Consider the following 60,948-nt stretch of genomic DNA (forward strand, 5'->3'; position numbering starts at 1 on the left):
ATTATATTAAGTTCCATGTACCTTGTTTGTTTATGAAATATCTACACAGTAATTCATTACAGATGTCCACAGGAATTTTTAGGTAGAATCAAAGGACTGTTATTTTTTTGAGTCAATCACAGTGTGATGAACTAGAAGTTTTCAATGATTTACAATTTGCACTTTGTTTATTTTTATTAAAACTACACAGCTTTATGAACAATGTAATTTCTTAAGAATTCTGCTCGTTCAGGTATTCTGTGAACAATTTAAGTTGACCAGACCTTTTTAAGTGGTTTTGAAAAAAACAAAACAAAAAACTTTAAAACTGTTAACAGGTTGTTGTTTTTTATGATTTTCAGAATCCTGAAGTGGGTGGTTTGGGTAAGTTGTTATATATTCAAATTTTAAACATTTTATAAAAAAGTTATGTATTATTTCTATATTGGTGGCAATACCAGATTCATAAACAACTATATGTAATTTTTTTTCATTTCCCTACTCACTGATTCAGTAGTGAATATGAGGTCTGATGAAGCAAAGTATAGTTTAATGTATGTGATGAACACAGAGATGGTAGCCCATTCATGTAACTTTGTGCCTGATAACAAATGGGCTTTTTCAAATTCTTTACAGTTGTTTTCAGTTCAGTCAGTTTAAGTGTTTTTTGTTGGTTTTTTTTTAGATACTGAAACAAAGTTAACTAAAGATATTAAAAATCACGTCTATATAACATATCTTAAATTGTTACTTTATACCTTGAACAAAAAAAAGTTTTGTAAATTTCCAGACATAGTGATGTAGCATTTGTTTTTGTGTATGCACCTACAAGATTTTCACCTTTTTAGTATAAATATCAGTATGTGAACTTTTATGTGTGTGTCTGTTAGCATTTTTGTGAATTATTTTTTATGGCATGCCCTTGTATTTAAAAAAAAAAAAGCTTTTAGTTCAAAAGGTGCTGAAAACCAGTAAATCAGTCATTTGAAATATTTGGTTATTCTTAAATAGAGAAACAGAAATTTGTCGTTCAAGTAATTTTGAAACTAAAGACAATTTTTTGTACTGACATGTTTTTAAATCTATTTAATATGGGTAATGAGAAAGTCTCTTTGTTACTGTTTCTCAATTTTGTATTTAATGCTCTCGGTGTAACTGCCCTAAAAAATCTACGTATGTTTAGTGCATACACAAGTACTTAATTTTGTTCTACTCTGTTAAATACTGAAGTCATTTAACAGTAAATCATGTACTGAATACAGTTCAGAGTCCTTTTTTTTTCATATTAAATTTGGTATGACCTGGTAGTTTGCATGGTGGACTATAGATTTGAGTCCATATGTTAGCACAAGGTCACACTCCAGACTTTGGGACTGTTGGTGCATTATAAAAATGATAGTGAAATCCTTGTTTTATTAGAGTGGTCCATGAGTTGATGGTGAGTGCTGTTGACTAGCTACTTTTCCTCTAATGTATCTGTTCAAAATTAGGGATGGCTTGCACAGATAATCCTTGCATAGCTTTATATAAATATCCAAAACAAACAGTAGTTATGAGTTTGAAGTGTGAAAACATTATATGTTTAGGGGAGAACTAGGCATAAAATCCCAATAATATTTGAAAAAAAAAAATATATATATATTTTCATTCACCCAAGAAAAATGTATAACATTATTTTCTTGTAACTGCTTCAGTTAGAATAAATGTAATTGTAATAAGCTTTTAAATCGCAATGTAGATATACTGATAGAACATTTACTCTAGGTTTGAAAATGTTGAGTATTTTTCAAGATAAGGTGAAAGTGATAGTTTTTTATCATATATCATTATGTGATGAAATATCGTTTAAACTAGTTCAATGAAGAAAGAAAGTGAGTGGTTAAAGTGCTCATACTATGACTTTTCTACAGAATTACTTTAAAATGTAATTTAAAACTTTTATATTAATGTATATCAATAAATTTTATATTGTAATGTAATTTGTAATTTAAACTTTAATATGATACAAGTTTTAAATTTGAAAAATATATAATACATTCTCAGTCTTCACTTTTCTGCATCATGTGACATTTCTTCACTCCAAATAGCCCATTTCAGATTGCATTTCTATTACATGGTCTTCTGTATGTGCTATGGATTACATACATATATAGTATAGATGTTGCTAAGCTATAGTGTATAATTATAACTTCAAGGCTTTACTGTGATATAAACAAAAAAGTCAAACCCACAGCTCTGTGAACCTCCTATTATGGTTAAAAGATTTGTCAAAGTGACCAAAAATGTGCTTATAAAATTAAACGTGTTTTTACCAGTTGTGAGCATTATAATAAAAATTGAATTTTAATGTGTTTCTATTTAGTTAAAGCTCACCAGGATTCAACATTTCTCAACACTGATCCTCCATCAGTTTTAGGTTTGTGGTTTGCTCTGGAAGAAGTGACATTGGATAATGGCTGTTTAAAATTTGTTCCTGGATCACATAAAGGTTATTACAATTCTGTGGTGTAAAGATGTGATATACATGCAGTGTATAAAATCCAAAGCTCTTTAACAGAAAATACAATGTGTTATTTGTTTTTACTTTGTATTCCTTCTTGTGTCCCTGTGACTGAGATTTTGAAGTATACAAAATGGGAATTTATGGAGAAGAACTACAATAGTCAATGTACAAATTGGATATGGTACCTAGAAAATAAGAGCAGAAACATTCCTGTACAAGTTTGAGAATGATGTACAGGAAGTGTTCCTTAACCTCAACTGAAAGTTTTGTGTAATGTATATCTTTTGAGACTGTCCATCTCATAGTGGTGTTATGTTATTGGATATTATATGTAATATATATACAAGCGAAATTTCTCCAGTATACCACACTTTGTAAATAATCATGAACATAAAAGGAATTTTAGTATTCGCATTAGTTAACTAGTCACATGGCTAGAGTGCAGTAAAATAAAAATCACTGTTAAAAATACAATACAGAAACGCATTTATCTTTATCAGTGATGTTTCAAGCAAGTGTTCCTTGTGAGGGTAATTTGTTTTTGAACTTAGATGTAAGCCCTGTAATACTGTGTGTCTGCAGGTATCTGTTTTGTTTTACTTAGTTAAGATACTATACAAAAAGGTGTATGTCAGACACAAGTTCTCCACTGTCAGTGTGTGGCATAGATATTTACTTTTTCTATTGATGTACACATTATGGTAGTAGTAGCAAAGCAAAAAATATTTTTTTAAAATTTTTAACATAGCTAAAAAGAATTTCATTGTGTCTCAGTTATTAAATTTGGCTTTTCTTAAATAGCATTATTTGCTAATCATGTTTGTAATATTATTGTGCTGTGATTATTTTAATAAATACACTAGTATAATTATATTTTACTTTACTTTGGCTAACAAATGTGTCCACTTCTAAATAAGGTTCATATCCAGCTATTTGTGTGATATCAGTCTAGTTACCTGTTTTTGAAACCAGTAGTAATACCAGCTTTCCAGAACAATGGAATTTTATGTTTCAGTTTATTATAGTTAAGAATACTTGTTAATTTATCCTGATTGCTCTGATTGTTTAGGACCTTTGTATGAATGCCTAAAACGAAATCCTGAAAAAGAAGGCCCTTCACTTATCATGGAAGGACAGAAAATAGAATTTGAAGAAAGTCAGTATGTACCTTGTCCTGCTCCAAAAGGTTTGTATTATTTGTTCTGTAATTTCCAATCGCAGTAAACAATAAATAAAATTGTGTAATTTATTTACATACAGTTAAATAATCCACCTTGCTTTAAAAGTTGAATATTAGATGTCGACCTAACTCATGTAACATACAAACATTATTTGTTAGCTTCAGGTACTGTCATAGATTTAGTGTTCATGTAACTGTCTACCTTACAGAAAACACAAACATTAGCAGTTAGCTTCCAACTACTGACATAGGTTTAATATTCATTGACAAGTGAAACATTATTGTAACTATCTACAAGCAGTCTTCCCTAGAAATATTTTCAACAATGTAGTTTCAGAAGAGCATATCATCTAACATAAATTGCTACAACTCTTGTTACTGTCAAGCAGGAGAATATAACAATGAATACTTTGAAAAAGAAATGTATCAAGATACAAACTAAGTTAACTCGATACCCAAGCCATGGCTGGACTATTGGCTTTACAATTAAAATATAACAATGGTAAATGTAAACAATATGAGGTGTATCTAAACACAAATTCTTCCATTTCAACTAACCCTTGTTACTTAACAAAACGTATGACGTAGACAGTAAGAAGTAATAAATAAAGTTAAATCTTCTTTAATGATGATAAGACATAGAAAGGAAAGTTAGAACTATGTTCAATGTGGCAAATGTGTTAATTATAAAACTAAACGAATGTAACTTAACTAATGATACAATGTTATATATTGAATTAAAGTCTAAACATGACAGTTTTGAAAAGGTCTTGATATTTTGAAGTGCAAAGAGAGACTTGTTTACTTTGTTTTTTTGTAAAAGGTTTTTTTTTTTCCAGAGCTGATCCTAATGGATGAATTTGTTTGGTTGAATTAAGAAAAACATGATAATTAGATATAAGAATTTCACCAGTGTATACTAACAAGTGTAACATGCCCAAAGCTAAAATTTTATTTTAATTTTCTATCTAAGATTTGTTACGTATGTCTATCCCACTTTAATTGCCCACTGTCTTGTGTGATGTATTCTGATTCAATAATTCAACCCAAGTGTTGTATTACTGATATTTTTTACTAAATAGGAAGTGCTACGTAATAAGCGACCGTCAACTATAACGAATAAAAATAACAATTGAAAGTATACAATAGGACAAAACGTTTTAGTAACATGATACACGACTTGATCCGGTTAGCAAGAACAACATATCTTCCGATAGCTCATGTATAAAACTCATAAAGGCCACATAAAACATATCAAAGTGCAGAAGACATAAATGCAGAATAGAATTGAAAACAAGTCAATCTATAAAGAATTCAGGATAGCATCGACACATACTTGCATTACAGTTCATTGAACACAAAGTATCATTTACGAACAAAATTGCAAATCCTATTATTAGATCCAAATCCACGTGGTGAATCGATGAAATTCCCACAAAAATCAATATTTTTGTTTATGATCATCAAAACTTAAACAGTTGCTTTCTAACTTTGGGGCAAATACAGTTGTACTTTGAATGCAAAAAACCAAAAACGGGGGACAATACAAATCTTGAGAGTTTCTTGTGTCTGCTTCGTGATAATGACAATATTTCTTGTAACAGTCTCAATCTCACGTGGATCTGATCCAATGTACGGATGTTTACCTCCTTCTTACCATACTGTATCACAACTCGCAGCATTTGAATCAGTTTACAATTGGGATCTAACACTCATACATAAAAATACATTCAGAGGATTGTATCATTGATTAAACAGTAAGCCATAGAACATTGTTATATATTCAGATAAAACTGCATATAATGTAATCTGAAAGAAATCTGAAGTTACAACTGGTACTATTTTTAAATGAACAAGATTCTCATTTCACAAAGGTGATTTGGCTAAGGCAGCCTCTAACTAATACAAATTATCGTTTGGTGCTGAAGGTGCTTGAAACGTAGTATGATACAAAATAGATAAGTAGTGTTGGGCAAAACTTTTATCAAAACTTCTCACCCACTGCATGTGTCTGTGAGAAGTAAAAGTTTAAATTTACCTATTGCTTCTTAGAGAATCATCTATTTTTATCTTAAACTATTGAAAGTCACAAGCCTCCATGGCTGCTTAGAGCAGTTCATTCCATAAACCAGTCACCCAATTCAAAGAAATAACTATCTGAAGTGCATTCTAGGATATCATTTTCAACTGTCATTAAACTGTTTATCCTGTTGTTCTCACAATACAAAACTAACAAATCAGTCTGTATCTTGCCAGTCCCCCAGATAATCTTTTCAACTTCCATAAGATTGTATTTTACCTTTCTCTTCATAAGCATAAATAACATGAGGGATATTAACTGTTCCTCTTAGATGACACTCATCTTCAAAAACATCCTTCTAACCCTACTCTGAACCTTTATCAATAAGTTTGAGACCCAAAACTATCCTGATAGCTTTACTATTAGCAGCTGATGCTGCATAGCACTTATCCACCACTATGTCAAGATCCTTTACTTCAGTCATTCTGTTGAATAGATTCAAGTCTGCATTAAACATGGTGTAAATTATGGTAATCCCATCTTGTTCCCTTGCACTACTGTAACTGAAAGGCTTTTGTTAGTAATTGTTTGTCCATCTTACCAATTGAGCAAAATTGTCCTGTAGTATCTCAATGTCTTCAGTAGAATTAGAAATACTTATTTTCCATTGGGAATGCTTTTGAACTCATTGAATTCAAAAGGAGGGAAATAATTGTACTTTTAAAATATATCGTTGTATAACTTGTGTACATTTTAAGGAACTAAAACCTTCTAACTTTTTGTGAAGTAATTTCTAACATTATAAATCTGTCAAAGACTTTTTTCTTTTAATAACATTTTAGTCAATCATGTTAACATGTATTGCTGTGTAATCAAAATACAAAAACTTCCAGTTTTGAAGTAAGTGACACTACAACATGTCTGTTGTTTCTTTCTTCCTGGCACTAACATTTTGGTGATTCACAGCTTTATGGAAAATTTATGATTTAAAACAAATCTTTGCTTTTTAATATCTCTTTGGTAACTATTTCCCTCTAACATCATTTTCAAATTGTTATGACTTTTAAAGATGAAACATGTTAAGGTTTTCACTGTATATGATTGTTTTTTGTGAAAGGATCTTGTGTAGTGATTCACGGCTTAGTGGTGCACAAAAGTGAAAAAAATGTGTCTTCTAAGCCTCGTCCAGCATACACATTTCATGTTGTGGAACGGAAGGGTACTATATACAGCCCAGAAAACTGGTAAGTTTGAACTTTCAAGGTAAGAACTGTACTTCTGTATATTTTATCAAATTATTTGAAATTACAACCAAATAACTATAGTAGTTCCTAATTTCAAAAATATCATACTACTACTTAGAAAAGGTTTGAGACAGTCTAGAATTTTCAACAAATAATAGGTGCAACACGTGTAATATATAACAAAACATTTAATACTTAACATTCTATTTTTGTTTATTAATAGTGTGGGATTTAAAAAGAGTATTACCATTTAACTACTAAATATCTTGGGACCTGTTTGTTTTTAATCACGAAATATTTTTGTATTATGTCGTCAATTTAATTTCAAACTATTCCAGTTTTTGGCTGAAAGTTGTAGAAAATATTGACTTTTGTTTTTCGTGTTACCTACAGGCTTCAGCCAACTCCAGAATATTCTTTTCCTTCCTTCAACAACTTAGTTTAAACAAAACTAAGTTACAGGCTTTACATCGTTTATCAAGGTCATAAAAGTACAATAATGTACTGTACCTCAGATATAAGAATGCTGGTTTTCTCTATACCTCTTATTATGTAGTAATATAAACATTATTACATTATATTTTTGGTTAAAACTTCTTATACAGTATCATTTATTTCTATAAAAGTTATATTCAGCATTTAAATATTAGTCAAGCAAGTATGTTCTTGAAGGTGGGTATCAATGTGGAAGAACTAATGTTGTTAGTTATTATTTCACACTTTTTATTATTATTATTGTTAAAGTACAAATGATATTCCATGATATAATGTGAAATATTGTTAACTATTGTTTTATATCCAACATGTACGTGCCATATTGTTAATTGCTTTACATCCTGCATGTTGGATATGCTACACCAAAGCATTCCTTCTATTGTGCATTTATCGTTTTTCAGTCTTTATAAAAATTGGTTTATATTGTTGTTCTTTGTACCTGAAGTAAGAGAAGTTTACAAATTTTGTTTTAACACATTTAATAAAGAAAAAAATTCAGTAATGTATGGCTGATATTAGAAAAATATCTTGATTTTTGTTTCAAGTTCCTTTAACCGTGATAGTATCAACAATTTAAATATGCAAATATATAAACATATTTTTAAAATTTTTGTACTTTTCAAAATCTACCCAGTAGATAGATAGAATCACTCTAGTTTTTGTTTGTCAATTCTCTCTTTAGTAAGAGCAGCATTATATAATCGTCAAATTTATTATCAGTATTTTTGTATATTCTTCAGTTACAGATATGAAGATTTAAACAGTTTGTCATTGTGAAATTCTGATGTAAATTAGAAATGTTGATTAGAACATGTTCACATCAGTGCCTTTAATTTTTATATTATTTAGTGATGTACTCAAACTGAGAAAAAACAATGGCAAATGTTTATTTTTGTATTAGACGTGTTTGGTCTGTTTACAGTAAACATATATTCTTTTTACAGTAGTTCATTTATTCCTTACAGAAAAATATATTTACCTGGTAAATACTGTTGTAATATTGTTATATTCTTATATATAATAAACAGTAAAAACTCAGCATTTTCTTGTTTTTATTTAGTTTTAGTTTTATTATCTCATTTCAGAATAAATCATGCTTGCTTCCATCTGTAACAACTTATAACTGTTAGACTTGTACATAAACTGCAAAACTGAATTTAGATGAACTCTCGCATGGTTCTAATAAACCTCCATATCAATTTTTGTGAAAATCTGTTCATACCCTGCGAGATAATTACAATACACACACACACATATATATATATAAAAGGTTGTCCAGAAATAAATGATTCAAAGTTTGTCGCTTACAAGGTGTCTTAATTTTCTGCCATTTCAACTCTACTCAGAATAAGTTTTGCAACCTCCAAAGCAGCATGGACAAGAAGGACTTTGTCTGATTTTCCTTTACGACTTCAAACTTGGACGAAAAGCTACCGAAACTACGTGGAACATCAAACAGGCATTCAGCCATGGATCTGTTACAGAACGTACAGGTTTCAACATGGAGATTAAAATCTTGAAAACATCAAAGGTCATGGAAGGAGGCCATTTTTAGATGAAAACACATTAGGGGAAACAGTTGAAACAGACCCTTGCACAACAGTATGTTGGTTTGCAAAAAAACTAAACACAAGTAAATTAAGCATTGCTAACCACCTTAGTGCAATTGGAAAGACGAAAAAGTTGGATAAGTGGCTTCCACATGAGTTGACTGAAGATCAACAAAATCGGTGTTATGAGACCTGTCAATGATGACACTCCAAAAAATTGAACGAATTGGGAATCAAGGTTCTGTCTCATCCAACTTATTCTCCAGACCTTTCCCCTACAGATTTTTGTTTTTTCAAGCACTTTGACAACTTTTTGAACAATAAACGCTTCCAAAACCAGCACTGCAGAAGAAGCTTTCAAGGAGTCAATTGACCATAAGAAACTCTGATTTCTACAGCAGATGTATAAACAGTATCGTTACACGTTGGCAAAAGTGTGTTGAAGCAAATGGTGCTTACTTTGATTGAAGCTTGTTTTACAACACTGGTTTATACTTTTCCAAACTTCACATTTCAAAAACGACATTTATTTTTGGAGAAACTAATACACACACACTTAATACTTATTTTAAAAAATTAAACATGTAATTTTTAATTCTGGACAAATGATAGATTATTTAGAAAGTAGAAATTATTTAATCAGCCTGAAAGAAGATCCGCTATTTTGGAGAAACGATCGCCTTTTTGTTTCCATCCGAATAAAGATGTTTTCACTTTATTTCACACATTAGATCCTATATGTTTATATTTCAGCCAATAACAGCGTTAGACTCTTCCATAATATCATATCTTGATCGAATCTTCTATTTGACGGATTTTTGCGATATAGCGCTTAAGTTAATTCCGTTTACCTGAATATAGATATGCGGTGTACTTGCAGTGCCAGCAATTAATGGCATTGGTATCAAGTAATAAAATTTTGGTGTATAGAGCCACAGGCGTACTCATTACAGCAAAGATCCAAGGCTCGCCTTTGAGCTCTGGAAGTGGAATCAATTTAACGCATTATTCTGCTTTTCCTGAAAGAAATTTTCATATAATAAAGTTTTTCAGCTTTCGTAGTAATTCGTTTTTGTTAAAATTTTTACAAAAGTAATATATTGATCTGTTTTGAAGTCTCTCTGAAAGCATGTGGATGTTTGTGTAATTGTGTAAGAATGTTGTATTTTTGTATCTAGGGGCTCTTTATGCAATGGTTAGGTTTCCCTTAAACTCAGATTATTCTTTTTCCTTTCGCAAAAGATTACTCTAAGTCAAGAGACTTACTTTGCTAAAATTCGGGTTTAGATACCCGTGGTGGGCAGAACATAGAGACCAATATGTATCTTTATATTTAATAATAATCAAATCAAATTGATCGCCACATTAGCCTCCGGTATATATTACTAGTTTGTCAGTTCAAAATTAGGGACAGTATTACGCAGATAGCTCTTTTGTGTGTGTTTTTTTATATACTTTATCTTGAATGTGTCAAACGTTGGTACTCATTCCTAGGGGCGTAGGTTTTTGACACCCGATGGGGGGATGATTTATGCAACCACTTGTGTGGACTGTTCAATTTGCAAATTGGTAATCACTGATTACGTGAACCTGAAAGCTGTAAACATGCAGTCACAGAGTATTCTTGTTGCCACGATATTTGCATGTATACTTAAGCCTATTAACTGATACTTACGAACTATCGCTTAGATCGAAAAGCTTAGAAACATGCCTATATGAAAGATGTGCATTTCGGCTACTGAAAAAACCTACATCTAGGCCTAATTATGTAATTCGATTGGTAAGAACACGAAAAAAAACAACAATTTGTAGGCCTGTGATGCAATAAAACAATTCAACTAACCAAACTGTAGGGGGGATGATTGTATGCACCATATCCCCCACCTAAAATGAAGGGGGTTGTATCCCCCCACAGGATCTACGCCCCTGCTCATTCCGAAAGATGTACGAGACAATAACTACATCATTTAATTTAAATCGACATTTTATTCGCCACTTAAATAACGCTGAAACCAAGTACAGAAGATTGGTTCATATTTATCTTGCCTCATGAGTTTTCATTACGTTACTAAAATCGACATTCTTAATAATAATTCGTAAACCCGAAATATATTAGGCTTTTCTATATGGTAGATTGTACAGTAATCTAAAGTTTTTCAAGACGATATATATTTCCTCAGTTGGAATTCGGATTTCTCGTCATTACAATGTTGGATCGGACGTAATTTAGTGGTCAGCGTGGATAAACTGTGACCGTAGGATATCGTGATTCGCGTTCTTCCGCTGTTAGTTGTGGGTTTGGTGTTAAAATGTTTGTAAGATTCCACTATTTAATTAGACTAACTAAATAGGTAGATGCTATTGATTATTTCTGCATTTCTTTGAATCTAGCTGCTCAAACTAGGAACCCTTGTGTAATTGTGCCAAAAAATCTTAAATAAACAAAATAATACAATGTGGTTTTGAATATATATATATTAATTGCTCTTTAACTTAACCATTTTGTTTATTTTGAACCGTAACAAAGCAGAGCTAGTGTTATACAATCAATTTTAGTAATATACTTTGTTCAAAAAGTAAAACTATTATGCCTTATTATTACATGTGATGCTTTAAGTGAACGGTAGAGGGTTGTTTTATCACATGATTAAAAAAAAACGGACAAGAAAAAAAGTCAAAAGTAAAGGGTAGCATTTTATTTTCTCGAGACAATTTTAAACAAAAAAGACAAAGTGCAATAATCAGATTTTAAGTACATTAAAAAGATCTACATAATAAGATGGTATCATCTGAAGAAATTGACCGAGTAAGAATAATTTATCTATTTTCCTGTTCTTGAATATTTTATCACGTGTTGCTGTTAATGCTCTATGATATTAATACTAGTAGTAATATATATAAAAAAGATCTATATATATATTACCATTAGCAACATGTGCTAAATACTGAATTACAATCAGCGACAATAAATAACTACTAACTAGTAAACTAATATTAGTGACACTGGAAACATAACCGAGGTTTAAGGTTACTGAATCAGCATAATCGAGTCATTATAGTCTACTAATTGTAAATGCTAAAGCATTACAATGTTAACTATAATATTATATCAGTGGTCACATTCTGCAATAATCATTTATTTATTAAGTAAGAACGACGTCACATTACTGTTAGTATTACTGTAACTATATATATGTAAAATCGGCTCGTTTGGGTTGAGAAAATTAATTTTTTTAAAGTAGAGATGTGAACAACGTTTCGACCTTCTTCGGATATCATCAGGTTCATAAAGAAAGAAAGAGATAACTGTTATCTAATACGTCGCATAATATTATGCAGCGAGAATGAGGGATAGCACACAGATACACTGAATACATAAGATATGGATGAGTAGGGACTTACAGGCCACCCTGTACAAGTGGGTTTTCTAGACATCACTGATTATTACTGCAAGTGAGGTATTAAGATATCTTCAGTCACATGAAACTAAAAGAAGCAACATATTGTTTCATCAGATTCTGAACAACTTGTATTCTCGTATTTCATTTAGTATTTTGTTTTTAACTATATAAAATTTCAACAAATTTTGTTTGTCTGTGGTTTCAAAATGTGATATAATTAGCATCAGGTTATACAGCAAATACAAAAAGTGTTTTATTATAATTTAAACCTTTTCAAGGCTGTTACATTGTCACTCCGAATGAGGGAGGGAAAAGAAGTTATCTGTATTTGACCTTTTTAAAGTCAAATGAAATTTGTAAATACATTTAAATATTGAGTAAAACTTATTGTCTGTGTTTTTATGTGAATGGTATTGGTGTAATTATTTTTCTCCTTCAGTTTAGAGAAGATGGTTACGTGATTTTGCACAATTTCCTTAGTGAAGAAGAAATTGAGTCTATGAAAGAGGAATGTAAGAACCTTGTGGAAAAACTTATCCCATCTGAACAACACGACACATTCAGTACAGAACCTGACCAACATTTTGTATGTTTCATTCATTATTTTGTGTGAACATTTTCAGTATTTTTAATTTGTTATGGTCATGGTGGAACATTTATTACAACAAAGAGTATGTTTTTTATCATAACTGTATGAGAATATTTTATTTGTACACGTACTTTTGTACTTTCTACACGAATGTTAAATCTGTCTAGACATTTTTGCTCTCAAGTTTTCTTCACCTTGTAGTAGGGAAGGAAAACTAGGAGAAAACTTAGTTTCTTATGTTATGATAATTAGAGCCAGTCTTTTCAAGATATGAATGATTCTGGACATGAAACAAAATGTGCATTTTAGTAATTCTGGATACACACATAAACCATTTGTAAGTTAATAAAGTTGTACTATATGGAGTTTTTATTGAATGTTACGTTCAGTATATTTATTTGCACCACAGAAAACTTAGACCAAGGATTTTGTTATAAAGAAGATTTATTTTAAATGTTTTAATAATAAAATGTGACACAAACCTGTTAAATACCTTTTTAACAATCTAAGACCAAATATTAATTATTTTGATAGTCTACACTAGCAAGAGACTGACTAAAAACAAAAAAAATGTACTTAAAATATAGAGGTCATTATAAAGTGTTATAAAACCATTTAGAAATGAAAAAAACATTTCAAAATTGCATAATAATTTCAGAAAAATAAAGAGAATAAATTTTGATAATTTCACATAAGCACTAGTCTTAATATGATAATAAGAAGTCTTCTGTAAATTACTAAAACTAGAATCTTTGATAACAATATGTATGTTTGATGTTATTGGTATTATTTTTATTTAAGTGAATATTGTGAAGTTGCCATTTTATAAGACTGTAAGGACTGCTTAGAAATTGTGTTAATAATGTTGAACAGGTAATTTTGTTTGAGTCTTGAAAGAGATGTGATAATATAATGTTGAAAATGTGGTGTCTATATGTATTAGAACATGCATTCTCTATAGGCTGCTATATAAAACTGTTGATAGGGATATGAACACAAAAAAAGGGTTATACTGGAAGTAGAAAGAAGGTTACTGTTATTACATGATGTGCACATTACTGGAGAAATTGTGCTCATAATAAATGAAATGCTTTGAAATATACAATTGTCCTTGTTTTCCTCAGTTTTGTTATTATGATATACCTCAATTTTATGAAAAGTTTTAGCCATGACATAGCAATTCATAAAAAGGCTATGATTTTTCCTTCCAAGTACAAACTTTTAGCTTTTAACTCCATAGGCTCTTGACTAATTTGAAATCTAATTACAACTTTTGGATGCAGGAGGTCAAGTCCTTTCCAATGATGTATTTGACTGTGCCCAAGGTCTCGTGGATTAATTAACCCTAATCTTGCCCTAAAAGAATGTCAAGTGTTACAACTATCAAAGGTTCTCTCTCGCTCATCATGTAACTACACGAGGCTGAAGAGTTTTATAGTTGTGGGCAGTGGCATTTTTGTCTTTTTTCAGATTAAGCACATGAAAATTACTGTTAGCTATGGAAGGTGCTCTTTTAATTCATGTTACTCAATAGGATATATATAAAATTTTAGTTCTCATGGCCATAGCTTTGTTCAGCCACACTGAGGGCACTGCTTGATTAACCTTCTTGATTTCTTTAACGTTTCTTCACTAAAGTCATGAATGGAAGGATGAGAAACATATTGTAGGTTTGAAAATCAGCCTGAGACGCTTTATCGAATTGTGTTTGTTTGGAGTTGTCTATTACTGTATAAATATATCAACATCAGGTGTTATAAAATAGGAGGAGCATTTGTGAGTTGTTTAAGTCACTTCATTTAGCTTGCACTTCTAACTATGAGGACGTGCAATGGCTCAACTTAAATGTGGTATAGCAAATCAGTTTTAAAAAGGAAGGATGTATTTGTGGCACAGAGATTTCAAACTACAGACTAGATGTCTTAAAGTAGTGCAAAAGACAGCTGTTGCTTTTGTAAAAACTTAAAGTACAGATATGTTGTTCATCTGTGCTGTATTATATTAACAAGTGATTCCTGACTCAACAGTAGAACATGCAACTATTTTAACAAGTGTTAGGGTACCCCATCAGATCCATAATTCCATAAGCCTAAGAGTGAGGTACAATTCTGTGTAGAGGCATGATCTAAGGACTAATTTCTCTGCTTTTTTTTATCCAACTAGGTATTTAGGCATTTCTCTCCTACCAGAGTGGACTATGTACACATTGTGATTAGGCCATTTTGTCATTAGTGTAGTAATCCTGTCTCCTTTTGTTCTTATGATATTCTTGTATTTCACTCAGTAAAAGTCTTTCAATTCTTTGTTCACGAATTGTTCACTTCCTTTGTATTGTTAAGGTTTTCCCCATGCTGGATTATCTTCTTGTTTGAGGGCAAGTCTTGGGATACATCTCAATGTTTACCTCTTCTTTGTGCAGAAGTACATCTCTTTGGGTGCTTGACAGCATTGCCTTTGCCAAAGCTACTCTGCCCTCTGTTGCAGCTGTCTTTTTGGGCATTCATACCTGCTACACTATAAGAGTTCAGATATTTTGCCACTTTCAGCAGGTCAGCTGTAAATCCAACCATAAGAACAAACCCTCAAAGTTTCTGGTTCAATTTCTCAGCAGTTTCTCCCAAGTTTCACAAATGTTAAATGTCCATAGATGACATGTTAAAACGACACCATGACCATTATCTGTATTAGAGTAAAAAATTGCCCAACTATATTAACAAAAAACTAGTTATAACTTCTTTACATAATTATAAACTGATGTATACCTCTGGATTTCTTTAAATATAATGCATATTCCTATAGATTTTCAGAGAAAAAAAAAGACTTAAATGTCAGAAATATTTCCTTTAAAATTCCTTGTTACTTCTGCTACTGTTTAGCTGGAAATTACTTCTTTACGTTATGACAAAAAAAATTATTACTAGGATCTGCTGAAAGTCTCTCTGTCTATATATATAGTATTTGTATGTACCCTAACCCATCTGAGCCTGTCAACCAAAATTCATATGTAAGCACAATGAGCTATGTAGAATTCCCTAAAGGAGTCAAAATTGAACTCATTCCTATTTCTATTTTGTAAAACCTGTTCATTAATTGCTCCCAGCCTATCGAGTCAATCTTAAACAATCTTAGCATGTCGAGTATTTATAAGGGGATTAAATAGGAAAGTAGGAAAATTGCCAGACTGATATTTAAACAACCATGCTTTTCTCAGAGTCAGTTAGATGTAGGGTGTTCAAGGGTGGGATCCCATCAAAATCTCTATTTTTTGGTAAATGCAAGGCAAACTGCAAATATGGTTTATAATTTAAAAATCTGAGATAAAGTTTATGTTAAAGTTATTAATTTGAAATACACAATTACTGGTAATTGTACATTGTTTTAATTAAGTTTAAACATACTCTGTCAGTTTATGGATATTTCAGCTACTAATACATATTTATACAAGTAGAATTCTTGAAATTACTAGATTTTTTAAAAGTTCTAAGTACTGTCTTCAGAAACCTGTTGCTTATAAAAATGTTTTATAAAACAGTTTTAGAAAAGTTGACATATGAGAACTTAAAAGACATTGTGAAGATGAAGAATAGGGCAGACAATCTCAGTGGATTTTTAATATTTGGAAATCCAGCTCTAGACTTCAACAGAATTTATTTTGATTTAGTAATTAATATGCAAAATTGGTGATCATATGATTTAGCATATGGAGTCAGTTTAAGATGAGATGCAAAAAGTCATTTAATTTAGATTCAGAATAGAATTTTTCTTTTATTATAGGTGGCACCAGTAAGTTCAGTGACTTCTTGTTACTTTGATTTTGTTGGTTGTTTGTAAACTTTGGCATGAAATTTAAACACTGCCTAACTGAAAAACAGAAAACAAAATAAACACTTAACTATCTTCTAAATCGTAAGAGGTAAAAACATGTTAAAACGTTCGGTTCATTATTTGTATGAAATAGTTATTTTTAATTGAACTGAAATTTAAGTTATAGATGGAATGTTTTAATGGAAAAACTTAACACTGAAATTGTGACTACAAATTAATTGTGTTTTCAGAAAAGGAATGAATACTTCCTGACTTCAGGTGACAAAGTAAGATACTTTTTTGAAGATGATGCTTTGAACAGCAAAGGTAAGTTTAAAATATGTTAGAATATAACACAGATGTTAAAAGAAAACAAATATTTAATCATACACAATAAATATTTAAAATGAGACTGCCATCAGTCTTGACAAATAACAAAACATTCTCTCAGTACTTTATAAAGATCAAAACCTTGAGGCTGGAAATGATCTTGTACAATTGACGTGTTTCAACGTGTAAAATGTCAAAAGTATGAAACTGGAAACAATGTCATTTTTAAATATTTATTGTATACAGTTAAATGTTGGTTCTCTTTTATGACATTTGTGTTAACTAAAAATTATGCAAGTATAATTTTAAGCTTAATGTTTGAATGTTGATTCTCATATTTTCACTTAAAGTAATTTTTTAAGCACCAATACAAATTACCAGAAATATTATAATTGTTAGTAGTTTTTCTTTAACTCTGCTGTTTAAGCATTAAACAGATTTTATAAACAAGTTTCAACCTATTCTTTATCTTGTTATTTCTTTTACAATAAAATATTCCTTTCCATAATTGTTTTTTTATTATTATTTTCATACTAATTTTCTGGTATTGTTACTTAAGATCAGTTTAAAATTAGATGAAAATGTTTATCGTAGTTATATCTATGTAGGTAAGGTTGTTATGTTTTTCACTTTTAATTTAAGACATTTTTACTTTGCCTTTTCTGCTATAGCAATCTTATTGTTTTAGGTGAATTAATAATGCCAAAGAACAAGTGTCTTAATAAAATTGGACATGGTAAGTTTACAGCTTATATTAGCTGTATTGTTATCATTAAAATAAATACAGTTACATAAAGCGTACCTTGTGATATCATAATGTGGTTTTGTTAATTAAAAGTTTAGTGTATCTTTTGGGAAAGATTTTTTCTTAAACCTTTTCACATGACTCAAAATTTAAGAGATTTTTCAATAGATGTTTGATAATTTTGTATAACCATCACTTTCTGCAATTGTATAAGAATTTCTTTAAATTTTAACATGAAATGGGTGTAAAACTAAAGCACTTAATGCTTGTGAAGCTTAATTAGTATATACATGTATTAGTGTGTATATCTGTTCATATTTGTCTTTTCACAAGGACTGCTCTCTTTATAAGAAGGCTAAGATGTAACAGAATTTTACTTTGAAAATTTAAATAAAAGCTCATAATAATGAGAGAGTCTTTAGAGTTTTAAACTGAAAGTATCTAAAAGTTATATATTATAAAATTTGATAAGCATTTTGTAACATTCAATTTGAAAACTGTTAAATTTCCAGCTCTTCATTGGTGGTGTCCCGCATTCAAGAAAATTACTTTTAGTCGGAAAGTGAGGGTAAATATTTTTTTTTTCTAATTCTTGTATTTTTCTCTTTTGGTGAATATTGTTTATATTTTATTATTTTGTTCACATGAGTTTTATAATTATTTTCGCAACTTTTGTTTCTAATAAACTTGCTTGGAGAAAAACTGCTCTTCCTTTGAAATAGAACTGATGAAGTGTTAAAGTTTCCAAAATAATTAGCATAATTAATATTAATTATATTTTACAGGATGTGATTTCTAGCCTAGGATACGAAGAGCCAATTGTTGTACAAAGTATGTACATCTTTAAGGTAAGCTGTCAATAGAATTATAGACTTAGGTTTTGGCTCCTGTTACACTGTATCAAATTTAAAAGCTAGTTTCATCCTATGTCGACACACATGAGTACATTGTGTTCCCACATTTAATGCATTTTTATGCCAAAGTGTACAGTGTTGTTATTAGCAGTATGTTTCAGTTTCCTTTAAAAACCACAACATGCTTACTCTGTAAACATTCTTAGACTAACTTTCACACATGCGTATACAGCAATGTCATTTACTACATCTGTAATCAATCACGTACTGTCTATCTTTATGCTAATGTTTTTATTAGTAATGAAGAACCTACCCTGAGATGTTTAACACCACATCTGTAGAAGTTTTGTTTCCTACTTTAACATTTTCTGCTATTAACACTGCTAATTCCATATACCCATTTGAGACACCTTTTCTATGGGTTTACCTCCAATATTGGACAGTGTCATTGACAATGGTGACACTGTCCAAATTTATTATATTTTTAAATTTTTATGTGCCATTGGCTTTTTTTAATTTTGATAAAGTTTTTTTACCTGCTTTTAAAGCTTTATTTGGTTTTTAACTTGATTTATTTTTACTTTGTTAAATATTTTACTTTTGTATTTTTACAACTTGTTTGGTGCATTGTTACATTGCACCATAAAACACCGATCAAACAACCAATCAGTTTTGAATGCTTATCACTGAATTGCTCTTTCAGCCATGAAGGCATTATAGTTCTATAGTCAATCCCACTATTCACTGATAAGAGCAACCTAAGAGTTGGTGATGGGTGATGTTGACTAGTTGTTTTCTCTGCTAAATTAAGGATGGATAGTACACATAGCCCTCAAGTAGCTTTGTAAAAATTGAAAAAGATATAAGTCAGGTTTAGCATATAACTCTTGTTGAAAATCGTCTTGCCATATTTTTTTGTTAGAAGTATCCCAAATCAACCAAGAGCTCGATTTCTTTGTGCATGTCATGCTTATTTCAGTTGTAGGAGCCTTGACTAAATTAATATTACTAGTACTACCTATTGCACAACTACCTCTACTTTTCTGGGCTTTATACTAATGTGCCACATTTTAATTGGTTGTAATTACTAATTCTAATTACTGTGTGTAAGCCATCAACATGTAATTGTACTTTGGTGTAGTTTATGTTCACCTGATGAAAACATGGCATCCTAATAATATTTGCCTTCATACAGTTTTTCTAACCGTTTCCTTAATTTTTCTCAATAGTCTATATCTAAAAGAAGTAAAACAACTTTATAAGAAATATTGTTTCATTTATATTATTCATATGTGTTTTTATTAATCTGTACCAACTAGCAAAGCTATATTTATACATTGTGGTTCTCAGACCACCAATATGTTTATATCCAGGCTTTTGTGCCAGCCCTGAAAATATTTCAAGTATTTACTTCGATACTTATTAAGTATACGTAGATTCTTGATTGGCATAATGGTTGGAGTATTCTGAGTGATCACATAAAAAAATCTGTGCTTTTTAAGTGACATTTAAACTGTTTTATGCTAGGTTAAAAACTGTATGTTTGATCTAAGAAAATGTGATTTAATATGAACTTTTATTACTTTTTCTGTGTTACTTGCAGCACCCTGAAATCGGCAGCGTTGGTAAGTAATGTAACCAAACTTTTGGTCATTTTCTACACACACATACGTAATATGAAAAAGATCATTTTTTAACACTGTAGCTGGAGCATCAAATTTCTTTGTTCAAAGATAATCACACTTTTAATTTTCAAATTCATTAATACTTTTTCTTGTAAATAATGTTCCCCTTTGTCATGCAGTTCCTGTTTTATTTTGCATAATACTAAAACAAAATTAATATTATTAATTATTAAGACCTGTAACTATATAGAAAAATTCTCTAAACCTTGTATACAAATGTGAGAGATTTTTTAAATTGGAATTCTTCTTGGTAATTGAGAATGCTACAGTTGCTTGTTATTAACTGAGAATGCTACAGTTGCTTGTTATTAACTGAGAATGCTAGAGTTGCTTGTTATTAACTGAGAATGCTAGAGTTGCTTGTTATTAACTGAGAATGCTACAGTTGCTTGTTATTAACTGAGAATGCTAGAGTTGCTTGTTATTAACTGAGAATGCTAGAGTTGCTTGTTATTAACTGAGAATGCTAGAGTTGCTTGTTATTAACTGAGAATGCTAGAGTTGCTTGTTATTAACTGAGAATGCTAGAGTTGCTTGTTATTAACTGAGAATGCTAGAGTTGCTTCTTATTAACTGAGAATGCTAGAGTTGCTTGTTATTAACTGAGAATGCTAGAGTTGCTTCTTATTAACTGAGAATGCTAGAGTTGCTTGTTATTAACTGAGAATGCTAGAGTTGCTTCTTATTAACTGAGAATGCTAGAGTTGCTTGTCATTAATTGAGAATGCTAGAGTTGCTTGTTATTAATTGAGAATGCTAGAGTTGCTTGTTATTAACTGAGAATGCTAGAGTTGCTTGTTATTAACTGAGAATGCTACAGTTGCTTGTTATTAACTGAGAATGCTAGAGTTGCTTGTTATTAACTGAGAATGCTAGAGTTGCTTGTTATTAACTGAGAATGCTAGAGTTGCTTGTTATTAACTGAGAATGCTAGAGTTGCTTGTTATTAACTGAGAATGCTAGAGTTGCTTGTTATTAACTGAGAATGCTAGAGTTGCTTGTTATTAACTGAGAATGCTAGAGTTGCTTGTTATTAACTGAGAATGCTAGAGTTGCTTGTTATTAACTGAGAATGCTAGAGTTGCTTGTTATTAACTGAGAATGCTAGAGTTGCTTGTTATTAACTGAGAATGCTAGAGTTGCTTGTTATTAACTGAGAATGCTAGAGTTGCTTGTTATTAACTGAGAATGCTAGAGTTGCTTGTTATTAACTGAGAATGCTAGAGTTGCTTGTTATTAACTGAGAATGCTAGAGTTGCTTGTTATTAACTGAGAATGCTAGAGTTGCTTGTTATTAACTGAGAATGCTAGAGTTGCTTGTTATTAACTGAGAATGCTAGAGTTGCTTGTTATTAACTGAGAATGCTAGAGTTGCTTGTTATTAACTGAGAATGCTAGAGTTGCTTGTTATTAACTGAGAATGCTAGAGTTGCTTGTTATTAACTGAGAATGCTAGAGTTGCTTGTTATTAACTGAGAATGCTAGAGTTGCTTGTTATTAACTGAGAATGCTAGAGTTGCTTGTTATTAACTGAGAATGCTAGAGTTGCTTGTTATTAACTGAGAATGCTAGAGTTGCTTGTTATTAACTGAGAATGCTAGAGTTGCTTGTTATTAACTGAGAATGCTAGAGTTGCTTGTTATTAATTGAGAATGCTAGAGTTGCTTGTTATTAACTGAGAATGCTACAGTTGCTTGTTATTAACTGAGAATGCTAGAGTTGCTTGTTATTAACTGAGAATGCTAGAGTTGCTTGTTATTAACTGAGAATGCTAGAGTTGCTTGTTATTAACTGAGAATGCTACAGTTGCTTGTTATTAACTGAGAATGCTAGAGTTGCTTGTTATTAACTGAGAATGCTACAGTTGCTTGTTATTAATTGAGAATGCTAGAGTTGCTTGTTATTAATTGAGAATGCTAGAGTTGCTTGTTATTAATTGAGAATGCTAGAGTTGCTTGTTATTAACTGAGAATGCTAGAGTTGCTTGTTATTAACTGAGAATGCTAGAGTTGCTTGTTATTAACTGAGAATGCTAGAGTTGCTTGTTATTAACTGAGAATGCTAGAGTTGCTTGTTATTAACTGAGAATGCTAGAGTTGCTTGTTATTAACTGAGAATGCTAGAGTTGCTTGTTATTAACTGAGAATGCTAGAGTTGCTTGTTATTAACTGAGAATGCTAGAGTTGCTTGTTATTAACTGAGAATGCTAGAGTTGCTTGTTATTAACTGAGAATGCTAGAGTTGCTTGTTATTAACTGAGAATGCTAGAGTTGCTTGTTATTAACTGAGCTAGAGTTGCTTGTTATTAACTGAGAATGCTAGAGTTGCTTGTTATTAACTGAGAATGCTAGAGTTGCTTGTTATTAACTGAGAATGCTAAGAGAATGCTAGAGTTGCTTGTTATTAACTGAGAATGCTAGAGTTGCTTGTTATTAACTGAGAATGCTAGAGTTGCTTGTTATTAACTGAGAATGCTAGAGTTGCTTGTTATTAACTGAGAATGCTAGAGTTGCTTGTTATTAACTGAGAATGAAGTTGCTTGCTAGATGTTGCTTGTTATTAACTGAGAATGCTAGAGTTGCTTGTTATTAACTGAGAATGCTTGTTATTAACTGAGTTGCTAGAGTTGTTATTAACTGAGAATGCTAGAGTTGCTTGTTATTAACTGAGAATGCTAGAGTTGCTTGTTATTAACTGAGAAGTTGCTGAGAATGCTAGAGTTGCTTGTTATTAACTGAGAATGCTAGAGTTGCTTGTTATTAACTGAGAATGCTAGAGTTGCTTGTTATTAACTGAGAATGCTAGAGTTGCTTGTTATTAACTGAGAATGCTAGAGTTGCTTGTTATTAACTGAGAATGCTAGAGTTGCTTGTTATTAACTGAGAATGCTAGAGTTGCTTGTTATTAACTGAGAATGCTAGAGTTGCTTGTTATTAACTGAGAATGCTAGAGTTGCTTGTTATTAACTGAGAATGCTAGAGTTGCTTGTTATTAACTGAGAATGCTAGAGTTGCTTGTTATTAACTGAGAATGCTAGAGTTGCTTGTTATTAACTGAGAATGCTAGAGTTGCTTGTTATTAACTGAGAATGCTAGAGTTGCTTGTTATTAACTGAGAATGCTAGAGTTGCTTGTTATTAACTGAGAATGCTAGAGTTGCTTGCTGAGAATGCTAGAGTTGCTTGTTATTAACTGAGAATGCTAGAGTTGCTTGTTATTAACTGAGAATGCTAGAGTTGCTTGTTATTAACTGAGAATGCTAGAGTTGCTTGTTATTAACTGAGAATGCTAGAGTTGCTTGTTATTAACTGAGAATGCTAGAGTTGCTTGTTATTAACTGAGAATGCTAGAGTTGCTTGTTATTAACTGAGAATGCTAGAGTTGCTTGTTATTAACTGAGAATGCTAGAGTTGCTTGTTATTAACTGAGAATGCTAGAGTTGCTTGTTATTAACTGAGAATGCTAGAGTTGCTTGTTATTAACTGAGAATGCTAGAGTTGCTTGTTATTAACTGAGAATGCTAGAGTTGCTTGTTATTAACTGAGAATGCTAGAGTTGCTTGTTATTAAGTTGCTGAGAATGCTAGAGTTGCTTGTTATTAACTGAGAATGCTAGAGTTGCTTGTTATTAACTGAGAATGCTAGAGTTGCTTGTTATTAACTGAGAATGCTAGAGTTGCTTGTTATTAACTGAGAATGCTAGAGTTGCTTGTTATTAACTGAGAATGCTAGAGTTGCTTGTTATTAACTGAGAATGCTAGAGTTGCTTGTTATTAACTGAGAATGCTAGAGTTGCTTGTTATTAACTGAGAATGCTAGAGTTGCTTGTTATTAACTGAGAATGCTAGAGTTGCTTGTTATTAACTGAGAATGCTAGAGTTGCTTGTTATTAACTGAGAATGCTAGAGTTGCTTGTTATTAACTGAGAATGCTAGAGTTGCTTGTTATTAACTGAGAATGCTAGAGTTGCTTGTTATTAACTGAGAATGCTAGAGTTGCTTGTTATTAACTGAGAATGCTAGAGTTGCTTGTTATTAACTGAGAATGCTAGAGTTGCTTGTTATTAACTGAGAATGCTAGAGTTGCTTGTTATTAACTGAGAATGCTAGAGTTGCTTGTTATTAACTGAGAATGCTAGAGTTGCTTGTTATTAACTGAGAATGCTAGAGTTGCTTGTTATTAACTGAGAATGCTAGAGTTGCTTGTTATTAACTGAGAATGCTAGAGTTGCTTGTTATTAACTGAGAATGCTAGAGTTGCTTGTTATTAACTGAGAATGCTAGAGTTGCTTGTTATTAACTGAGAATGCTAGAGTTGCTTGTTATTAACTGAGAATGCTAGAGTTGCTTGTTATTAACTGAGAATGCTAGAGTTGCTTGTTATTAACTGAGAATGCTAGAGTTGCTTGTTATTAACTGAGAATGCTAGAGTTGCTTGTTATTAACTGAGAATGCTAGAGTTGCTTGTTATTAACTGAGAATGCTAGAGTTGCTTGTTATTAACTGAGAATGCTAGAGTTGCTTGTTATTAACTGAGAATGCTAGAGTTGCTTGTTATTAACTGAGAATGCTAGAGTTGCTTGTTATTAACTGAGAATGCTAGAGTTGCTTGTTATTAACTGAGAATGCTAGAGTTGCTTGTTATTAACTGAGAATGCTAGAGTTGCTTGTTATTAACTGAGAATGAATGCTAGAGTTGCTTGTTATTAACTGAGAATGCTAGAGTTGCTTGTTATTAACTGAGAATGCTAGAGTTGCTTGTTATTAACTGAGAATGCTAGAGTTGCTTGTTATTAACTGAGAATGCTAGAGTTGCTTGTTATTAACTGAGAATGCTAGAGTTGCTTGTTATTAACTGAGAATGCTAGAGTTGCTTGTTATTAACTGAGAATGCTAGAGTTGCTTGTTATTAACTGAGAATGCTAGAGTTGCTTGTTATTAACTGAGAATGCTAGAGTTGCTTGTTATTAACTGAGAATGCTAGAGTTGCTTGTTATTAACTGAGAATGCTAGAGTTGCTTGTTATTAACTGAGAATGCTAGAGTTGCTTGTTATTAACTGAGAATGCTAGAGTTGCTTGTTATTAACTGAGAATGCTAGAGTTGCTTGTTATTAACTGAGAATGCTAGAGTTGCTTGTTATTAACTGAGAATGCTAGAGTTGCTTGTTATTAACTGAGAATGCTAGAGTTGCTTGTTATTAACTGAGAATGCTAGAGTTGCTTGTTATTAACTGAGAATGCTAGAGTTGCTTGTTATTAACTGAGAATGCTAGAGTTGCTTGTTATTAACTGAGAATGCTAGAGTTGCTTGTTATTAACTGAGAATGCTAGAGTTGCTTGTTATTAACTGAGAATGCTAGAGTTGCTTGTTATTAACTGAGAATGCTAGAGTTGCTTGTTATTAACTGAGAATGCTAGAGTTGCTTGTTATTAACTGAGAATGCTAGAGTTGCTTGTTATTAACTGAGAATGCTAGAGTTGCTTGTTATTAACTGAGAATGCTAGAGTTGCTTGTTATTAACTGAGAATGCTAGAGTTGCTTGTTATTAACTGAGAATGCTAGAGTTGCTTGTTATTAACTGAGAATGCTAGAGTTGCTTGTTATTAACTGAGAATGCTAGAGTTGCTTGTTATTAACTGAGAATGCTAGAGTTGCTTGTTATTAACTGAGAATGAATGCTAGAATGAGTTGCTTGTTATTAACTGAGAATGCTAGAGTTGCTTGTTATTAACTGAGAATGCTAGAGTTGCTTGTTATTAACTGAGAATGCTAGAGTTGCTTGTTATTAACTGAGAATGCTAGAGTTGCTTGTTATTAACTGAGAATGCTAGAGATTGCTTGTTATTAACTGAGAATGCTAGAGTTGCTTGTTATTAACTGAGAATGCTAGAGTTGCTTGTTATTAACTGAGAATGCTAGAGTTGCTTGTTATTAACTGAGAATGCTAGAGTTGCTTGTTATTAACTGAGAATGCTAGAGTTGCTTGTTATTAACTGAGAATGCTAGAGTTGCTTGTTATTAACTGAGAATGCTAGAGTTGTTATTAACTTATTAACTGAGAATGCTAGAGTTGCTTGTTATTAACTGAGAATGCTAGAGTTGCTTGTTATTAACTGAGAATGCTAGAGTTGCTTGTTATTAACTGAGAATGCTAGAGTTGCTTGTTATTAACTGAGAATGCTAGAGTTGCTTGTTATTAACTGAGAATGCTAGAGTTGCTTGTTATTAACTGAGAATGCTAGAGTTGCTTGTTATTAACTGAGAATGCTAGAGTTGCTTGTTATTAACTGAGAATGCTAGAGTTGCTTGTTATTAACTGAGAATGCTAGTTGCTTGTTATTAACTGAGTTGCTTGTTATTAACTGAGAATGCTAGAGTTGCTTGTTATTAACTGAGAATGCTAGAGTTGCTTGTTATTAACTGAGAATGCTAGAGTTGCTTGTTATTAACTGAGAATGCTAGAGTTGCTTGTTATTAACTGAGAATGCTAGAGTTGCTTGTTATTAACTGAGAATGCTAGAGTTGCTTGTTATTAACTGAGAATGCTAGAGTTGCTTGTTATTAACTGAGAATGCTAGAGTTGCTTGTTATTAACTGAGAATGCTAGAGTTGCTTGTTATTAACTGAGAATGCTAGAGTTGCTTGTTATTAACTGAGAATGCTAGAGTTGCTTGTTATTAACTGAGAATGCTAGAGTTGCTTGTTATTAACTGAGAATGCTAGAGTTGCTTGTTATTAACTGAGAATGCTAGAGTTGCTTGTTATTAACTGAGAATGCTAGAGTTGCTTGTTATTAACTGAGAATGCTAGAGTTGCTTGTTATTAACTGAGAATGCTAGAGTTGCTTGTTATTAACTGAGAATGCTAGAGTTGCTTGTTATTAACTGAGAATGCTAGAGTTGCTTGTTATTAACTGAGAATGCTAGAGTTGCTTGTTATTAACTGAGAATGCTAGAGTTGCTTGTTATTAACTGAGAATGCTAGAGTTGCTTGTTATTAACTGAGAATGCTAGAGTTGCTTGTTATTAACTGAGAATGCTAGAGTTGCTTGTTATTAACTGAGAATGCTAGAGTTGCTTGTTATTAACTGAGAATGCTAGAGTTGCTTGTTATTAACTGAGAATGCTAGAGTTGCTTGTTATTAACTGAGAATGCTAGAGTTGCTTGTTATTAACTGAGAATGCTAGAGTTGCTTGTTATTAACTGAGAATGCTAGAGTTGCTTGTTATTAACTGAGAATGCTAACTGAGAATGCTAGAGTTGTTGCTTGTTATTAACTGAGAATGCTAGAGTTGCTTGTTATTAACTGAGAATGCTAGAGTTGCTTGTTATTAACTGAGAATGCTAGAGTTGCTTGTTATTAACTGAGAATGCTAGAGTTGCTTGTTATTAACTGAGAATGCTAGAGTTGCTTGTTATTAACTGAGAATGCTAGAGTTGCTTGTTATTAACTGAGAATGCTATGCTAGAGTTGCTTGTTATTAACTGAGAATGCTAGAGTTGCTTGTTATTAACTGAGAATGCTAGAGTTGCTTGTTATTAACTGAGAATGCTAGAGTTGCTTGTTATTAACTGAGAATGCTAGAGTTGCTTGTTATTAACTGAGAATGCTAGAGTTGCTTGTTATTAACTGAGAATGCTAGAGTTGCTTGTTATTAACTGAGAATGCTAGAGTTGCTTGTTATTAACTGAGAATGCTAGAGTTGCTTGTTATTAACTGAGAATGCTAGAGTTGCTTGTTATTAACTGAGAATGCTAGAGTTGCTTGTTATTAACTGAGAATGCTAGAGTTGCTTGTTATTAACTGAGAATGCTAGAGTTGCTTGTTATTAACTGAGAATGCTAGAGTTGCTTGTTATTAACTGAGAATGCTAGAGTTGCTTGTTATTAACTGAGAATGCTAGAGTTGCTTGTTATTAACTGAGAATGCTAGAGTTGCTTGTTATTAACTGAGAATGCTAGAGTTGCTTGTTATTAACTGAGAATGCTAGAGTTGCTTGTTATTAACTGAGAATGCTACTGAGAATGCTAGAGTTGCTTGTTATTAACTGAGAATGCTAGAGTTGCTTGTTATTAACTGAGAATGCTAGAGTTGCTTGTTATTAACTGAGAATGCTAGAGTTGCTTGTTATTAACTGAGAATGCTAGAGTTGCTTGTTATTAACTGAGAATGCTAGAGTTGCTTGTTATTAACTGAGAATGCTAGAGTTGCTTGTTATTAACTGAGAATGCTAGAGTTGCTTGTTATTAACTGAGAATGCTAGAGTTGCTTGTTATTAACTGAGAATGCTAGAGTTGCTTGTTATTAACTGAGAATGCTAGAGTTGCTTGTTATTAACTGAGAATGCTAGAGTTGCTTGTTATTAACTGAGAATGCTAGAGTTGCTTGTTATTAACTGAGAATGCTAGAGTTGCTTGTTATTAACTGAGAATGCTAGAGTTGCTTGTTATTAACTGAGAATGCTAGAGTTGCTTGTTATTAACTGAGAATGCTAGAGTTGCTTGTTATTAACTGAGAATGCTAGAGTTGCTTGTTATTAACTGAGAATGCTAGAGTTGCTTGTTATTAACTGAGAATGCTAGAGTTGCTTGTTATTAACTGAGAATGCTAGAGTTGCTTGTTATTAACTGAGAATGCTAGAGTTGCTTGTTATTAACTGAGAATGCTAGAGTTGCTTGTTATTAACTGAGAATGCTAGAGTTGCTTGTTATTAACTGAGAATGCTAGAGTTGCTTGTTATTAACTGAGAATGCTAGAGTTGCTTGTTATTAACTGAGAATGCTAGAGTTGCTTGTTATTAACTGAGAATGCTAAGTTGCTTGTTATTAACTGAGAATGCTAGAGTTGCTTGTTATTAACTGAGAATGCTAGAGTTGCTTGTTATTAACTGAGAATGCTAGAGTTGCTTGTTATTAACTGAGAATGCTAGAGTTGCTTGTTATTTAACTGAGAATGCTAGAGTTGCTTGTTATTAACTGAGAATGCTAGAGTTGCTTGTTATTAACTGAGAATGCTAGAGTTGCTTGTTATTAACTGAGAATGCTAGAGTTGCTTGTTATTAACTGAGAATGCTAGAGTTGCTTGTTATTAACTGAGAATGCTAGAGAGTTGCTTGTTATTAACTGAGAATGCTAGAGTTGCTTGTTATTAACTGAGAATGCTACTGAGTTGCTTGTTATTAACTGAGAATGCTAGAGTTGCTTGTTATTAACTGAGAATGCTACAGTTGCTTGTTATTAACTGAGAATGCTAGAGTTGCTTGTTATTAACTGAGAATGCTAGAGTTGCTTGTTATTAACTGAGAATGCTACAGTTGCTTGTTATTAACTGAGAATGCTAGAGTTGCTTGTTATTAACTGAGAATGCTAGAGTTGCTTGTTATTAACTGAGAATGCTACAGTTGCTTGTTATTAACTGAGAATGCTAGAGTTGCTTGTTATTAACTGAGAATGCTACAGTTGCTTGTTATTAACTGAGAATGCTAGAGTTGCTTGTTATTAACTGAGAATGCTAGAGTTGCTTGTTATTAACTGAGAATGCTAGAGTTGCTTGTTATTAACTGAGAATGCTAGAGTTGCTTGTTATTAACTGAGAATGCTAGAGTTGCTTGTTATTAACTGAGAATGCTAGAGTTGCTTGTTATTAACTGAGAATGCTAGAGTTGCTTGTTATTAATTGAGAATGCTACAGTTGCTTGTTATTAACTGAGAATGCTACAGTTGCTTGTTATTAACTGAGAATGCTAGAGTTGCTTGTTATTAACTGAGAATGCTAGAGTTGCTTGTTATTAACTGAGAATGCTAGAGTTGCTTGTTATTAACTGAGAATGCTAGAGTTGCTTGTTATTAACTGAGAATGCTAGAGTTGCTTGTTATTAACTGAGAATGCTAGAGTTGCTTGTTATTAACTGAGAATGCTAGAGTTGCTTGTTATTAACTGAGAATGCTAGAGTTGCTTGTTATTAACTGAGAATGCTAGAGTTGCTTGTTATTAACTGAGAATGAGAGTTGCTTGTTATTAACTGAGAATGCTAGAGTTGCTTGTTATTAACTGAGAATGCTAGAGTTGCTTGTTATTAACTGAGAATGCTAGAGTTGCTTGTTATTAACTGAGAATGCTAGAGTTGCTTGTTATTAACTGAGAATGCTAGAGTTGCTTGTTATTAACTGAGAATGCTAGAGTTGCTTGTTATTAACTGAGAATGCTAGAGTTGCTTGTTATTAACTGAGAATGCTAGAGTTGCTTGTTATTAACTGAGAATGCTAGAGTTGCTTGTTATTAACTGAGAATGCTAGAGTTGCTTGTTATTAACTGAGAATGCTAGAGTTGCTTGTTATTAACTGAGAATGCTAGAGTTGCTTGTTATTAACTGAGAATGCTATGCTAGAGTTGCTTGTTATTAACTGAGAATGCTAGAGTTGCTTGTTATTAACTGAGAATGCTAGAGTTGCTTGTTATTAACTGAGAATGCTAGAGTTGCTTGTTATTAACTGAGAATGCTAGAGTTGCTTGTTATTAACTGAGAATGCTAGAGTTGCTTGTTATTAACTGAGAATGCTAGAGTTGCTTGTTATTAACTGAGAATGCTAGAGTTGCTTGTTATTAACTGAGAATGCTAGAGTTGCTTGTTATTAACTGAGAATGCTAGAGTTGCTTGTTATTAACTGAGAATGCTAGAGTTGCTTGTTATTAACTGAGAATGCTAGAGTTGCTTGTTATTAACTGAGAATGCTAGAGTTGCTTGTTATTAACTGAGAATGCTAGAGTTGCTTGTTATTAACTGAGAATGCTAGAGTTGCTTCTTATTAACTGAGAATGCTAGAGTTGCTTGTTATTAACTGAGAATGCTAGAGTTGCTTGTTATTAACTGAGAATGCTAGCTAGTTGCTTGTTATTAACTGAGAATGCTAGAGTTGCTTGTTATTAACTGAGAATGCTAGAGTTGCTTGTTATTAACTGAGAATGCTAGAGTTGCTTGTTATTAACTGAGAATGCTAGAGTTGCTTGTTATTAACTGAGAATGCTAGAGTTGCTTGTTATTAACTGAGAATGCTACAGTTGCTTCTTATTAACTGAGAATGCTACAGTTGCTTGTTATTAACTGAGAATGCTAGAGTTGCTTGTTATTAACTGAGAATGCTACAGTTGCTTGTTATTAACTGAGAATGCTACAGTTGCTTCTTATTAACTGAGAATGCTAGAGTTGCTTGTTATTAACTGAGAATGCTAGAGTTGCTTGTTATTAACTGAGAATGCTACAGTTGCTTCTTATTAACTGAGAATGCTAGAGTTGCTTGTTATTAACTGAGAATGCTAGAGTTGCTTGTTATTAACTGAGAATGCTACAGTTGCTTGTTATTAACGCTAACAAGTTGAGCTCTTAACCAATCAATGTTTCCACTACTTCTTCAATTGTGAAAGTTTAAAGAATGAACAGAACATGATATTTGAATGTAGACTTGCATTAAATCAGTCATTGTCTGTATATTTCTGTAAGAAAATGATATGATATCATTAGATTAAATTTATAAGCATTTTTAATTGTAGACAGTGTTAAGAATGTTTGGAAATATCACAAAGTGAATGATCCATAAATACCCTTTGTTATACTGTAATTTTGTGAGTTAAAAACATAGAAAAAGTTGAGTGCTCTGAGCTAAAAGTATCAACTTAAATGTATGGTCAATTGTTTATGTTAAAACAAAACTACCATAAAAGTAAAGATTTTTATTTTGTATCTTACAAGGCACACTTGTAATCTGAGTGTCATGGGTTCGAATCCCCATCACATCATACATGTTCGTCCTTCAGCTGCAAGGGCATTATAATGTCACCATCAATCCTACTGTATGGTGGTAAAAGAGTAGTCCAAGAGTTGGTGGGGGTGGTGATGCCTATCTGCCTTCTCTCTAGTCTTGCACTGCAAAATTAGGGATGGCTAGCACAGATAGCCCTCGTGTAGTTTTGCACAAAATTCAAAACAAACCAAACTTACCATGTTTGTTGACTCTTCTGGTTCATTTTATTTGGATAATTTGTGTAAAATTGTGTTAGTGTAAGTAAATAATACAAAAACTTGAATCACCTATTATGTTAAAATGTTGTACAGAATTATTTTCACATAAGACATTTATATCTTTGTTATAACTTTCAAATAAATTGAGTATCATTGTGATACCCTTAATAAAGACAAAAATGAACAGAAAATTACTTTTCCCAGTTCTGTGACTTGAGGTTATTTTGGTAGTTTTTCACTTTTAAACAAATGAATGTTGGTGAAGACTATTTTTAAGCAGTAACTACAAGAAACATTTTCTTTATAACTCATTTAAAGAAACTAAGTTTACAAAGTAAGCACTAGAAAAATACGTTTTGTTTTTTCCACTCACTGACTGTGATTGTTTAGTTTTAAATGTATTTATTTAGTGGTGCCTCACCAAGATTCAACATTTCTACACACAAGTCCTCCAACGGCTGTTGGTTTGTGGTTCCCTCTAGAGGACGTGACGATAGATAACGGCTGTCTGTGGTTTATTCCAGGATCTCATAAAGGTTGCTTTGAGTGTTAACAATCTGTGTTTTAGAAATCTGAACATTTTGTTGTTGAGAATCACCAATTACAGCTCTACATGTTTTTGTCAGTTTCAGTAGTCAAACAAGGTTTATATTGTATATTAACTCTTAACCCAGAGTATTTAGTGCATTCATCAGGAATTATATTCATGATTTCATAATAATTATCACCATATTATTTGTTTTTCATTTTTTTTAATTTCAATGTTCCCTTGAACATCAGGGGTACCCACATTGTTGGATAAATAGCTTCAAACCTCTCCCTGTTGAACATTTGGTGACAGAAATATGGGTGGAGATGTGGTCTTGAATGGTAGGTCTTTTGTCAATGCCTATTGTCATCTCATGAAACATCAGCAGCTCATAGAGGGTAAGGGAAATCTACTTCAGATACCTCAATCATCTCTGACAGATGTTTTCTCTGCCACTTGAGCTTTAGCATGCTCATTAATATCAGTGACAAGGGTGTTACTTCTGTCTACTGTAAACAGAACTTTAAAACAGTCAAACAGTGTCCAGTTATCATTAATATCAGTGACAAGGGTGTTACTTCTGTCTACTGTAAACAGTCAAACACTTATCATTAATATCAGTGACAAGGGTGTTACTTCTGTCTACTGTAAACAGAACTTTAAAACAGTCAAACAGTGTCCAGTTATCATTAATATCAGTGACAAGGGTGTTACTTCTGTCTACTGTAAACAGAACTTTAAAACAGTCAAACAGTGTCCAGTTATCATTAATATCAGTGACAAGGGTGTTACTTCTGTCTACTGTAAACAGAACTTTAAAACAGTCAAACAGTGTCCAGTTATCATTAATATCAGCATGCACACTAGTATCGTACCTGTTTTTTAGCCAAAACTTATTACTTTTGGCATACCCAATGTGCAGATGTGCCTCAGCCCAATCAAGTAGTAGATATAGACTTAGAAAGTGGGTCAGGTCTAGCCAGGGTTTGTGTTTGTAGCCTCTTTGTTCTTAGTTGGGGTAATACCTCACCCTTTGATCAGCTGATTGAGAAGCTCTGGAACCAGATCTCAATAATTCTTCTGCTTTTGTCATTATAGTCTCTTCTGGTGTCAACTTCAAAATCAGAATTGACATCTTTATTCCATCTTTCATAAAACTAATTGAAGAGACTCATTAACTCAGTAGTAAAACATTTTAGTGGCCTCTTTCCATTTATAACAAATCGTTAGACTTCAAAAAAACACTTTGATCTGAAACTTGTTTCAAAACAAGCAAAAATGGTGTACGGTACTTTTGGTCTGTGTATAAAAGATAGATGATAATGTAGTTTGGATTAGTTTTCAGCAAAAGAGACAACTATTATTGAATGCTGTTACTATCTAAAGGGTAGATCAGAATATTTTACGTAATGCTGGTTTAAGGAGTTAAAGACGTTTTTTTCATGTAGTTTGTCTTTAGGATAAAAATCCAAAAATGTTTTTTTCTTTTCTGCGAATAATATTATGTAATACATCATCTGATATATCTAAAGCCTTTTATAAATTATTTCTTTTCAAAACAATTGTCATTGTCTTACACATAGTAAAAACTTAAATTCCATGTTAATAATTTTTATTTAAAGTGATACGTAATTATTTCCATCTTGTTAGCCTAGTTTCCAGAATATTTCTTGTATTAACAGCAACAGAATCTTAGTTTCCATGATTTTTACACGTTTGTAATTATTTGAATTCTACTGGTTTATTTTTCTATTTATGAAAGCCATAAATTATAATTTATTTTAAAAATTATTTAAAATATCTATTACTGTATAACAAATTAAAAACATTTCACTAAGGAAATAGAATTGCTATGAATAGGTCCTCTGTACTGCCGTTTTAAACGAAACCCTGAAAAGGAAGGCCCATTGCTTTTCCTGGAAGGAAAAATAGAATTTGAGGAGTCTCAGTTTGTACCATGTCCTGTTAAAAAAGGTTTGTGTTATTGTTTGTATTATTCTACTTTCTATTTTGTTTTTTTGGTTGTTTTTTTTTGGGGGGGGTAGAAATTATGCCATTTGTGTAAAAGAAACAGCTTTGAAAAAAATGATTGAGAAATGTCTGTTTTATTTATTTATTTGAAATATTGCAAGAAATGTGTGTGAACTGAATTGAAATATATCTTTTAGTAAACAACCAAACTTTAATAATTGTAAATTATTAAATTGTGTTTAAAGATTACTTAATCTCTGTAATAAATGAAAAAAAAATCCTGTTATTAAATTACACCACCAGAGGTGTCTGTGAACTGTGCATCTTGAAAAGTAATAGATTTAGAAACTGCAAAAGCATCAGAACCATTTCAGTAATGTTTTAGTTGGACTGTTTTGTAAACAGTGGCGGCACAAGGATATTTTCGTTGGGGGGCTGAGGTAAACTGTGGAGGGGCTTCCCAAAATGTCATCAATATGAAGTATAGATGGTAAATTATAATAATGTAAATACCAAGGTACATTTCAGAAAGGTGTGCTATTTTGAACTGCATTTTCAATGTAGTTTTCATTGGAAACTGATACTCTGATTAATAATTTATTATTACAAATTAGAAATAATCTGTTTATGAAAATATGCATATATGTAAAAGAGGAAGCTCACCTAAATTCCACCCAAGATAATACATAATAATAAATAAAATCAAGATTAGCTTAGATTGAACATTTGATATACCACTAAGAGTAAAGCTACAAATCAAAACAAATATAACATAAAGACATAGTTTACATAGCAGAAATGAATTATCCCATGTGAAGTTAATACACTCTGAGGAAAAGTAAGGTCACTCACTATCAGGCTAACTATCTTTCATAATGTTGTGTTTATGGTCAATATTACTTCAAAACAATGCGCCTGTTCTGTTGTAACTTGAAATCAAGGTGGTTGTCTAATCTTCGTCAAAGCTCAAGATAGAATGGCATTACACATGGAGCAGTAATACAGTGCATGAGTTTCAGTGCATTCAGTACGTTGCTATGGGACACATGACACATACTTCCGTCTTAATGAAGATGCTGAGTTCTACAGATCTATGTCTCTTTGATGTTAATTGTTAAGCAACAATGACGATTGTGTTTTCCATATTTTATGAATATATGTAGGTTACAATATTGGGGGGGGGGGGCTTGACTCATTTTGGGGCTACCACTGTTTGTAAATGTTTCATGATTATTGGAATTCTTTTCAATGTGCAGTCTGAATTTTTCATGCTCACCTTTAATTTGTATGATAGAATTCTGTTGTGTTTTCACTTTGTATCCACAAAATGAAAACAAGAGAAAAGGTGGCTTAATAATATTAATACCAAAAAAATTTGAAATGTAACTCGTATGCTTTTAAATAACTGAAACATTTTTTCAACATTTACTACCATGATACCCTTGAGATTTTGATAACATTCTAAACTAAATGAAATTTTAATATATGAATAATTTATAATATGAATTAATTGTTTCAAATATTTCATAAGTTTCCTCCTACACTGTCATCCATGGATTCATGATGAAAGTGAAAAGTTGCTTTTTAACCTCTGTCCTTTTTTGGTAACTCACTAGTCACCCACATTTATATAAAAGTGTTTTTTGAAATTAGTTATGTCCGATGATTTTTTTTTCTCTCAAAAGGGTCTTGTGTCGTGATTCATGGCTTGGTGATACACAAAAGTGGAAAAAATATTACTTCTAATTCCCGCCCAGCGTATACCTTTCATGTGGTGGAGCAGAAGAATACCACATACAGCTCAGAAAATTGGTGAGTTTGAACTCTAAGCAATAAACCTTATGTATAAGCTTATTTCTAATACTAGTAGAAAATTTTAATAACTGGATTGCTTCTCAACACACAAATACAGCAGCATTTTGTGAACTAACAAGGATATAGAAAATAACAATGCAGATAAATGTTTTAAGTTGACTTGTATTTAAGAAGTACAATTATTATTATTTACCTACTTTTTTTAGTTTTTTTTAATAAGAAAATTTTTCTGAAGTTATAAGTATCAAAGTGTGATAATTGTAAAATTTGGTGTGTACAAGAATATTATTTGAAATGTTATATCACAATAAAATATTTACTTACATAAATTTCACTTTTCTTTGCTGGAAGTGGTAGAAAATAATAAATTTTTATTTATTTGTTTTTTCCATTGCTACAGGCTTCAACCAACTCCAGAACTTCCTTTTCCTTCTTTGAACACCTCAGCTTAGTCTAATAAAACTAACCTTGTATCACTGCTTGAAGTCATAAAAGTATAACCAACATATTTTATGTATCTCAGATGTGGTTTATGTTGTTTCAGAAACCCTGGTGTTCTACATCACTGTTTTATATTAAGAAATATTCCAAGTATTACTTGTTGATAGAAAATCTTCTATAAAACGTTTATATTATGATACTAATACTTATTAAAGCCAGTGTGTAAGTTGTGGTGTATTATATTTAAAGGCCCTGGTTTTTCAAATACATATATGCATTTAATCATGAGAATTATACAAATAGAGTTAGTTTGTTTTTTATTTAAGTACAAATGATATGATGTGCAATATTATTAAATATGTGTTTGTTGTTAAGAATATTTTGAAATATTCATTATTTTCTCTGTAGTTTTAAAAAACTATTTTTAGACATTTATTTTCTATGGAATTAAGTATTAAGTATTAAGAATTAAGTATCTTCATACACTTTTCATAAGAGTTGAAAGAAATTTAAAAATTGTTTAATTGTAATTAATAAAACGATTTTGCATGACAGACATAGCTGTGTCTCAGAATAGAATGATATTTTGGATCTAATGATTTCTGTTACCTGTATAATATCATAAAAGGTTCAACTATACAAGTAAATAAATCACATTTTAAAAAAGGCAGTTGCAATTTCTCAGTCTTTATTTATGCGAACTTACGAATTGTAAAATTAATCATTCACTATGAAGGCACTCATAAATGCAAGATTAACCAACTTGAATGACTCTCCTTCAATGAGGTGTTCTGTGATTATGAAAGAATGTATAAATCTGTCTACAATACATATATTTGCTTGGTACTATCACGACTTAAAGAAGACCAGTTTCACCAAATTTAGAAGTATAATTTTAATTTATAATTATATCAGAAGGACTGTGGAATATATCCTAATTTTGTAAATGCCATTTATTGTTAGATATATAAATATCAAATAAAAACAACAGGAATACCAGCCACAAAACCAACTGTGTTCAAACAAGAGTCAGGGATCTACAGGAACCCCTCTCTCAACTTACAGTACCATAGAAAGATGAGAAATGTTTCCATTGTACTTACCTATATAAGCCTTAATATGTTTCAAAATCTGCATTAGAACACCATGATATATTCACGTATCTCCTAGGAGTACCCAGCATTCAGAAATGAGGAAAAGTAAGTAGAGCCCAAAATAGCCTCACTAGTTAGGCATTTTTTATTGGTTTACTGTTCTTCCTGCCATGTGAAAGGGAACTGAAAATTTACAGTTAAAGTTGCTGTTTTCAAATTGTATTAACAACTTGTCTTCATGACTTTCATCCATGAACTGTGAAGACTGGAGAACTTAGAGACTCAAGTATTTCTGCACTTTTCATTTATATGAAATTTCTGGTATTTCTGATAAATTTGGAACACATTATATATATTTATATTGTTTTTTGTATATTATTTTGGGTAACAATACTAGTGCCTTAGTGATGAATGAAATGCCAGACATGAAATTAAAGAAATACTTTTTAATTTAATATTATAACAAGGTACTCTTCCTAAAAGCTAATATAGAGAAGCTTATATATTATAATATAAAATAATTTTTCAGTACCTATGTATTAAACGTAAAGCACAGTATGTTCTTTTTCGTATAGTCACTTCAGTATTTGTACCTTTTAAATCGAATTTGGATGTATGAATGAAAACAACTAATTTTACTACTGTTATTTTTATCTATTTGTAATACGTCTACTAAAAATTTAATATATTGTTTTAATCTTGAAATGCATTTAAGGGTGGTAGAGTTCTGAAGTGGGTAGGGAAATTAATATTGGTGATTTTGTCTAAAACAAGGCCAGTGTGGAATTGTTTGGGAAAAAATTTCCTACTTGGGCCATCTTTATTTAATACATTTGCCTTCTGTGTAGTGACTTATTTCATAAGCCTACTACTGGTGATGTTTATACATGTTTTTGAAAAGTCAGAGGTCAAAGGTTGTCTTGCTAATATCCAAATTTTCAATTCTGGCAAAATTTTCTGCTCATACCCATGTATGTACTGTTAATAACTGAGAAATTTACTCCTTAAAAAATATTTGAAATACTGTGCTCATCCGTTTTAGTTTTTTAAAGGGAAAAATATTTCGAAGATTTCATGGCATCCTTTTATTTTGCACAATAAAGTTTAAACAGCTTCACACACTCAGAGTGCGTGTTATATTGTTACAGTATTCTCTGTAATAAACAATAAAAATTCCTTTTATAATTTCCTCTTATAAATTAAACAAATTTAGATGAAAATATACTAAGTAATTTTTAATTAAAAAATAAATATACTTTTTATTTCATTGGTAAATCTTTACAGTTCTGTGGTCTAGTACTAGTCTTGCAAAATTTAAGGTTCTCTAATCCTTTATCAAACCAAAACGATTTTGAAAAAAAAAACAACAACATAGTTTAGAAGGTTTGTGAAAACTTAGTTTTTATAAACCACACATGGTGAAACTACAGCTTTGTAACTATTTCCTATGATTTGTTATGTGACTGAATTTTGGACATGATTATCTTCCTTGATTCATTTTGCTAGTTAGTCGCCACTCCTCTAAAATGGAAATGTTGGAAGCATAATAAATGACCAACCATGTTTTCAAAATTATCATAAAAGATCTTAAAAATATATATACATTAGACAGAGAAGGTAGAAGAAAAGCTATAAAATTAAATTAATAAAGCTAACCGGTAAATTAGAAAGAAACGTTATTTTAATTTTATAAGAATTTGTTTGTTTTTGAATTTCGCGCAAAGCTACACAAGGGCCATCTGCGCTAGGTGTCCCTAATTTCGCAGTGTAAGACTAGAGGGAAGGCAGCTGGTCATCACCACCCACCGCCAGCTCTTGGGCTACTCTTTTACTAACGAATAGTGGGACTGACCGTCACATTATAACGTCCCCACAGCTGAAATGGCGAGCAGATTTGGTATGGCAGGGATTCAAACCCGCGAGTCGAGCGACTTAGCCATCCGGCCATATCGGGCCTTCACTGAAGCTCAAATATTGATGATAAGCACATTTAGTTATAGAATGAGCAGATTCTTCAAATTAATCCGAGAGTATCTATATGTCATGTAGATTATAAATGAAAAATAACTTGTTAGGTTTAAAACTATATTTTGTCTTCATGACATTATATTAAAGTTTTAGAAAAAATTTAAGTATTGCATTCCATTTTCAATAACTGTAATCATTTGTAGAGCAATGGTCAGATGCTGAGGGCGCTCGATTCGTAATCTGAGAGTCGTGGGTTTGAACCCTGTCACACCAAACATGCTTGTCCTTTCAGCGATAGGTGCGTTATTTTACAGTCAATCTAACTGTTTGTTGGTAAGCCAAAGAATTGGTGGTGGGTGCCTTCCCTCTCGTTTTCCACTGCTAAATAAGGGACGGTTAATGAAGATAGCCCTCGTGTTGCTTTTGCACGAAATTAGAAAAAAAAAAACTATATAATCATAACATAATCAAAGAAAGTGAAATAAATCTACATTCTTCCAACAGTTCTTTCTTTTTCGAAATAAAATTGTGTATGAGAAGTTATTGTTCGTTAGTCTCCTTCTTGAGGGCGTCTCTGATGACATCTATTCTTTAATTCTTTACAAATTTTAAACTCGGAAGATTTCGAGATTAATATGTTCTCACGTTAAGATCATTCAGTCGAAGTCATACTGAATTAAATTTGTAATTTCAGGTTAGTGCTCCATGCAACGGCTTCATTTTTATGTACATATCAAGCCCTTGAAAAGCAATAATTCACCCACTTGGCAGTTATTGACTGTCTTACAGACAGCAAGGGTATCCGTGGTTAAAATTCTTGGATAAAATTATATCCATTCAACATATTATCTAGTTTAGTACTTGTTAGTTGTGGCCATTGACGTATTCGGGTGCTGCTTACATATCTCACTTATTCTAGTGCAATTGTTATATATGATGGTAATCATTTTTGTATTCAATTAATCCCGTGTGTTTGTCCAAAACCAGCGAATTTAAAGAGGAGTCTTTTTCTGCTAAAATACAAACTATCTTCTACCAGCAACCTGATGTACCGAATAAAACCAATGAACTACAAAATAAGTGTTTCAGTAAATTTTATCTACAACCCAACTAGATAAAACCAGCGAACTATAACACTGAAATAATTTCCTCAGAAGTTTCACTAAGGAAGAACTTTCGTTTCAGAACTAAATACAGTACACTGCAAATAACTTCCTCTACTCACGGAAATAACATATTTAGTGAAACAACAGAAAGTCAGTCAGGATTTTTCTGTCTGACATCTTAACAGATTATCCACACACAACAATCTGACATATTTGTAAGTGACAACAAACATCATATAGTTCCTTTGCCATCTGGACACCAATCCATCAAATGTCGGCATTTTAACTTTCTGCCCAAGACAAGAATGATATTAGTGATGACTAGCTGCCTTCTCTTGGTCTTACACTGCTAAATTAGGAATGGCTAGCACAGATAGCTTTCATGTAGCTTTGCGTGAAATTCCAAAAACAAAACATATATGATGCAGCGCATGGTGATATTGTTATAAACAAAGGCAAAGGTGAAATGCCCGAGTTGTTCAGTTCTCGCATTTATCGTATTTTATAGTTTATGGATATGTGAAAAATAAGAAAATTTGTTTCTCGAAATATTTGATTCATGCGTTACATTTATAACGTACATAGGTATAGTAACTGGTCCACACTCATTACCGCTTGACTATTAATTATATATGGCTCCTTTGTACTTTAGCAATAAATTGAGGATTAGTACACGTACGCGCACAAGGGGAGTAGGCCAAACCGTCTATTTATATTATGTAAACAAATTTTGCTTATATGATGATAGCGCAGCTGCTTATGGTATTTAACATTTTACACATAATTTACATTCTTCTGATGAAGTATAAATATTGATGGCTTCTGTTGACGCTTTGTAATTGAAAGTCTGTAACCGTATTGCTACTTCAGCTTTTACATGCCAAATTTTGTTTGCAGTAGGTGTCTTTAATACATATTAAATATGCCACTGCTACCAAAATTTAAACTGTATGCAAGTTATTTATAGAAAAACACCTCAGAAAAATGGAACAAGCTGGCATGTTATTGCAGTAGCAAACGTATATGACAGGCAACTGGATATACATTTTCAGCATTGTACCTTAAGTTTTGACTGAACCCACTTTAAAATAACTAGGCCATACAAATACTTAGCTAACCAGAGTTTATTTTTTTAAATCACACTTAGTTTAGATGTAGGAATACTACACCACTGAGTCAAGTTCATCTACACCATCAATTCCATAATACCTATTTACTTTTTTTTAATCATCACCTATAATTTTGTGCAAAAGAATTCCAATTCCAACAAGTGAGTTAACACCAATCGTTTCAGTACTGTAATATTTAAGATTAATTTTTTGAGGTCAAAAGGAATATTTTTATATAATAATGTGGATAAAACGGATTAAAATTAAGCTTCTTAAGTAATAAAATTATATCTAAACTGGTTGCATCAATTACAGTAGAGGGCAGGACGATGTTACGATCACCAATTTTGAACAGAGCTCTGGTGAGAATAAATTTCAGAGTAGAGTAGCAGACTTTTTAAGGATGAGGAGGTTGGAAGTCGTGTGTACGTCTAAGTCTGATTTAATTAAACCTAACTGCCAGATATTTTATCGTAGAAACATTTTTATACATGCAAAAGCTAATTTTACATTTTCTATTCGTAGAAAGTTATAATTAAGATCATTAACTTTTCGTTTATAAATTACATTGGTTGAATACTGAATAGGTTTAGATTCTTGAAGATAGTAAACTTTACGCAACATTAGTACTTTTGTTGTTCAGAATGTGTGTTTTATGCATATAAAGATTTCTTGTTTGACGTTGAATAGCAAATTTTATGTCACTCGATTACAGTAATTGAATAAATATTTGTCGAAACTTAATTAACGTTATTCCACATTATTTTTGAATTTGCTATAAACTCAGCTTGGTAATGAATTTTACATTACTAATGAAAATTGAAAATTATTTATATGAAACCAGTGATTAAACTGAGGTTTTGAAAGAAGTGTAACATCTTTTTGTGATACATTTTGTAATAGTAGCGTGAATCACAGCATGATACAAAAAAATATAATTCTTGAAAATATACTGAAATGTTAAATGGTACAGTCTTGCACACTTTAATTGGAACACAAGGTATGTTAATATCTTGAACCTTCGAGAATTGGAATACCAATTTATTTACTTATTTTTTTATGGAAGAAACTTAGTTTGACATGAATGCTGAAGAAGGAAAGTATAGATAATTCAGTAACTATACAAGTTATATCTATATTTGTTTTTTAAAGATATCTTTTAGACATGAATGTGTTGCTCCAAACTGAATCTGATAGTGTGCCCTGAAATGTCCAACTTTTTTCTTTTTTGCTTGAGTTTTTTGCCATTCATTCCAGACACTGTTGCACATTGAAACTTAGTTATAAAGAACTTTGATACTTTGCTGTAAATTTGTTTAAATATTAAACTAAATTATTAGTTTTTAATTATTTTCTACCATGTCCTGAACCTATGGAAACTTTTATACTTGTAAGCCAATGTTAGTTGTGCAGGTTTCACTTTTATTAAATTTCTAGATACTGGAGTTAAATGTCCAGATATTTAATATTCTTGAAGATGAATGTCGTGACTCTTTCTCCTTCCATCTAGTGAAACATTCTGATGGGAATGTCTTCAAAATTTTATTCATCTGTTCAGCCGTGTAATTTGAGAAGCACTTTCTTGAGAAAATGTGAATTGAAAGATCACTGGTGAAAAGATGGCACACTAAATATTCTTTTAAGTTTTTAAAACTATCTTAGTATCTTATTACAGGGTTAAAAATTTTCTGTGAATAAATATGAATTTAAGTCAGTCAGTTGAATATTTAAAAATATATGATGCTATTTAATCATAAAAATTGATCAATTTGTTATTTGTGGTCATGTTTTCAATTATATTTTTTTTAAAGAAAATGCCACAAGAGTTTCGAGTCCTAAGATGTTTTAATTGTGAAACCTTTCAAGTTCATCTTGTGAAAAAATCCATGATATGGAATTGTAAAATGTGTGGTGAAAAACAGTCTGTCAAACAGGTTAGACAATGAAAAGGATCTAATAAATTAATTCATAAGATTTATTTAGTTATTAACTGCATAAATGATGGAAACTTTATTTGCTTTTTAAATTAAGAATTGAAATACAGTTTAAACAAGTGGTCAGGTTTTGTGATTTAAACCTTTATATACTTGTGTAATACAGAATACACTGATCTTTTAAAATGGGTTCAGCATGGCCTGGTGGATGAGGCACTGGACTTGTAATCTGAGGGTTGTGGGTTTGAATCCTGGTCACACCAAACATGCTCGCTCTTTCAGCCGTGGGGGCATTATAAAGTGACGGTCAATCCCACTATTAGTTGCTAAAAGAGTAGCCCAAGAGTTGTTGGTGGGTGGTGATGACTAGCTGCCTTCCCTTTAGTCTTACACTGCTAAATTAGGGATGGTTTGCACAGATAGCCCTTGTGTAGCTTTGCACAAAATTTAAAATAAACCAAACCTTTTAAAATATAATGCTTATATATAGCAAGAAAAAGTGAATCAAATATGAGAAGAAAAAATTCATTAGCAGTATGTGTGATGTACATAGCCAATTATTTTTCATGTGTTTTTTGAAACCATTGTTAAGTGTTATGAATGGGAAAGCTGTCTTCTTCTTCTTTTTTACAATTTTCAAAATGTACAAGTCTAGGAAACATCCTTTTAATTAAACTCATATAGGTAGATAAATTGCAGAAAATTGGAACACAAAATTTCCCAGAAACATAAATCACTTAAAGCAAACGTGCAGGTCAAATGTTATGAACAATGACAGTGACTGTCCAGATATTTACTTATCTGTGTTTAGCATGTTTTTACTCACATAACGAGAAGTGTTATCTTTTGGAAGCTAAGTCCTGTTTGGACATGTTTTGATTAAAAAGGGAAACTTAAAAGGTCAAAGCAGTACCACAAGAACTATATTAAATCACACAGAAGTATAGCATCCTATACTTGTGATTCCCACTATTTCACTGATGTTGTAGTGCAGAGGATGTGGGTCCTAGATTAACAACTGTACAAGCGTATAATAGTAGTGTTAAGAAATACCAGAAGATGGGCCAAAAATCCTGGTTTTATACTGTTATGTTTTCATATTGTTTAAAAATAAGTAATAAAACTTTTTCATAACATTTCTTTTAATTTGATGTAATAAAGTTAAAACTGTAAATGTAAATGTTTGGTAACTTAAATGACCTCTAACATCTTTGGAATTAAATTATAAGCTGTGAAGATGTTTATATTAAATATTGATTTTCAAATGAATAAACATTAGTAGGGCTACACAAGAGATGGCTGGAAATAGTCACAAATGTTCTAACATCCAAATACAATGTAATATAAGTCAATTTTTAAGTTAGTTATTGTAACAATAGGATGATGCGTGATACGTAACATTATATAAAAAGAACATGACGTACTTTAGTAACACAATTTACATAATTCTTATACAAGGATATAAGTAAATGAGAAACATGGCTACTCGCATGGCTTACTGTTACTTGAAGAACAAGGCTTATATCTGATCTCAGGAATGTGGTGCCTAACCTGAACTGACTTCACAAGATCTGTCCAGATTACAGTCCTCAGTGGTTCCTCTTACATTATATATTGAATTCACTAACACATCACTTAATCTAAGCATTTCTTCAATAAACTCATGGTGTCGTGTGTTTTTTTTTTCAAACGGTCTATTAACTTGACAAGTGTACTTATACATAATGCAGGATTGGTTGTATTTTTCAGACATATACGAGGTGGGTCATCACATGAATTAGCGTAATAATTTAGCTTCTATAAAAATTATAAATTTTTAGTTGTGACATTTTTCCCGACATTCACACAATAAACTCTCGACTGCTGTGTGAGTAAACGATATGTCATGAAAACATTTAAAGGACATATCTGTAGTTGCAGGTTTTTGGTTTAATTTGAAGACTTGGTTTAAAACTTATTTTATCTTTAATATGATTTTGTTTCAAAATTGCTGGTAACTTATAGGGGTTCATAAAGTTAATATTCAATTAGTGTACAATTTGAAAATTTAATTTGTTTTAGGTTACTATTTATACACTAAGAGTTTATTTTTTCTTAAAGCATTTGTTCTTGTATACCAATGGTGATTTAACGATAAATAATTATTTGAGGTTTCGTTGGTAGACTTATCGATTGAAATATATTCTTTAACATATTAGTGCTGGTCTGTAATTTTATGAAAAATTGTTTTCCTTCATCACAATTACTTCAGTACTTTGTAAATACTTAACAGTAGTAACTTAGGATTTAAGAAAACCAGTTTCTTTAAAATACAAAATATTTATTTTTTTACATGTAATAAATGAGTAAATAACAATTATGTACATTATTATATATTAGGTGTATGGAAAGGGAAGTGGACTGGATTGTCGTAAACACGTACAGAAACTGAACTCCTTTAGAGGCCAGCTATTGGAAGAAACTAAGGAATTTCTTCATGTGAGAGGAACTGAAACACAATCTGACTCCGAGGTGATAAAATATGATTTTGATTTTTGAAAATGTTTAGTTGTTCAGACAGTAAGAATGTCAGAATTATACAGATTATAACTCAAATTTATGTAAGAAAAGTATTCTGAAATTGTTTAGGTAATAAATTATATCTTTGGCTGTACAATAGCAACTTATAGAGTGGTTCCATTTTTTATTTTTTTTAATTCTCAGCTCATAACTCTATCATCTCTTGACTGATTTGAAATCTACTTGTAGTTTTGGACTCCATAGGTCAAAACCTTTTGGACAATATATTTGACTACACCCAAGGTTTTACAAATTAATTTATTCTAATCGTGGCTAAAAGAATTTGAATTTGAGGACAGGCTGGTAGAGATCTAATTAATTAATAAAAATTGAATTGGGTTCATGCATCCCAGGCTTGTTATTGTCAACATACAAAAGAAATAAGTAATAAAAATGGAAAATAAAAGTATCATAGATTAATCTACTCTAATCCATGATGCCTACAATTTTTTGTAAGTCCTTGAATAGCAGACAAACACCAACAGATTTGAAATTAGCTAAAGTTGCTCAAATTGGGAATTTGCTCCTGAATAAGAAATGTCCACCTTTCTAAAGTGTTTGAGTTATAGGGCTTCTATTCATTCTTCCATACTGATGGTATTAGTACACTAAATAATATTTATTTACTCAAGTAATGCATTTTAAAACAGAATAATATACACAAAGCAAACAAATTTCTGTAAACATTATAGTTTAACTGGCTTTCTAAGACAAGAGGAGCATAGAATAATTTCCTTAACTTCATTATAAATCATTTGATGATTTAAAACCTGGCCTTTCTATTATTATAAGAAAATTATTGATCATTTCTGAAAGAAATGGTGTGATAGCCGATCTCAGATTTCTAGTTATTGACTCAGTAAACAAAGGAAATGACTAGTTTATGTTAAAATCTGTATTTCAGTGAGGGATGGTAAATAAGGTGGAGAAGGGGTTAGATATAGAGATAAAATGTTGTGGTTCTCGTACTAGAGAAAAATGAAAATTTATTTAAGTACTTATGAAATTAAAATGTGTATAATATTAAAACTTGATTTATTGTCTGCACTCTGATGCCACGTTTGCTCATGTATAGGTTAATAAAGCAGTTTGATTAAATTGTTAATGTAGCCATAAAAGGTTATGACATCTGCACTTTGACCTACCCACACCTAGAAAGTTAGGTAGGGAGTTTTAAAGACTTAGGAACAAACTACATAGTGGGAAGTTTCCTGTAGAAATTATATTTATTTGAAGAATATACATGAATAGATTGACCAACTGGTTGCTTCTAATTCCATTCAATATATATTTCAAACAACAACATTGTTACATTCATGAGTGATACTAAAATGTTCTTTTTATTTGATCTGCACAAGATGAATTACTGCATATTTATGGTCATAAATATGTTTATTTAACCTTTTAGTTTCACATTGTAGACTTTCTTACCTAGGAGTAATTTTTGAGATGCAGTATGTGTTTTTATCTTGTTTTGATTTCACTGTTTCTTTACTTATATGTACACAACAACTTTGAGCAATGTTTTTCGTTGTTATAATTGTGTATTTAAAGAATAATGAACTGTACATAATTATTTCACATGTAATTTCATCATACTTCTGATTGTCCACGTTAGATCTTTGATGTTTTTATCTTCAGTAAACTGATAAAACATTTTATTTTACTTTACATTTTTAGGACTCTGAGTTACATTATGAAAAACAGCTGAGGGTCAATTCCTGTAGTGGCCAGTCCCAGAAAAGCAAGTGGGCAATATTTCTTGATGACCATAGCCAAGAAAGTAGTTCGGCTAGAGACAATACAGAAATCTTTAGATGTGCAACGCATCAGAAAAAAGGCGTATTGTTAGAAACAAAATCATCTGACAGCTGCCATCTCATCACACAGAGGTAATTTGATCAAAAACAAAGACAGAAGGTCATTTAGCTCATTGAAGTGTTTCCTCGTCTACAGTTTAAAAATAGAAAATTTAATTAAAAAATAATGTGAACCTTCATATCTAACAAAACTTTTAAAATAATGTAACAAACACCACATCATCAGACGGACAGTCCAACAAGGTTATCATTATAATTAAAACAAACCTGTCAAAAAAGTTATCTGTTCCTAAGCTCCCAAAACTTAAACATATCCAGTTATTATTCACTCTACATAAAATAATTCCCAACCTTTAGGTCTATTTTCATAGTTCTTAAACCAGTTATTTTAACGTCATCATGTTATGGTTACATTACATTCATTACAGTTATCGTTTCTAAAACCAGTAAATATTTGTTTAACAAAACCAGTTCACAGTTTTGTGTGTTGTTTTCTTGCTTATACTTTTGTGACTCGGTATAAAGATCAAATGTTTTCGAATTTATTATTATGATCAAATCATTTAACTATAACCAAATGTTTCTTGGAGTAACTGTCAATAATGAGAGAACATAAAAACTATTTGTTGCAGGCAGAATGAAGAATCCGTTTCTAATCCAGCTAAGAAGATAAAATTCAGTAAAGCATTAAACAGTGAAATCACAAATGACTTGTCAACAATTCAAGGTGATAACATCCATTATTCCACACATCTTAATGATAGACATTTAGAAAAAACATGTAGTTTAAACAGAACTCCCAATTATGACAGTTTGGATGATGGTTCAGACCATTTCAATGAAACACATCTAACTTCAAACTTGAAAAGAAGTCACAATGAAGCTGTTAAAAACTCTTGTAACGTATCTCATCTTAATAACTTCAAGTTGGATAAAGAGAAAACATCTGAATATACCAAACAGAATGACAAAGCTCTGATAAAGCCTTCTAAATGGGGTACATTTTTAATATCTGATGATGAACATGAAGATACTACATTTTCTTTTGGTCAAGGCAATGGTTTTGTAACAAGCACAAGTAATAATTGGATTTCCAGAGATACATCAAACAGGTGGTCAGCAAGTGGAGACAGGGAAACATCTTTACTGTCAGATTCTAACTCTGAAATTGTAGAGAGTAGCTTTTCTCTGGAATTTGACTTTTAGTAGTGTGGCATTATAGAACAGAACTTCAAACTTTTCTGTATGTATGTATTCTTAATATTGAGTTTCCATTATTTTGTGAGTTTGAATATTTTGCTGTATAGTTGACTTATTTTCATTGGATAAAATAATAAACTTATGTGCAACTGTAACACTAACTCATCAGTTATTCATAGAAAAATCTGAAGAAAGATATCAAACTACTTGCATAAGGATTTATTTATAAATAATCATAGGTTAAGTTTATATAAATTATTTAAATAATTTTTTTAATTAAATGTTTTGGAATAAAATTGTATGAGCAGTTCATCAGCAGACTTCTATAACTGTATTTAAAATGAACAAATATCAAGTAAGATAATGACTTCAAAAACCATGCGTCTTTTCTTATGCTCAACTTTAAATGTATTAACATCACTATATTACTTTTAACCTGAAAGATACAAAGAAAGTCGCATTAAATTATAGTAATTGAAAATATATTATTTGACTTATGTTACACTGCACTTCTCTATTGATAACAACATAATTCATGTAACTAAAAGTTTCAATTTATATTTAAACAGCTCATTAATAATGAAATATTGTGGTGGATTTAAGGAAGGATAGTGGTTATAAAACGTGTAAGGAAAGTCACATTTAGAAATTGTATCTTAAGAACTGCTTGTCCTAAGATGACACTATTACCAGAGGAACATTGAGAATTATAAGTTTTATTGAGAAAGGTTTTGTTGAAATGTTGCCAAAGTATACTTCTGTCAATTTCTTCTTTTACAACAATGTGTGGTTGGTGAATTTAACAGAATTTGTGTCGGTGTTTAGGACATTGTCCAGAACAGATGATGCTTGCAGTGGGTCATATGGAGAGAATTGATGTGTTGATTGAAGATGATTTAAAGCATATTAAACAGTTCTGTTAGTTTTTGAAACATTACATAATGTGTTCAAACTTTTGTGAATAAAATTAATGATTTACAATGTGCCCTGGTGAAATTTTTATTAGGACAAGGTAATTTTTAAGATGTCATTGTAAATGCATCTTTCATAACAACAATGTATAACAAATATTAAAGTTAAATGTTAACTGTTTTTTTGTCACCCATTAGATTTTATTTCAAAAGAAATTTGAAATAATCTGTTGATATTCTTGTTGTCAGCGTCTGTTATGATCACACTAATTTTTTAGTACGATTTAAAACTGTCACACGCAGATTTAATTAATAGGTGGCGATATATTTGGGTATTTGAGATTGGCAAAGATACTGAACACAAATAATTACAGTCAATAATAAATGTGTATCATTTAAGACTGAAAACTATCACACACAGACTTGCAAGGTAACATGCTAGTGCATTTATTGTGTCTCCTTTCTGACGAACATTCCAATGTAATTTTCAAACTGCTGGTATAATTTGCATATATTTTTATAATGGAACTTAATATTAAAAATTAACATTTATTTTGATACCAGTTGATAACCTCATATGTGTTCTAAATGTTAAACTGAAGCATTAAAGGACAACAAGGGACCTTTTGGTCTATCTAGAGCATTCCATCTGCTAAATTAAACTATATAACAAAAATTCCCAGTCAAACCATATAATTAAAATATTTCTTAGGCTTTTCCTTAAATTAACTGAATCTACCACATTTATAGACAATGCCTTCCAAAGGCCAACCACCTCAAAATAGTGCTGTCTTAACTAAAGACTACGCCTAACCTACCAAAATTTATACTTGCGTCCCCCAGTGTTACCATTTTCACCATTAAACATGAAATAAAAAAGTAATACAATAACACCATTAGTTTCCTCAACAATCTTAAACACATCAATTGGGCCCCTAACGTTTTTCTTTCAAGAGCTAAACAAATTTAAGAGATTGTAAAGAATCCTGTAATGATAACCTTTACATCCGAAGTATCATCCTAGTAATCGTCATCTGAACCCTTTCTAACATTTCAATGTCCTTTCTGAGGTAAGGAAACCAAGACTGCCATAGTATTCCAAATATCATATAACTCATGACATTACAATCATTTTAGACTTACATTAAGTATATCTGTGTTTACAATCAAAAACACTATTTGGCCTACCAGTAGCTAAGGCACATAGCTTGACTAGCTTAAGAGATGGCTAGGAAGTATTCTATTTAGATTCATTACTTCTATTTTAATACTGAAAGTTGTGGACGACAAATAAATTTGTCTTAATTACATATATTTCCACATTGGTATTCAGGTAAACAACTTAATATCTAAATTTCTTAACAAATAACCAGTTGGATGCACTGTTATCAGTTAATATGATTTAACAACTGTGCCATCATAAATTGGAAAACTTTTATATTTTGAGAGAGGAAACTTACAACGATTAAAGACAAACCATACTTTGTTTACTGCGTTGAAACATTTTAAAACTTACTAATAAAATATATTACATATTGAAATGTGATAGTATACATGTTTAATCTATATAACTCATCAAATTTTTAGGGCCATAAACGTGGTTTAATACGTGAACATTACTTTTATATAATTTTTTTTAAATAATTTTCTAGAATTAAGTTGAGTTTCAGGTAAACCTCATACTTTAAACTCCAGACCTTTTTTTAGGTATACATTTCATTAATTAAATGGAACAAAATATTATATAAATATAATATAATTATAGAAAACTCTAATTCTAGAAAATTATTTTAAAAAAATTTATATAAAAGTATATTAGATAAAGAGTAGATTTAGAAAATTATGTTCTGGAGGTTAATGAACCCCGATTTGCTAACTCGTATACGACAGCATAGTACAAGTCGTGTAGTAGGAATTAAGGGAAAAATTTCCCTCGTTACCGAAACAATTATATACATGTATATTAGAAACTGCAAAAGACCAAAGTTGTTAAATAACGACAAGAGCGAATAAGCTATGTACATATCTGAATTATAAGAGCTGATAAGTGAAAGTACAAATGGGTGTAGGAATATACAAATTACACAATATCTGTAATATTGAGAGCAGACGACAAGAACTTCTGTTCTGTTCTACGGTTCATCACACAGGTTTGGATATGTTAAATATAATTAATGGACGAGGCACTGTTTATATCAGTTCCTTAAGCTATGACTGTTTCGATGTGAGTTGGAACTTGAAGAAAGAGAAAAAGGTCGCAAAAGCTAAACTAGGTTCAACTTTCTAGTAAATTGAATTTGAACTTAAAACTTTTTTTTTTTTTCATATCTCTTTCAATTTCCAAAATGTGTAACTCTTTGCTTCTTCAGGTTAACACTAGGGCGCGGGTTAAAGTTAACGAAAATCTAATCTTTTATTGTTCTATTGCAATTGAACTTTAAGTAAAATATTTTTCATGCGTACTATACTTTAGTCTAACTATTTATGAATGTCGGGAAATAAGTGATATTGATTTACTGTATGTGTGTAAATATATATATAATACAAAATAAATTTCCGGAGGAAAACTTGTAATACCGTTAAGAAGAAAACATTTAAATTATTATTAAATAAACCTCTTACCAGATCATTTTTTGCGGGTACATTTTTTCCCATTTCGTGACAGAAAGTAAGAAATTTTGTAACCTTTTAATAGCATTTGTAACTAAGCTTTGAAAGATAAATATTTATGAATAAAGTGACGCAATAAATTTGAAGTTTTATTATTTACTAATAATAACAGTAATATTATATTAAGATTATTTCCACTAATTGCCGGAACGTCAACTATTGCTCTTCGGTCAGTGCACGTGGATTTACAATTTTAGGCATAGATTAAACAGAATGCAACGTGTCACGGCCATCGACATCCAAGTATTGAAGTAGTTCGCCAATCAACAATAGACAAATGTGTAAAGAGACCAATCACGTGTCGACACGACTTACTCCTGGAACACATATATGCAGCCATTGAGGCACTCTGTGAAGAACAATCTAGAGAGTCGTGGTATTAAGAGTATTTGTAAGTTTGAAACATTACGTCGTTAAGTTGAAGGAATAGCGATTTGGTTTGGATATTTATAACAATTAACCTCAGAAGAGGTAAGATTTAAGTGTTATTATTTAGTTTGTTTGAAATTGAACGAATAAGTATCGTAAAACGAAATGTAAAAAGATGATAAACCTAAGTTTAGACTTAGGACGTTGTGTAATGAACAATTAAGTGTAAGCTAGGGTGAGATGGCTTTCGGGAAGTTAATTGTACTATGTTAATACTGTGGCTAAAAATAATACTTTTAATAACTACCCAGTGAAAGCTTTTTAGTTGTTTTCCACTTGTCGGAATAATTCTCCATATTAATCCCCGAGGGTGATAGTTTAGAAATGCTAAATTGCCATAAGTATAATTGTGAAAATAAGTAACTGTTGTATAATATTGATTCCAATTTCGATTTGTAAGGAAGTCGAAGTGGACTTTTTCCCTAATGTATATTTGAAGCATTGTCTTGTATTTGTTATCGTAAGTTTTATACGTAGATTTGACCTCTTTACTTTACTGTAGTATTGTATTTGAATGCGATGTTATTGTGGTACTCGCAGAATTCTATAACTTAGTACTATTAATACTAATAACTTTCGCTTCGTGTGTAATAATTTACGAACGTAATAAAATTTGTAACTAGAATGGGAATAAAGGGTGATGGCACTAGTGAGTTACTGGGGAAAAAAAGCAAATCGTAATTAATCTCAGTAATGTAATTTCAGATACTGGGTTTGAGTCGAAAATGAAGTTATTCGCAAGAGTAGTGTGTGTGTGCCTCCTGGTGAGTGCTCTGTGCACTGCCAAAAAGGAAGATGATTCTAAAAAGGATCATGTTGGAACTGTTATTGGTATTGACTTAGGAACAACTTATTCATGGTAAGTGAATGGTTTTAATGCTTAAAATACTGGCTGTGTACGTTTTTCAAGGGGTTGGAATCTTACCATATGTTTTTGTAAAGTGTTTATTTGGCCACAGCTGTGACACACTGTACTCTTGAATTTATGCCTCAAAGTGCAATACCATGTCTACTCACTGTCAAGATATGCAGGTATTTTACGTTTCTTGTTGATGAAGTTAAGACAGTGTTATCAAACTGTTTAGTAAAGCAAAAAGCACATGGTTAACTCCTGTGTAAGAGTAGTTTGTTGAGTACTGCTATTAATAGAACAATAGTGTTTAGCATACAATCCTCTAATTGTGGTACAAAATGTAACTGAATATGTAAATGTAATATTTTTCATTATTCCTGTTATGACTTGACAAAGTGCAGTATTAGGTTGTCACAATGCTCATAATGCAATCTTGCAATGTAAAATTGGTTACTGACTTTTAATAACTCTGTCTTGAGACATACAGCCATTAGTTTAGAACAAATAACCCAATGAAGTTGAATTTAATTCTGGTTTTTGCAGTGTTGGTGTTTTTAAGAATGGAAGAGTAGAAATCATAGCTAACGATCAGGGTAATCGAATCACACCATCGTACGTTGCCTTCACACCAGATGGTGAACGGCTCATTGGAGATGCAGCAAAAAATCAACTGACAACCAACCCGGAGAACACGGTTTTGATGCCAAACGTTTGATTGGTAGAGAATGGAGTGATGTTATGGTCCAGAAAGACATTAAACTTTTACCATTCAAGGTAAAATGTCACCACATGGTTGATTTAATAGTTGTGTAGCATTTGGTTGGTTTGGCTTTTTAAGATGAAGGCCAGTTAGATTATCTGTACCAGTTGTATGACAGAATTAGTTACTTTATGTTTTGGGACTATAATTTATTTTACATTATTTTTACTAATTCCATAACTTGCCAACATTAAGTTTCTTCAGTGTAAACTCTCATTTCATAGTTTGTGTAAAACAGTAATTCCTTTTGAGAATACACTTGCATAACTAAACTTTTTGTGTGTGTGTGTGTGTGTAGAGAAGGTATCTGTAATTCTAAATTCATTTTCAGGTAATTGAGAAAAACAACAAGCCTCATGTTCAAGTTGATACTTCTAAGGGAACAAAGGTCTTTGCGGCCGAGGAGATTTCTGCTATGGTATTGTCAAAAATGAAGGACACGGCAGAGGCGTACTTGGGTAAAAAGGTAACTCATGCTGTCGTCACGGTTCCTGCGTATTTCAACGATGCCCAAAGACAGGCTACTAAAGATGCTGGTGTTATTTCTGGGATGACTGTAATGAGAATTATCAACGAGCCAACGGCTGCTGCTATCGCGTACGGTTTAGATAAGAAAGAAGGAGAAAAGAACATTCTGGTCTTTGATTTGGGTGGTGGCACTTTTGACGTTTCTCTCCTGACTATTGATAATGGTGTGTTTGAAGTAGTGGCTACTAATGGAGATACTCACTTAGGTATGTACAGAATGAGAGTGAACTGTGTTCATAATCAGAATTCTACCACTTGAGTCGTTTCATGCTGTGTATATATTGCATGGTAAGTTTTATTGTAAAAAGATATATTTACCTTTGTTTTTTACTGCATGTTACTTAATTTTGTAGGTGGAGAGGATTTTGACCAGAGAGTAATGGACCACTTTATAAAACTGTATAAAAAGAAAACGGGTAAGGATATACGAAAGGACAACAGGGCTGTTCAGAAGCTCAGGCGAGAAGTTGAAAAAGCCAAACGTACACTGTCTACTGCTCACCAGGCTAGGATTGAAATTGAATCTTTCTTTGAAGGTGAAGACTTCAGCGAGACTCTCACTAGGGCAAAGTTTGAAGAGCTGAACATGGTACGTTGGCTCCAAATAACCTATTTGTAACTTGGTTGTGGATCACCATGGAATTGTCCAATTTAAATTTTTTTTTTTTTTTCTGCTAAACAAAAACTTTCTCTACCAAGGTGTCCTGCTAAACCAGCCAAGTTAGTTTCAAGTGGTGATAAGTTTCCTTGGTGTTTGGCTGCTCTAACTTTCATATTTATTTTGAAGTCTCTTTTCTCACTTGTTATTTTCTATAAAGTGAAATTCCACATTTTCACTTAGAAAGATGTTCAAGTCCAATTGGCCTCTTCACCTGTAAAGTGAACATAATTTCTTCTAGTATGCTGTGTGTGTGTGTGTGTGTGAAAAGTGACTATAACCATAGTTCCTGTTCATTCCAAGTTTGTCATTAATCTAAATTTACCAATCATGTTGGTCCCCACTTGTAAGGACAGAAAATTTTAAAATGTATGTGTAATGTCCACTTAGTTTTTAAACACATTTCCTGACCTTAACAAATAACACTTGACATCTGTACAGTGCAATTGTTTTAATGTACATACCCTTAGTTTTATAATTTATTATTGTGGCTGTGAAAAATATTTTCTTTACATGTAAACTGCAGTAATAGCTGGAAACTCCATGAAGTCTCCATACCTCCTCATATGGTCAAAACTGACCCAAATGTTATTTAATCCTATTGGTTACATATTTATTTTTACCTGTGTATTACTATTACAAACTAAACTTCACTTTTTATCATGAAGGATCTCTTCCGATCGACAATGAAACCTGTACAAAAGGTATTGGAAGATGCAGACCTCCAGAAGAAAGATATTGATGAGATTGTTTTGGTGGGTGGTTCCACACGTATTCCCAAGATTCAGCAGTTGGTCAAAGAATTCTTCAATGGCAAGGAACCGACTCGTGGAATCAATCCTGATGAGGCCGTGGCTTATGGTGCTGCAGTCCAGGCTGGTGTACTCAGTGGAGAAGAGGATACAGGTATAACAATAATAGTTCTTGAGTTGAGTATCGTAGTTGTTTTAAGTTTATTAATCTCTTGGACGATGCACATTTCAGAGAAACTACACTACAGCAGTTAAGTTCATCTTGGTACATAAGTGAATAAAAATTCCCATTGCTATAATATAGTGTGATGGAGAATATTTATTTTTCTTAAAATTGTAAAATTGAAATGTCTGTAATACAAGGTTGAACTTGTAACTACATATTTGTTAAGCTCATTAACAAATGTTAATGAAGGTATAAATGAACTTTAGATATGTGCACTTTAACCCCACCTGTATCCAAAAAAGTTAAGCTACAGTACAATGATTTATATTATTTATTCTGACGTGTTTGTTTTTTCCCTACTTAAAATCATTATACATGAGTTTTATATATAAGGGAAATGTCATCATGAACCTTAAAAGCAAAACTTTGAATTAGTTTTCTGTATTGATTATTTTTTAGTAAAACTAACTGTAAGCAACTGAGGTAACTTTATCAGGTTCTGCCATGTTACAATTTGTCACAATCAAATGACACTTAGTTTGAAATAGTTGTAAACTTTAATATAAAAGATTAAATTACCAGTTTTCATACATCAAGGAAGTGGAAACTAGATTTCATGTTGCTTGTTAACAGTGCATATATCATGTACATGAGAACTTGTTTCTTTTTCCCCATAATGCAGGTGAATTGGTCCTACTAGATGTTAATCCCTTGACCTTGGGTATTGAAACTGTTGGAGGTGTGATGACTAAGTTGATTCCAAGAAACACTGTGATCCCAACTAAGAAATCCCAGGTTTTCTCCACTGCTTCTGATAATCAGAATACTGTTACTATTCAGGTAGGTTTATAAAACCCATTATATGTACTTATGATTTTAAATGTACGTTTTTTTAATTTGCATAGATACTAGTTGTAATCGGTAATTCAGAACTTGGTTTTTTAAATCAGATTAGTTTTAGTATATGCTAACTATTAGCAATATTATTTAAAAATTGTTTTATATAAATTTGTTTCTCTTTTTGAATGTTATTGCAGGGAAATTGGATGTTGGAAATTGAACCAAATTTGAAAATATTAATTTATCAGATCTAAACTTTTTCTTTTGGTTACATAATTAAAGGCCTAAAACAATTCTGAACTTGTTTTATCTGAAACAAACCTAGGAGTAGCTATGCACTTTCAATGAAATGTGTACAAAGCTTAACTCAGATTTTTCATTTAAGTTTCTTTTGCCACAGTTAACCTGAACAACTGATTTCAATATTTTCATTTAAACTTAATAAAATTGTATTAATGGTTCAACCACTTCTAAACACTAATGAATATGTAGCCAAGTTTTTATTACTTGGCTGAACCAAAGGTGGACATTAGTGCAATCAATTCTGCAGAATTTAATAAAGGAATTTAAATATTTTTAATATTTAACATTCAATCTTGCATTGGCAGCATAATCTTATTATTTACCCTATTTTATCTAGGTATTTGAGGGTGAACGACCAATGACAAAAGACAACCACCAGCTGGGTAAATTTGACCTTACTGGCATCCCACCTGCCCCAAGAGGTGTCCCCCAGATTGAAGTTACATTTGAAATTGACGTTAATGGTATCTTGAGAGTGTCGGCTGAGGACAAGGGAACTGGAAACAAAGAAAAGATTACAATTACAAACGATCACAACAGACTCACTCCAGAAGACATAGAAAAAATGATCAAAGATGCAGAACAGTTTGCAGAGGAAGACAAGAAACTCAAAGAAAAAGTAGAAGCCAGAAACGAATTAGAATCTTATGCCTATTCTTTAAAGAACCAACTAAATGATAAGGAAAAACTTGGTTCTAAAATCACCACTGAAGAAAAGGAAAAGATTGAGGAGGTTTTAGATGAAAAGATAAAGTGGTTAGAATCTAACCAGGATGCTGACACTGAAGAATTCAAACAGCAGAAGAAGGAAATAGAAGATGCAGTTGGTCCTATTATTGCTAAACTGTACTCTGGGGCAGGAGGTGCTCCTCCACCATCTGAAGAAGAGGATGGCAAAGATGAACTGTAATTTATGTAGGATTTAATTAAATATCTGTATTAAAAGTTTAAAGTGAGGTCAAGGATGGTATGTGTGGACACCAAGGTCATCCAATGTGAAAACGTTCCATATGTAAAAATGAATAGCAGCAGCCGACATAGTTCATCTTCATTCCAGTCTGTTATATGGTTGCAATTCTGACTTTCCTTCCTTGACCACAATTTCTGAAAAACAATCACATTTTGGTTGTTGTGTAAATGATTGTAACATCCCGTTTCTCCTTCGCATCGATTTCTTGTGTTTAAGTATTTGTGAAGTTGTAGTTTGTAAAGTAACTTAATAAAATTCACCTAGTTTTGTTTCATTGCATTTAGAAGTACTTCATAGTTACGTTGAAATTGTTTTTGAAACTTGTAACTTTAAAAGAAAGACTGTACAGGTCCTGACAGAATTTATACACTCAAGTGTACAGTTATGTCCTTTTAAAATCGTCAGTGAGTTCTGGTACTTGACTTGAATCTGTATGCTTGTGTTAATTAAAGGTGTAACGACTTCAAAATAAAATCCTATTATGAATTTGGAACAACTATTTGTCTTGTAATTTATTGTGCCAGATTTTGTAAGTGTGTGTGTGTGTGTGTATATATATAAAACTTTTGGACTCGTAAAATCCAAACGTTACCAGTTGACTCGTGTTTTTTGTAAGTGGTATATTATAACTGCATTTAATTGGAAAAGAAGGCTTTTAACTAAAAGTAAAACACTAGTAATACACGAAGATTTGAGGGGCATGGGTCAGAGAGACTACAATAATATTGGCAGTTCCTTGTAATACGTGTTTCAGTGTATCGGGGGCGTTCTGGCTTTTGGGAGAATTGCTAAAAGCGATTGGATTGTTAGAAAAGGTACTTTTATTTCTCTTCGGTAATTTGAAAATGTTGGAGAAATATTTAAAGATGTCTGGAAACGTGTCGTAAACAGTAGAAAGTTCATATTTTAAAACAACTTCGAAAAGTGAAGTGGGTAGAATATTTAACTATCAAAGATGTTTTGAGATAAACAATGTATCATTGGTCAAGTGACTAAATGTTCTTAAATGGATGTATATTAGAAGTATTCTGCGTTTCGAATTTTCTCTGTCGTACAACACGAACACTCAAACTACACAACTAATTTTATGCTATTCATGCTACGCATACTGGAATATCTGCGATTATTTAATGTTTTATACCAAGGTAAAGAAGGGTGTAAAATTAA

The 60,948-nt window shown here is 31.6% G+C and overlaps 4 protein-coding genes across 8 annotated transcripts in view; all 4 read left to right on the forward strand.

Moving 5' to 3' along the window:
- Positions 1-8,459, forward strand: part of LOC143247596 (phytanoyl-CoA dioxygenase domain-containing protein 1 homolog) — a 19,015-nt gene extending 10,556 nt beyond the window's left edge. For 2 of the 3 annotated variants that reach the window (XM_076495915.1, XM_076495914.1), the window contains exons 7-11: positions 342-363; positions 2,342-2,467; positions 3,552-3,668; positions 6,800-6,926; positions 7,320-8,459. In XM_076495915.1, the coding sequence (XP_076352030.1) occupies positions 342-363; positions 2,342-2,467; positions 3,552-3,668; positions 6,800-6,926; positions 7,320-7,371 (444 nt within the window). In that variant the 3' untranslated portion in view covers positions 7,372-8,459. The remainder of the gene's footprint in view (positions 1-341; positions 364-2,341; positions 2,468-3,551; positions 3,669-6,799; positions 6,927-7,319) is intronic. The other variant, XM_076495916.1, reaches the window with a different exon arrangement.
- A 3,155-nt stretch (positions 8,460-11,614) lies between these two features.
- LOC143247597 (phytanoyl-CoA dioxygenase domain-containing protein 1-like) lies at positions 11,615-37,821 on the forward strand. 2 transcript variants are annotated; one of them, XM_076495917.1, is made up of 11 exons: positions 11,615-11,777; positions 12,812-12,958; positions 17,017-17,092; positions 17,784-17,831; positions 18,353-18,408; positions 18,626-18,688; positions 20,298-20,319; positions 32,806-32,931; positions 34,785-34,898; positions 36,581-36,707; positions 37,111-37,821. In XM_076495917.1, exons 1-11 carry the CDS (start codon positions 11,751-11,753, stop codon positions 37,160-37,162), a joined length of 858 nt encoding a protein of 285 aa, XP_076352032.1. In that variant the 5' UTR covers positions 11,615-11,750; the 3' UTR covers positions 37,163-37,821. The 2 variants fall into 2 exon arrangements, with proteins under 2 accessions (XP_076352032.1, XP_076352033.1); XM_076495918.1 differs by lacking the exon at positions 17,784-17,831.
- A 4,870-nt stretch (positions 37,822-42,691) lies between these two features.
- LOC143247599 (uncharacterized) lies at positions 42,692-50,095 on the forward strand. 2 transcript variants are annotated; one of them, XM_076495920.1, is made up of 5 exons: positions 42,692-42,790; positions 44,240-44,362; positions 46,742-46,873; positions 48,602-48,813; positions 49,374-50,095. In XM_076495920.1, exons 1-5 carry the CDS (start codon positions 42,758-42,760, stop codon positions 49,945-49,947), a joined length of 1,074 nt encoding a protein of 357 aa, XP_076352035.1. In that variant the 5' UTR covers positions 42,692-42,757; the 3' UTR covers positions 49,948-50,095. The 2 variants fall into 2 exon arrangements, with proteins under 2 accessions (XP_076352035.1, XP_076352036.1); XM_076495921.1 differs by having other exon boundaries at positions 42,753-42,853.
- Positions 50,096-53,842: 3,747 nt separating this feature from the next.
- LOC143247598 (endoplasmic reticulum chaperone BiP-like) lies at positions 53,843-60,277 on the forward strand. Its single transcript, XM_076495919.1, is given in 9 exon segments — positions 53,843-53,993; positions 54,657-54,810; positions 55,348-55,496; positions 55,499-55,578; positions 55,896-56,298; positions 56,446-56,681; positions 57,419-57,656; positions 58,351-58,508; positions 59,149-60,277. Coding segments are annotated over 8 exon segments (1,971 nt in total). The 5' UTR covers positions 53,843-53,993; positions 54,657-54,676; the 3' UTR covers positions 59,722-60,277.
- The last annotated feature ends 671 nt before the right edge of the window (positions 60,278-60,948 follow it).

The sequence above is a fragment of the Tachypleus tridentatus genome, chromosome 3 (assembly GCF_004210375.1).
Source record: "Tachypleus tridentatus isolate NWPU-2018 chromosome 3, ASM421037v1, whole genome shotgun sequence".
Classification (NCBI taxonomy): domain Eukaryota; kingdom Metazoa; phylum Arthropoda; class Merostomata; order Xiphosura; family Limulidae; genus Tachypleus; species Tachypleus tridentatus.

Bases quoted from the DNA above. Each gene is read 5' to 3' on its own strand.
- LOC143247599 (XM_076495920.1), top strand. From the start codon at position 42,758: ATGTTACGATCACCAATTTTGAACAGAGCTCTG. The intron at 42,791-44,239 runs GTGAGAATAAAT...TTTTTTTTAAAG, and splicing joins CAATTTTGAACAGAGCTCTG to AAAATGCCACAAGAGTTTCG. The intron at 48,814-49,373 runs GTAATTTGATCA...TATTTGTTGCAG, and splicing joins TGCCATCTCATCACACAGAG to GCAGAATGAAGAATCCGTTT.
- LOC143247597 (XM_076495917.1), top strand. From the start codon at position 11,751: ATGGTATCATCTGAAGAAATTGACCGA. The intron at 12,959-17,016 runs GTATGTTTCATT...TTGTGTTTTCAG, and splicing joins CAGAACCTGACCAACATTTT to AAAAGGAATGAATACTTCCT. The intron at 36,708-37,110 runs GTGAGTTTGAAC...CCATTGCTACAG, and splicing joins ACATACAGCTCAGAAAATTG to GCTTCAACCAACTCCAGAAC.